At 39.8% G+C, this 69,179-nt stretch overlaps 8 protein-coding genes and 1 long non-coding RNA gene across 14 annotated transcripts in view; 3 read left to right on the top strand and 6 right to left on the bottom strand.

Moving 5' to 3' along the window:
* The window catches only part of afap1l1a (actin filament associated protein 1-like 1a), a 27,594-nt gene extending 23,387 nt beyond the window's left edge, over positions 1 to 4,207 (top strand). For all 4 annotated transcript variants that reach the window (XM_005916459.2, XM_005916460.2, XM_005916458.2 and 1 more), the window contains exons 17-19: positions 949 to 1,124; positions 1,210 to 1,335; positions 2,554 to 4,207. In XM_005916459.2, coding sequence (XP_005916521.1) covers positions 949 to 1,124; positions 1,210 to 1,335; positions 2,554 to 2,580 — 329 coding nt within the window. In that variant the 3' untranslated portion in view covers positions 2,581 to 4,207. The remainder of the gene's footprint in view (positions 1 to 948; positions 1,125 to 1,209; positions 1,336 to 2,553) is intronic.
* gabrp (gamma-aminobutyric acid type A receptor subunit pi) lies at positions 4,151 to 18,368 on the bottom strand. Of its 2 annotated transcripts, none has more exons than XM_005916456.3 (10): positions 17,704 to 18,368; positions 9,847 to 9,933; positions 9,644 to 9,756; positions 9,444 to 9,511; positions 9,149 to 9,366; positions 8,364 to 8,446; positions 8,048 to 8,185; positions 7,750 to 7,902; positions 4,574 to 4,767; positions 4,151 to 4,483 (listed from the first exon to the last, which is right to left on the bottom strand). In XM_005916456.3, exons 2-10 carry the CDS (start codon positions 9,891 to 9,893, stop codon positions 4,151 to 4,153), a joined length of 1,347 nt encoding a protein of 448 aa, XP_005916518.1. In that variant the 5' UTR covers positions 9,894 to 9,933; positions 17,704 to 18,368. The 2 variants fall into 2 exon arrangements, with proteins under 2 accessions (XP_005916518.1, XP_005916517.1); XM_005916455.2 differs by lacking the exon at positions 17,704 to 18,368 and adding an exon at positions 10,983 to 14,669.
* An 8,278-nt stretch (positions 18,369 to 26,646) lies between these two features.
* foxi3b (forkhead box I3b) lies at positions 26,647 to 28,793 on the bottom strand. Its single transcript, XM_005916464.3, has 2 exons — positions 28,044 to 28,793; positions 26,647 to 27,931 (listed from the first exon to the last, which is right to left on the bottom strand). Exons 1-2 carry the CDS (start codon positions 28,642 to 28,644, stop codon positions 27,354 to 27,356), a joined length of 1,179 nt encoding a protein of 392 aa, XP_005916526.1. The 5' UTR covers positions 28,645 to 28,793; the 3' UTR covers positions 26,647 to 27,353.
* Positions 28,794 to 29,369: 576 nt separating this feature from the next.
* Positions 29,370 to 30,488, top strand: syce3 (synaptonemal complex central element protein 3). Its single transcript, XM_005916463.3, has 3 exons — positions 29,370 to 29,569; positions 29,816 to 29,925; positions 30,063 to 30,488. Exons 2-3 carry the CDS (start codon positions 29,817 to 29,819, stop codon positions 30,245 to 30,247), a joined length of 294 nt encoding a protein of 97 aa, XP_005916525.1. The 5' UTR covers positions 29,370 to 29,569; position 29,816; the 3' UTR covers positions 30,248 to 30,488.
* Positions 30,489 to 32,522: 2,034 nt separating this feature from the next.
* LOC121811879 lies at positions 32,523 to 33,714 on the top strand. Its single transcript, XR_006054095.1, has 2 exons — positions 32,523 to 32,636; positions 33,428 to 33,714. It is a non-coding gene; the product is annotated as an uncharacterized LOC121811879 (long non-coding RNA).
* On the bottom strand, positions 32,636 to 37,159 carry lcp2b (lymphocyte cytosolic protein 2b). Its single transcript, XM_014331862.2, has 14 exons — positions 36,988 to 37,159; positions 36,627 to 36,689; positions 36,479 to 36,525; positions 36,215 to 36,277; positions 36,077 to 36,111; positions 35,952 to 35,992; positions 34,979 to 35,168; positions 34,309 to 34,410; positions 34,136 to 34,204; positions 33,948 to 34,023; positions 33,771 to 33,849; positions 33,451 to 33,525; positions 33,176 to 33,325; positions 32,636 to 33,002 (listed from the first exon to the last, which is right to left on the bottom strand). The coding sequence occupies exons 1-14, from the start codon at positions 37,063 to 37,065 to the stop codon at positions 32,877 to 32,879; spliced, it is 1,194 nt and encodes a 397-aa protein (XP_014187348.2). The 5' UTR covers positions 37,066 to 37,159; the 3' UTR covers positions 32,636 to 32,876.
* A 1,993-nt stretch (positions 37,160 to 39,152) lies between these two features.
* Positions 39,153 to 41,509, bottom strand: LOC102300060 (protein Wnt-8). The gene is made up of 5 exons (XM_042218479.1): positions 41,095 to 41,509; positions 40,854 to 40,983; positions 40,242 to 40,367; positions 40,018 to 40,160; positions 39,153 to 39,921 (listed from the first exon to the last, which is right to left on the bottom strand). Exons 1-5 carry the CDS (start codon positions 41,170 to 41,172, stop codon positions 39,373 to 39,375), a joined length of 1,026 nt encoding a protein of 341 aa, XP_042074413.1. The 5' UTR covers positions 41,173 to 41,509; the 3' UTR covers positions 39,153 to 39,372.
* Positions 41,510 to 41,592: 83 nt separating this feature from the next.
* LOC102299747 (protein Wnt-8a) lies at positions 41,593 to 44,869 on the bottom strand. 2 transcript variants are annotated; one of them, XM_042218478.1, is made up of 6 exons: positions 43,633 to 44,869; positions 43,485 to 43,518; positions 43,228 to 43,366; positions 42,904 to 43,029; positions 42,656 to 42,798; positions 41,593 to 42,516 (listed from the first exon to the last, which is right to left on the bottom strand). In XM_042218478.1, exons 1-6 carry the CDS (start codon positions 43,857 to 43,859, stop codon positions 41,959 to 41,961), a joined length of 1,227 nt encoding a protein of 408 aa, XP_042074412.1. In that variant the 5' UTR covers positions 43,860 to 44,869; the 3' UTR covers positions 41,593 to 41,958. The 2 variants fall into 2 exon arrangements, with proteins under 2 accessions (XP_042074412.1, XP_005916527.1); XM_005916465.3 differs by having other exon boundaries at positions 43,485 to 44,869.
* A 2,986-nt stretch (positions 44,870 to 47,855) lies between these two features.
* tmsb2 (thymosin beta 2) lies at positions 47,856 to 49,837 on the bottom strand. The gene is made up of 3 exons (XM_005916467.3): positions 49,706 to 49,837; positions 48,576 to 48,680; positions 47,856 to 48,308 (listed from the first exon to the last, which is right to left on the bottom strand). Exons 2-3 carry the CDS (start codon positions 48,673 to 48,675, stop codon positions 48,271 to 48,273), a joined length of 138 nt encoding a protein of 45 aa, XP_005916529.1. The 5' UTR covers positions 48,676 to 48,680; positions 49,706 to 49,837; the 3' UTR covers positions 47,856 to 48,270.
* Between the last annotated feature and the right edge of the window lie 19,342 nt (positions 49,838 to 69,179).

Below are 69,179 nucleotides of genomic sequence, written 5' to 3'. Positions count from 1 at the left end.
TTCCCATGCAGCATTGGTATTAAAATTATTACATGAAACAACATGCTTATGAAAAAAATGTCTGCTATGTCTAATTACCTAATTTCCTCTAGTACTGTGTGGCGTGCTTCCAGCAGAGGCAGAGGAAACAATCATAACTGTGCCACAGAAACACAACTATATGAAACCTATTACATTTTAGATCATCAACACATTTTAATGAAGCAAAATGTTTTCTTTAAAAACATCTAAGTAGTATTTTTAGGTTTCATAATTAGATTCTATTTTTTTATACAGTGCTTAAAAAATTTATAACAGCATCCTGCATTGTGAGGTTTATGCTGCAGTTGTTGAAATATTTTTTTAATGTTAATAACTTCTTTCAGGCTAGTTGAGCAGTATGTGTAAGTCTTTTACTTGAAATTGTACTTTTAATGCTAAAATATAATTATTGTTGTTATCCAGTAATATTTGACTATACTGTTTTACAAAATAAAGTAAAAACAAAAAGTGATAGCACATTATTATTAAAAATAAGTTTATACTAAAAATGTGTTTTAGTGGTTGAATGTTATTCTTGGTTAATTTCCAAATACAGAAGTCCGGTGGCTTTAAAAATGTGAATTCAGTTTGCTATTTGCGTCTTAAATAATGATACAACTTTTTCTCCTTTTTTTAGTCTTAAACAAGTTTTGGGCAAGTTTCTAGAATATTTTTGTTTTCTTGCTTTTTTTTAACAGGTGGTCTAATAAATTTCATCGCTAAATAAATAAAAAAAAACCCAAAATAAACAAAAATTTCTCTTGAGATTGAGATTGATTTATTGTAAAATCAATAAATTTAGAACTTGAGCAAGTGCTTTATTTTGAAAACCGGAATTTTAAGACTTATTTATAATGCAAAGGAGGATATGAACGTACAAATGCGTATCTTATTGTTTTGATCTATTTCTGTGAATCTGTGTGGCAGATAAGAGGAAGTCCTTCCTGAACAAGCGTGTGGCTCAGTTGGAGGAGGCCTGTCGAGCTAAAGAGGCAGAGAGGGTGGACCTGGAACTTCGACTGACTCAGGTCAAAGAAAACCTAAATAAGAGCCTGGCAGGAGGAACCCTGGGGGCATCAGCGGAGGCTAAACCTCCTGTTCAGGTACCGCTTATGCTTAATGTAGAAAGATAGGCCCTCTGCATACAAAGATTTTTATATACTTCTATACTTTTTCTATATTGTCCAGGCTTCTAGCAAGAAGATCCAGAATATCTACAGTGATTCTTTACCAGTAAATTGTGCCGCAGAGCTGCGTAGGAGGCCACCGTCTGTTTACGCTTCTTGTACTGGAACTGTCATGCAGAAAGCAAAGGTAATAGTGATGAAATTCATCCGTTCTGCTGCACGCAGTTCAGTTGCTCAGCTTGTTGTGTATTGTCATGTTTTCTTTTCAGTCTCCTCAGGGAGTTAATAGAGTCACCGCGGCATGTACCATCATCTAATGGGTTTTTCACAGTTCGCACATAAATAGATAGTCATCATATGATAGTGCACTCAATGTAGATATTAGTGGCTCTATGTGTTAATGAAATGTGAGGCGGTCTACGAGGAAGCAGCAATAAAAAAAAGTGTATTGCAAAATTTAAGCATTACAAATACACCATACTGTTCCATTGACTTTCATGGCCACAGGTGTATTAAGTCAAGCACCTATTTATGCTTCTAAAAACATTTGTGAAAGAATGGGTCGCTCTCAGGAGCTCAGGACCTATGAAAAAAGCCCAGTCGTGAAATTTCCTCACTACTAAATATTCCACAGTCCGCTGTTAGTGGTTTTATAACAAAGTGGAAGTGATTAGAAACAACAGTAACTCAGCCATGAAGTGGTAGGCCATGTAAGATCACAGAGTGGGGTCAGAGGCACGTAGTGCACAGAGCTTGTCAGCTTCCTGCTACAGACCTCTGATGTGGCCTTCAGATTAGCTCAAGAATAGTGTGGAGAGAGTGTCATGGAAACGGCTCCATCCAAGCCTTACATCACCAAGCTCGATTCAAAGTGTCAGGCGCAGTGGTGTGAAGCATTCTGCCACTGGACTGTAGACTGCTTCCTGTTACAACATAACTGTGCACCAGTGCACAAAGTAAGGACCATAAAGACAGAGTCCTGACCTCAACCCAACACAACACCTTTGGGATGAATTGGGCGGAGACTCAATCCAACATCAGTGTCTGCCGCTGGAAGAATGGGCAAAAATTCCCATAAACACATTTCTAAACCTTTTGGAAAGTCTTCCTAGAAACGTTGAAGCCGTTATAGCATCAGTGGGTGGGCCAATGTCATATTAATGGCTTCAGAATGAGAAGTCACTCAAGTTCATATGCGTGTGAAGGCAGACGAGTGAATACAATTTAGTGCACCATGACCTTGTTTTTCATTTCATTTTTTCCCCAAAAAGCTTTAGGTTTTCATTCTGTTAGATTACTGTAAACAACTATTTAATGATATAAGTACACTTTTGTGTTTCCTGTGAAATTAATTGAAATTTGTTTTCACATCATTAAAAAAAAAAATCTGATTTTCTTTCTCTAGGAATGGGAGTCAAAGAAAGGAACCTAGGAGGACGAGGGAAATAATGCATATCTGGAAGAGACTTTGGACACTTTGTCTAAAATTTGCCATTTATAAATGAAAGTCAAGACTTGTTTCCTTTTTGGATTCCTGAGAAACTGCATAAACAGTAATGAAAGAAATCAGCCACTAGGTGGTGGTACAGCTTACTGAATATTTCCAACGACTATTTACGGTCTGTAGCCAAGTATTTTCACTTTCTGGAAAGGTGCAGTTTAAAATTTTGGAAAAGGAAAACAAAAAAATCAAGAAGGGTAAGTTCAGCAGAGAAAGGCAACATAAAAGTATGGAAAGCACTACAAATGAATAAAATGTAGTGTGGAAAAGAGCCAGAAATGTTTAAAGGTGTCGTGAGGGGAAAAAAGAAGGCCAAAGCAATGTGACGTATCGGAAGCTTTGAGAATGAAAGACAGTTTAAGCCATGATGTGCCTTTTAGGTGACATAATCTTTTTTGTTTTGCCTGTACATAATGAGCGCCAACTACTGTTCTATATGTGTTTGTACTTAAAATACTGTACAGCGCTTCATTTCTCATCACAAAGTGTGCAAAAGTTTTAGGCACAGTTTTCCAAGGTAATTGGCAGGTATGTTCCTCTGGGGGTTCAGGCTCTCTGAGTTGCATCAAGTAATCCCATAGTGACTCTCTAATCTTCAGATAATGCCATCTGCTGCAGCAGTCTCTCTATTTCTTGATGTTTCTTTAATGACTCCGCAGTGGCTCATATCCCTAATGTTGCTACTCCTTTTAAGTGCCTAAAACTTTCTGTGCATTTTTCTGCCTGAAGTCAGTATTCGGGTACGTGCCATAGAGGATTCTGGGTAAAAAACAAAGTAAATCCATGCTTGTCCTGATCACCCTCTTTGGCACACATTTAAATACAGCTGAATACTTACATTACAGATCATTGAGTTACTAACAAAGTGGTGCTATAAGTGATAGAAATCTGTCTTTTCCTTTTAATGAAATCATCAAATGTCATTTTAACACCTTCCTTACCAAACCTGTGGTCGCCTGTTGCACTTTACTGTTCTCGTACCCGGATGAGGGAATAATAAATGTGTGTCTTATTTTCCCAAACAATTCCTGTTTAATTAACTTGTTACTAAGCACAGACTGAATTTCCTTCTCATAAAATGCACCGACACATTCCAGTCACTGATGTAGGCTTTTAATTTCACATTGTACGACGAAACATAATCATACAGTATATGGTCTCATGCAAACAATGCATAGCAACCAACTGTGTGGTGCTGCTCAGCATCCTATTCATTCTAAACTCTTCCTCATTTGATCTATGGATTGGTCAGTAGACAATACAGGCTTTGCATTACCACTCTTACATGCTGATGTGCTGGGAGCCAACTCTTTGCACACAATCAATAACGGCCTTTGTTGCAGAGCGTAGTCCTGACCAATAGATTTTTCGCCATCCAATAAATAAGCTGTGTCAGGTCCGTTCGTATTCAGACCATGGCGACTGGTGTTGGATCTTAAATGAGGAGGTAGAGCAGCTTCAGGTTGGTGAAATTAAGCTTTCCACGGCTTGGAATGAGCACTTACAGAAAGAGATAATAAAGCCAGTACAGGATATTGACAAAGAGGAATGCTGTGGGGAAAACTGTGCGGGCATAGCGATCAATGTTGTGTGGATTTTCCACAATGAAGACAGATGCCGCCTTACGTGATGCGTCTCTCACTGACGACAAGCCGCAGCCCTGATTTGGCGCCTTCTCTTTTGTTCCTGTGTGGTTCTTGGTGTCGCTGCTCGCTGACTGCTCCGTGGAGTCCTCTGCGGTGGAGCCGATCTCCACGGACTGATTTGGTTGGCTGGAGTTGACGATGGGGATAGAGCCATTTCCATTAGACTCGCTGAGCTCCCTCAGAAGGTCCTGTTACATGGGCAGATAAACCGATGGATTGATGTTTACAGTAACAGAGAATCTTTCCATTTTTATCTGTGTCATGGTTATGTGTCTCACCCGATATAAATCCTCAATGGTCTGGTGCTGCATGGTGTAAAAATGAGCGCAGGCATACTCCAACAGTGCACCAAAAATGAAGGTGAAACAGATGCCCAAATAAACATCTATGGCCTTTATAAAACAGTTGGCATTGGGCAGGGAAGTGCGGGCACCCATCATCAGAGTTGTCATCGTCAGCACTGTTGTCACTCCTGCAGACAGATCAGAGGGTTGGAATTTTTTTCTTTATTTCCAGCATGTCCCAGCAATTAAATCAAGCAAACAAATATTTAGTTTGTCCATTCCACACTACTCTTGCTCTTCTTTCAGGGGCTTTTTTTGTTTATGCATTCTCTTTATTATTTTCTTCAAGCAAACAACATCACTGCTGCTGTAGATGTGAGACTAAAGGATCCAGATCTTAGAAAATACTCAGTGTATGGGGAAATTGTATTGAAAACAAACATGTGGAAACAGAAAACTTGATGTTTTTTTCAGTGAAATCTTAATCAGTGATGTATTTCTGTATCTACCATCATCAAGGAGGTCATGTTTTTGGGTGTGCGTGTGATTTTATTCTGTCTGTCTGTCACATTTGCTTGAGTGGGGTCATGTTAACAAGCAATTAAATATTTGCCTTAAAGTTTCCAAGGTCAACACAATGATTTATTGGTCAAAAATGGACAAAAATCTTACAAGTGTGGTGTGTATTGTTAACACATCAGAGTAATGCTATATAGAGTTATTTAAAACTATCTTTCTTATTTCTTGTATTGACAACATATATGAACAATATACAGTGGCTTGCAAAAGTATTCGGCCCCCTTGAACTTTCCCACATTTTGTCACATTACAGCCACAAACATGAATCAATTTTATTGGAATTCCACGTGAAAGACCAACACAAAGTGGTGCACACGTGAGAAGTGGAACGAAAATCATACATGATTCCAAACATTTTTTACAAATAAATAACTGCAAAGTGGGGTGTGCGTAATTATTCAGCCCCCTTTGGTCTGAGTGCAGTCAGTTGCCCATAGACATTGCCTGATGAGTGCTAATGACTAAATAGAGTGCACCTGTGTGTAATCTAATGTCAGTACAAATACAGCTGCTCTGTGACGGCCTCAGAGGTTGTCTAAGAGAATATTGGGAGCAACAACACCATGAAGTCCAAAGAACACACCAGACAGGTCAGGGATAAAGTTATTGAGAAATTTAAAGCAGGCTTAGGCTACAAAAAGATTTCCCAAGCCTTGAACATCCCACGGAGCACTGTTCAAGCGATCATTCAGAAATGGAAGGAGTATGGCACAACTGTAAACCTACCAAGACAAGGCCGTCCACCTAAACTCACAGGCCGAACAAGGAGAGCGCTGATCAGAAATGCAGCCAAGAGGCCCATGGTGACTCTGGACGAGCTGCAGAGATCTACAGCTCAGGTGGGGGAATCTGTCCATAGGACAACTATTAGTCGTGCACTGCACAAAGTTGGCCTTTATGGAAGAGTGGCAAGAAGAAAGCCATTGTTAACAGAAAACCATAAGAAGTCCCGTTTGCAGTTTGCCACAAGCCATGTGGGGGACACAGCAAACATGTGGAAGAAGGTGCTCTGGTCAGATGAGACCAAAATGGAACTTTTTGGCCAAAATGCAAAACGCTATGTGTGGCGGAAAACTAACACTGCACATCACTCTGAACACACCATCCCCACTGTCAAATATGGTGGTGGCAGCATCATGCTCTGGGGGTGCTTCTCTTCAGCAGGGACAGGGAAGCTGGTCAGAGTTGATGGGAAGATGGATGGAGCCAAATACAGGGCAATCTTGGAAGAAAACCTCTTGGAGTCTGCAAAAGACTTGAGACTGGGGCGGAGGTTCACCTTCCAGCAGGACAACGACCCTAAACATAAAGCCAGGGCAACAATGGAATGGTTTAAAACAAAACATATCCATGTGTTAGAATGGCCCAGTCAAAGTCCAGATCTAAATCCAATCGAGAATCTGTGGCAAGATCTGAAAACTGCTGTTCACAAACGCTGTCCATCTAATCTGACTGAGCTGGAGCTGTTTTGCAAAGAAGAATGGGCAAGGATTTCAGTCTCTAGATGTGCAAAGCTGGTAGAGACAAACCCTAAAAGACTGGCAGCTGTAATTGCAGCAAAAGGTGGTTCTACAAAGTATTGACTCAGGGGGCTGAATAATTACGACACCCCACTTTCAGTTATTTATTTGTAAAAAATGTTTGGAATCATGTATGATTTTCGTTCCACTTCTCACGTGTACACCACTTTGTGTTGGTCTTTCACGTGGAATTCCAATAAAATTGATTCATGTTTGTGGCTGTAATGTGACAAAATGTGGGAAAGTTCAAGGGGGCCGAATACTTTTGCAAGCCACTGTATGACCTTACTTTGGACCTCTGACTTCTTCAAGGTCAAATAAAGTCAAGCTTTCATAAAATGCCTTTTATCTTCAAAGTGATGCTTAAAATTCTACTGCCTTTGTTTGTATTGGCAACATTAAGAAAATGATACTCTTTTTGGGGATTCTAATTATCACATTATTTTTCATCTAAACATCATGTCGCACCTGACCTCTGACCTCACTTTACATGACGTCTGCCTTTCTTTCAAGTTGATCCCAATAAGAGTTACATCTTTAAAGTATTGTCAAGAGTTAGAATGAGCTGCCTAGTTAGTTAGAAATATACTGTAGTATATTATTATATAACAAGCTCAAGTTAGTCATGTCCAGTTATTTACATGTGAAAGCCCATCATCCATTAGCTACTCCTACAAAACATTAGTGTAAGCAAAGTAAATGCCGTGCTACCCTTATCTTATTTATTCATGTATTTGTGCACTTTTTTACTATAATTGATGTCTTCAGCTGCTGATCATTTGGTGAGTTATTTAGTGACTAAGGTCAAAGTTATCCTTTTTATTCATAGGTTAGAGTCAGAAAACCTCAGACATTAGACATCATAGTTGTTATATTGAGAACAATTATTTAATAATATAAGTATTGTTATTATAATTATGCTACAAGTAGGTGGGATGCTAAAACTCATCCCTACTTCATATGACCAAAGAAAAACCAATACATGAAATCCTGCAGCCTGTAATATGGAAATGGTCACTCTATGGACAGTTACCAAAATCCTGGACTAAAAGAGTGAGGTCTGCTACTGACCAATGCAGGTCCTAGCTGGCACAGAGGACTGGCTGATCCAGAAAGAGACCCAGGACAGAACCACCAACAGAATGGAGGGAACATATGTCTCCAAGATGAAGAAGAGCACATTTCTGCGCAGTGCAAAATGCAGCACCAGCTTGGGGTAATTTCCTGCAAAGGACACAAAGAGACATAAAAAGAACGAGGGAAAAAATACAGATTTAAACAATCCTGTGGTGCATTTGTGCTCCAATAGCAGCTGCCATTGGATGAATCCTAACATGCAAAGGAAATCCAGAGAGCTCAAATATGTTACCTGTTTCGTACACAGCCTCTGACACTGATGTGTAGTAGCTCTCCACACTATACTGTGCCAGCCGCAGTGTGTTCAAACCCTTCACTGAATCATTTCCTCTGGTCCAGTAGAACACCACATCCTGTAGGTTATACCCCCCTGAAAGGACAAAGAGTAGTTAACCTTTGGCTAGTGAAGTCCTCGGTGTAAAGCTGGCTTTCAGTTTCATACTCACTACACAGAGGCTCATGAAAATGGTAGTAGTGATGATGATGATGATTTATGTCCAGCTACACACATGACTGATGGTTAATGGAGCTCACAGTGAAATACTCACAGCTCTCCAGCTGAAGGGTGCACACCTGTCTATCCATAGGGTACTTAGTCAGATCCATGTTGCAGGCGATCGTAGCCGTGATGCTGTTGGGCATTCAAAGCAGGCATTCATTACCAAGCTTCAAAAACCCAACTGAAATGACTGCAGCTCTACTGATTTATAACAGGGGATGTTAATTATTAGTGAACATAAAGAACTCTTCTCCCCCGATGAACATCCAAAAGATCAAAGACTTATATCTGGAGTATCATCATTGTGTCTCACATATGAATTATGTGCACAGTGTTGTCGGATTGCAAAAATGAGGCCAGGTTGCTCAAGTTCTACAACATTCAATCACCTCCACACAATCAGATGATGGCTCCAGCTATCAATCAGTTTCGGTACTCAAGAAGAAGGAAGATACTGAACATACTGTACACAGCTGACCTTCCTTTCATCTGTCAAACTGTCTAGTGAAAAAAAAGTTATATGGCAGTGTGAGCTGACAAATTAGCCTGGCCTGATTTTTAATACTCATATGGAACTCTGCAAATCTTCACTGCCAAAGGCTTAAGTGTTTGAAGGGCAGAACATACAGGAATGCAGAGCCATACCCCTGAGATGAATGAATGAGGGATGACATTTGCTTTTTAGTCATACTCCTAGTTATTTTTTCCCCTTTCTTTTTATATAGAACGTGAGAGCAGTGTGGGGTTGACTGGATTTGTTTTCTTCTTGTCTGTGACCAGCAGCGTGAAATGTCAGCTGTCAGCGAGCGTCAAAGCTTCGGTAAAGAAATGTACCGAAGAGCATAGAGAACAGTTCCGTTGCTGAAGATGCGTATGAGGCGATTTTCCACGGTGACATCGTGCAGGAAGGAGCGCTTGGAGTCTGGGATGAAAGTGTCAGGGATCCAGAGCAGTGACACCAGGCGACCGTCCACGCTCACGCTCTCATTACCGGGGAACATCAGCCTAGCATCACGCCAGCGCTGACGGAGGAAGATTGTCGCTGTGTAGTCCTGAAAAGATACAAAAAACACATAAAGACGCCTGCTCCCTCGTTTGATCGCGCAGATGACAAAAATAGAAGGTGTACCATATTGATTTCAGAGATGGCATCAATGCTGGCGATATCAAGGCTCATTCCAATTTCCACTGGGCCCTCTGTTCAGGAGACACACATGGGAAACAGTACAACTGGTCCACTCTTAAGTGAAAGACACAGAAGCTCTGACGACTTTTAGAAAGTAAAAAAAAAAAAAGCTTAAAAAATAAATGTCTCAAGCAACTTCATACCATTGAAATTAGGTCTGAGGTAGCGGTTATAGCCTTTCATGAGCTTTTGTATTGTTGGCAGAAGCTGGGAGTCGTTCCATTCACCCCAGTGGTTGCTATGGAATGCACAGCTCCTGATAAAAGCAGGGAAAAATGAAAAAGGAAATGAGAGAAACAATGAGACAAACAAGTGGGTGTGCTTTTTTGACCTCAGAGTCACTTACCCCTGCGTAAAGGTCAGGAGGATGATGAGTAACAGGTTGGCAGACATCCTGGATCAGCTGGCAGAGGTCAGAGAGATGTGATGAGGACTAAAACACAAACACAAGAGCTGTTTTCATTTAATTGGGATGACACAGTTTGACCATAAGGTGGCAGCAACTAACTAAATGTGACTACAAAGCACAGTGGAAGTCTGCAACGCAGCAGTCATCCTCACTCGTTTCTTGTTAGATAACTGCGCGTTCACCCTGACACGATAGTTTTAAAATGTTTTGTAAACTTGCATTGATCCCCACCTCTATTACTCGCTCCAATATTATATATTAGTAGCGTTTCCAATGCCTTCACACACTCGTGCAGACACACACAAACACACACACATAGACAAACATTTTGTTTAGATAGGCATGTATGTACGTCTAACATTTATTTTATTTATTAATAATTTTTTAAATATTGCAGTTACTCTGATCTGCTGATATATGTGGCCTCGATCACATTTTTTGTTTTTCAGAAATCTTCAACTAACCCTCTCATCAAGGAAGAAATCCTCACAGGAAACCCTTCCCCTCCTCCTCCTTTCCCTGATTGATTTCACTGTCAGTAACAGACTTCTGTCCTTTCACTTTATACTTTCATCCGAACCATGCAAATCTGTCCTGCATGTTATTGTGCTTCAGTTATCATCAAAGCAATCTGCAGCTAATATATCACCATATTGCCAGCAGTCTAGAAAAGCAGCATTTAATTTTCAATGCGTTATTTACACTGAAGTGCCATTCTAAATGACTGTGCGAACCAACACTATTGATTCCCCTTCGCCAGGGGCCAAAATGGCACAGAATGTTATCAGGTTGTAGTTGTCAGGTGAACATATTCTCCTGTTTGGATGCATTTTTTCGCCGGCTGCTCTGAAGCTTAGGCTGAAGCCTGCTGTGTTAGTTTTGCATTGCATCATGCATGTTTCCCTTTGTCCTCACATCTGTCTTCCGGTTTATCCTCTTTTCCCATGTATTGAACTGCACAACAGCATATTGTCAGATACTACCTTGCCTATATGTGGATCTACATTCAAATAAACATTTCTGTTTACTTTTTTTTCTTTTACACTGCTTACGTACAAATTTCTAACTCTTACCTGCCTCAGCCGTGCTCTTATGTCCTCCTTTTTATTTCCACTTGGTCACTCTTCTGCTCTCTCTCAGCTCTCCTTTGTTTCCTCCTGTGCTCTTCTGCCTTCCTGTATCCCAAGTGTTGCCAGTGGCTGATATTGGTCCACTTTCTTGTTTACTTCTGATTATATATCCCTGTGTGTCTTCAGGCTACCGTTAAAGCATCTAATATTTGGTCCTTTGTGTCTTACTGCTGGTTGTTCCACTATCTGTGCAACTCCCTCTGTCTCTCTGCACAGCTGTGTTGATCTCCCCGCAGAGCCTCTGTGCAGCCCCCCCTCCCTCTCTCTTCGTACTACTCATTTGCGCTGCACTTTTTTTCTCTGCCCCCCCCTTCACATACTCACACACACACAGAATAGGATCTAGTTTGAGCCCTTACATCACTCCCTTTTTCTCATTCTTCCTATTCTTTTTGGCCCCTTACTCTCTATCTACCTCCTCCCGCTCAATTTACACTGACACTGTACCTCCTTCTGGGCTTCAAAGCTTGACTGTGTCTCATCCCCTCATGCCCTCTCCATCTTCACCTCCAACTACTTCGTTCCTTTGCATCAGTGTCATCATCCGAATTAGCTTCCTCTCGGCTCTGTCTGCAACTTAACTTCAATGAAATACCCATGCAGCTCAGACAAAAGTAACAATTTTGACTACTTTCATCTTCATAAAGCTTGCCCTTTGCCACTGTTGTAGGAAGTGCACATGTAGTCCTGATGATGAAAAAGCTGCTTGATGCTGCTATAAGGAGCAGATCCTGGTGATGATTTGTCAACATCCAGAGATGTAAACTGCAGCTCAAATACCAATACTGCTTGTGTGCTGTGTGGTCAGTCATTCATCTCCAGCGCTGCCGACTTTATGGGATTCAGCCCCAACTATAATTATATAGCCTGACCTCTGAGAACCCACGGCTGGATCTCCAGCATATGTGCAAGAACCTTTGGGGTATACTTGTTTACAACACTTTATGAGATTTCAGAGATGCTTGTACCTACTGCAGCCAATTATTTTGCTAGTCTGTGTTTCCCAGCACTGACTAATGATTGTAAATGGTCACTAACAAGCTGCTGCAGTATTTTTTGCTTTACTCAGTTATTTAGTGAATCAGTAACACACTGTGGGCGTAAGGCTCCCTTTTTCTCAATTTCATGCTCCAATGGCTGCATGTCTGAAATAAACAATCTGTTTATTAAACAGTGATGGTGAAGGGGAGCTGTGGAATGAACATAAGAAAATCGTGTAGAATTTGCTTCCATGTGGAGAATCGTGTGAAACGCAGTGCGCACATTCCTTGACAGTGAAAGAGACAAATGGAGACGTTTGTGAAGCACCTGAAGGGGGAGGATGTAAATGTTTTATCTGTGTGCTAGAGGGCTATTGAATAATTATAGCCAGAGCAGTGATGTCACAGTGGGAGACAGCTTTGTATTAGTCAGCATCCAGCTGACATTCTTGTCCTACCTGCGTACATGTTCATTTCTACCTGTGATTGAGTGCTCCTTTTACTTCCCCTACCACTGATAAACATGCAAAATCATTGTTCCCCCTGCCTGTTAATGACTTGATTACCTCTGATCACTTATGTCTGGCTTCATGTCAGGGTAACAGAAGTGGCTAACAGTGCTAATGAGGGCCAGTGGTAACCAGTGAATACCAAAGGCCATATGAATGACCTTCTGGACCTCGAATATATGTAAATCATTACACATCTGAAGTGGGTGATGAACACAAAACGAAATTAATACATATTACTGTTAGTAATGTATTCATAACAAATAAGGGGAAAAGAAAACATGCCAATATGTTAGAAGTGTACCACAGAGTGAAGAGTACAGGAATGTGTTCCTCTTTAGCTGGTGCAGCATGATTGAATAAACTGCTGGTCTGCAAATATCAGGTAGGAACTAATGATCCTAGAGTGGATGAGGGAGGGGCTTTAAACACTAAAATTTATTGCTTTATTAATAACTGTCACAACCCAGGACCAGTTATTGAGATGCCCATATGTCTTGCATGCCAGTTTATGTGTCTGTATATTTAGTGCTTCTGTAAAGCAAGAGTCTTCCACGTTAAATCCTCGTATCGGTGACTGGTGACCCTTTAGGCCACCCCTTTGGTTAATTTTTCATTTTAAATGCAGTAACCTACCTGACAGCTCTGTGCTGCCACAGCAGCCATCTGCTACTTATGTGTCACTCACTTCTTTTATCTCTTCTTGCTCTGCTTATGTTTATTTAAGTTAACCTTTGACAACCTTGAGCATCTTCTTTCATTTTCTTACCATCTGTCTGCACGCTGTTCCCTATCATCTCCTATCATACAGCCAGCCAAAACACTTGAGTCTGCGCTTTGGTTTCGTTCCCACCCAGTTGCGTAACCTACATAACCATCTTTTTTTCTTTCTTCTAAATCTCTTTGCCTCGCTGTCTTTACTCATGCTCTCTCTCTATTTTTCACTGCTTATCAGAACGATAAGCATTTCGACACCATGTTTCAGGTAATGTTCAGCTCAGAATCTGCACTGAGGCAACAGAAAATGGAAACGTCACTGCCCCCACATTTGCCCAGTGATTTGCTGTCATGTGACAAATGGAAATGTCACAGGACTGCCCACGAGAGGGACACAGATAAATCTCTCCTAAATGACTGTGACGGCAGCCATGTCCAGGAGGAACACATATGAATTAATGTGGCGTAGACGCCACTGCTTTGAGCATGCTGTCATGTCTCCCTGTGACTGGTGTATCTGCTTGAGAGGTGGATAAGTGTTTCTGTTGTTTCTCTCTTCAGATATGAACATTAAATTGTCATTCAACTTTTTGTTTTTGCTCTCTTAGGGCTACTTGCCAAGGCGCTTGACTTGTTCCCTGGATTTCACCTGAGGCGTAGTTTATTGACGTTCTTTTGTGACAATTTTTAAAAAAATTTCTCTTTACATTGTCCTTCTGTCATTGCACTTGTTGATCTCCAGGTTTCTCCTGGCTCAAGTCCTGTCTCCAATCTTTGTCAGAACATTTGTTTTTATTCACTCCTCTCAAACTCATATACGTATACACAGACTGCCAGATTCATTATTCATCTTCGCTCCCTGTACTCCCACATCTTCCTGCCTTTCATGTCTTTGTTGTTAAAGTTAGGTTGAAATCTTTTCATCCCTTTTTTGCAAGCTATCACTTTTGTGATGTAAACTGCCTGGTCTCTGAAGAGCAGAATATTCACAAACATATCATTAAAATGCTCTTAAAACAATGCTCACAGAGCATGGGACACCCTTCTGTTTGGGACTGGGAAAGCAGCACAAAGCAACCTTAAGGACTGCTAACCACGACTAGATTTGATCATCAGTAAAGAATGATTAAGAATTTGACTCTCTGAGGATTAGAAACATCCTGAAAAAAAAATGGCTCATGGGGAAACTCTCACACTGCTTAGACAGCCCGAGAGAACCACACTCTGTACTCACAGTTTTGAATAAGAACTGACAATAACATTGAATCAGTATCATACCAAAACAAGCTGTGTGGTTTTCTGGTCTTTTAAAGCCTTTACACATATTTTCATGATTAATTTATTAAATATAAGAATCCATACTGAGATTTTTTATTTATTTATATATGTTATTTTGCCAGCGATAAGCAAAATATGCAAGCGAACCAGGAGTCATCTAAAACTCAGTCTGGGCTCTATGCCCAAAGCTCAGATGACCCACAATAGTTTATGTTTTGATGTTCTGAACACAAAAGTTTTTGCTTTAAAAAGATTCAAAATTGAAAAGATGAAAAATTAATATATGAAAATTCACCTACATGTTTTCTGCGCTCATAATTTCATCATTTTTGAAAAGATGCCCAACACCAAACCACAGGCAGTATTTTACACTGTTCATCACCCTTCCACTGGGACCAGTTTCCTCAAATGTTTGAAGGACACACTGCACACCACAGTGAGATCTGTGTGTTTTCAATCATCAGTTTGCAAGAAAGTGCTATTTTTTGCCTGTCAAACTATGTTCTCTCTGGCATTTTTGTAGACATTTTCTTTGAGTGATACGAAATCAAAATTTGTTCTTTGCTAGGTTGTCTGCTATGACTGTGGTGTTTCTTTTATGTGATACAGTGATATGTACGGCAGTGTTTTAAAACACCATCAAAAAGCCTGAAGACTATTCACGACACCTTTAAAAGAATATAAGAAAGCCTCTTCTCTCAAAAAGAAGCCAACAGATAACCAACAGGGCAGCATGCCTTAGATTTGCAAAATTGCACCTGAACAAATCACAATACTTCTAGGAAAATGTCCTTAAGCAGATGAGACCTACGTAGCTATGTTTGACTTTAATTCACAACACCAAGTTTAGTGAAAACCAAACACAACATACCAGCACAAACACCTCATACCAACTGTCAGCACAGTGAAGGGGTGATGATGTGGTTGTTTTGCTGCTGCAGGATGTGGGCACCTTGCATTAATTGAGTTGACCATGCACTCCTCTGTATACCAAAGTATTCTGAAGTAAAATGTGAGACCATCTGTCTGACAGCAAAATCTTGGATGAATCTGGGTCATGCCACAGAACAAGCACAGCAGCAAATTTACAACAGAATGGATGGAAAAGAAAACAAGTAAGGTATTGCAATAAATCACCAATACATATTTTTTTCTGGCGTCCTAATATGTAAAACCTTAGCTCTGAAAGACACTGTACTTTTGGTTTTACTGTGAATGCATATTTTTCTCTTTATATCTTGAACCACATTGTCTGTACTGTACAGTTGCAATGAGAGCTGCACTTCATACATAGTGGATCTATTAGGAGAGCAGTTGTGTCACTGCTTTCCTTGGGATTTGGAATTCAGCCCAGAAGGGGGGGTAAAAAAGAATAATCCAGTGTGAAATAAGCTGCTTACTCCCTCGATGTTAACATCTTATTTTCTGTCTTTAGTTGACTTCCACTTGAAATGACTGCAGGGTGTTTTTTAAGCGTCTGTATTGGAAGGCATCTGGACTCTGCACTATAATCCCAAATCGTGTTTTGTTTTTCATTATTCCAGCCAATGGTGTGAAATAATTAGCTTTAGGAAAAGACTAATTGCAGCTTGATATAACATCAGACACCCACCTGAAATATATATATATTTAAATATTATGTCATAGTAACTGCGGCACAGAAGATGTAGATCATTTTATTCTCATGATTTAAAAATATATATACCTATCTGCCCCCAACCATATCCTTATCAAATTAGCATTGATATTCTCTGTGATACAATAATAATATTACAGCATCATCGTTTATTACACTGTAATGGATTTATTGTAACCAGGAGCCACATTCTCGTGCCAGAGCTCCAGCTTGCTCTATTCCATGGGTGAGATGGGGTTCTTATTAAAGCTTTAAAAGTTTTAAAAACAGAAAAAAATAAACATTATCTCTATATTAATGGGAACAACCAAAAAGTGTTCCCTTTCTACCAGAACTTCAATTTTATACTTTAGTAGTTCCCTAAGTCATCACACTAATCAACTGTCTGGAAATGTGAAACACTCAAAATCTGAGTTTGCAAGCTTTCACTGACTCAGTCATTTAGTCCCTTCTGTCCTCAATGTTAAACTTCAATCATATGTAGGAATCAGATGGATAATTGTGGAAAAATGTAGAAACTAAAATATTGCTAGGGTGAACTCCAGGACGTGGAAAGGTAGGAGGGACTCTTAAATGGAGAATTTAGCTCCAGGCAAAACTATGCACACACGTTTTAGCCTTGTTATTATAAGGGCTGGGGGAGTACCTTTTCTTTTTTCTTCCGTTTTCTTTTTTTAAAAAAAAAAATTGAAACGAACTTGTGCTTTGTGCTTGCTGGGTAAGAATCTGTTGTTGCTGCACACTGGTTTTTGAAACAAAGTATGATATATGACAAATTCTGTGGTTTGCTCTTTTTTTTTTTTTTTTTTTTAAATCTCTGAACATGGCCAGGCTTGCTGTTAACCCCTATCGACCTCTACTGTCTGTTAACGGTAGCTTCATATGAACCCATTCAGAAATTTTCATAGCTCAACAGCAATTGAACAAACAAACTAAATTCCAGCTGCTCTTCAGCTCTGTTCTTGATCCAAACCACATTTTAACCTTCCTGTTGGCACACGAAAGTTCACTTTTGTGTTTATTAACCCCAACAAAAAGTCGGCCAAAGAGGCAACGTGTCCATGTTTACGTTAAGACAGAACATTGCAACATCCAGTTTTTTACAAATCATCTGAGACCCCCCAGGTGGAGTAGTGTTGAGGAGGTAAAGTGCGCTCCAACCATCTCCACTTCTCTAACTCAATCGCTCTCTGTGTCTTTTACCTCCTCTTGGATATCAGGCATTATTTGGCCAATCGAGTTAAATGTTTTGTGTCCCGTTATTCTGCTCAAAGTGCTCAAAAGTGAATCACGTGTGATGTGTGAACCCATTAACCATTCTGGCAGATCTCATAGGATTTAATGCTGATTCGTGCCATCTCTCAGCTGGGTCAAAGGACCCGCCGAAGGTGTTCGATACTTCAAACTGCTGTAGATGGCGGTTATGTCAGCTTATTGTAGCAGGTGGTTGTTTTTCTTACCTTAGACACAGCATGCCAGTTCATTGCTGGCTTTAATATTGATCTGTTTAAACCGCTCTGATGTATTTTTCTCTCGCCACCTACCTTTATAAAATCAGCGTACTGACAGTGATAGTGTCTTCTTCCAGGAACACCCCTTCTCCCCGGAGCATGTCCTGTCCCTTTTGCCTTTCTGCTTGAAATTCAGATGAGTCGAGGTGTCAGCAGTGGTTATCGTCTGGACCTGGGTGACATCTCATTCGGTTCTGCAGGGGGGGATGAGGGTGGACAGGGAATTCACCTGCGCTGATGGGGCGATGGTATAAAAAGAAAGAATGAAAGTGTCAATATACTTTTCTTGTGTTCTGTGGTTTATCTAAAATAATTTTATTGTTATTGTTGTTGTTGTGTCTTAAATTAAATAAATAACTGCCCATTCCCATTCCTCTTCAATAATAGATTTAATGTCATCAAAAAGGTTCAACAAGGCTCATTCTGTGACAACGTATTTTCAGGTTCCATAGTGACCCATGCAACACAGCTTTACCTCGAGAAGCATTTGATCAAGGACTAAAAACAAGAGCGCAAACACCAACATAGATTTATTAACAATTGGACTCCTGCAAAAAGCGACCAGTGAACGTAGCAGAAAACGACTTTCACAACATCTGTCGTATTTGCTCCGAGCACAATATAAGCGATGAAAGCGAGTTATTGACAAATGTTGGCAAACACAAAAGCATTCACAATGTTGGTGAAAGACGAACTGCAAAAGTATTCCTCTTTCCCCCTTCCCACTGATACTGTAGTGCCAAAATGTACATTTCCATTGACTTCTGATTCAGCACAGAAATCTCTCTGCACGCTGCAACTTTCAAAAATATAGTTAAACAGACAAAAAAAAAAAAAAAAAAAAAAAACGGGCAAAGCATCTATACCACGTTTGGACAATTTGTTAAAATCAAATAGAGGTTTACACTGTTTGATTAAACATTTTAGGTGTGTAGCAGGCTCTCGCGGAAATCAGTTTAGTGTAAACTGCTGAAGAATGTGGTATCCACCTTATTATTAGTAAGGTAGCCACCTTGTTTGTTGGAGTGGCTGGTGTCTAAAAAGATCAAAGCTGGCTGCACTGATGTGTAAGGAAGGATTTCCTGCAGCTGTAGGATCAGACTCATCTGCATGTGGTAGACTCATCCACCCACACACACATATATTCACTCATGGATGCACACGCACGCACGCGCGCGCACATACTGTTCCTACTTTTGCCACGGGGATAAGGGCACACCAATTAGTATGCACCAGCTTATTTACCAGAAAAAAAAGCCCAATGGGAACACAAAGGTTCAGAAGGCTATGGCCGTGCATCCTGCCTGGACAAACATGAAAGTTTCACTGCAGCGAGAATAATTATGCAAGCATGATTTTCTCAGATTTTCTTGGTAATGGACATTATAAAAACACAAAGACGCTGGCATGGCGTTCTTTCTTTGAAGAGTGAAGGTTAAAAAAAACAAGTAAATTCTTCCTCGCTGGTCCTGCCATGTCATATGAGTGATGCATCACTCTAACTGAAATATAAGATTTCCAGGAATCTGGAAAAGGGGAAAGCCTTGTTGTCTCATTGGCTGCACGTTATGTACCTGGTTTTCTTGGAATTCAAGAAATGAAACTCTTTCTGCATTTAGATATGAGCCATAAAGTACTTTAGTCTTAATGATTTGATAAGGCTAATCAGACTGTGTTGGTACAAATTTGAGAGAAAATGCTTCAAGACACCTAAAATATTAATATTTTTTTGTTTGTTTTGTCACATTTTTTGTGAACTTCCACACCAGTGTGATGGAAGATGTATGCATGATATGCACCATACGTGGACGGACATGGATTTGCGTTGTGTGTTTATGCTTGCTGATTACTCTTTTGGATGTCAGTGAACTTGTTGTTTAAACAAGGCACTGGCTACCAGTGTGCTGTGCTCCAGAGTCCTTGGTGGACTAGACTGGAAAATATATTCTGTTTTAACAACTGTTGTGCAGATATGAAATGCATTTGTTCCAGCGCTGGGAGCTGCTTGTGCTCCCCGGTGTTTACCTGTGTGGTCACACTTCAGTGGTGTTTGTCTATATATTATTATTATATAGAATTTCTATCCTTTTTTGCTTTTCAGCTGTCTCACCACTTTCCTCTTTCCCGGTGGCACCTTATCAGACACATCCTCTACCCACGCTTGTTAATCCTCCAGGCTCTCTGCTCTCTCCCATTCTCTTACCTAATTTTTTTTTTGAATCTTTAACCTCAAAACCACTAGAGCCCAGAACAGCCTACCAATTGTCTACTGTTATTTTAATGTTCTAGTGTTACTTATTACTGTGGAAATTCATCATTAAGAAGCTTATGTTTATGTTTTACTGATGTGCAAATCATAAACGTTTTTGTGATCCTTATTGAGAATAGCCATCCAGCCACAGGCTACTGCTACATCAGACAGTCAAAGTCAAATTCTGCATCTGACAAGCACAAACATAATCAATAACACAATAAAAATGGGATATGGGTGACTCTTCTTCACATATAATAAATTATAGCTATACAGTACTGAGCTAAAGTCTTGAGTCACCCTTCACTTCTTTATATCTTATTAGGAAAATGAGATAAGTGCAGGGATTTATTGAAAGGAGTAAAAAAACAGTTCTCCAGTCTTCTTGAATGATATTCAAAGCTCTTGTTTGGATGTCGGCTGCTTTTTGTTCTGTTCTCTGTAAAGTTTACATTTGAGCTCTTGGGAGGCCAATCTATGACTGATAGTGTTCCATTGTTTGTTTTTCTATCTATTCTTACTGAATTTGAAGTGTTCGTTATCATTTTCATGCTAAAGAATGAAACTGTAGCCAATCGCATTCTTTCATCGACCTCCACAAAATGTACCAAGTACCAAAAAAGCAGACTTGCTGTGAAAAAAAGTGGCTTCTCTATCTTTGCTGCAGACAACACAGTATTAAAATGTGGCAGCTCTACATTAAGAAATAAATATTAAAGAAAACAAAACAAGTTCATCACAGCACATGGAAACACACACTGAACAGTAAGCTTCAAAAGTTCCTACAATGACCACTAGATGGTCTCTTGGTATTTCGGTAACTCTTACTACACCTGGTCAGGTTGCTACAGAGTCATTAAAACTCAGCTATAACTACGATATGAAGCAACGGTACATAATTAAACATACATACATACCTGAGTGAAAGTGGACCACAGATAGCTTGTAACAGTGAATGTCCACAGGCTTTGTCGTAAAAGGGTTTTGAAAAAACTGACATTCATTTTTGATTCATAATTAATAGCAATTAATTAAAATATCTAACCAGAGGGGTGCGGTGAAGATCCTTGTTCTTGTCACTGAGGAAGCCACACTCTTATTTTGGTATTCGGTAACTGAAAAAATGTTATACTTAGCATGCTTAAAACTCATCACCATGATTTTAAAGCTTGCTGTAACGTAAAGGAAGTTTACTCCTTGTCAGCTAAAACACCGATAATATATGGAACAGTAGTGAAGTGACACATCTTGAGAACCTAACAGTTTCACTTCAAGAGGGATGAAAAATATCACCCTGTTAGATCTCAAATGAGCTTAGAACAAACTGTCAGCCTGCAGGTACAGTCAGTTAATGATTAAAACAAAGCTTTTGTTTTGACAACTTGGGAAAACTGGGGCCAGGGTTTTTTTTTTAAAAAGAGAGAGACTTGATCTTTGTTTCTGACATAAACCTCAAACTTGAGATTTTGACTTGTTGCTTAGTTTTAAAATGTGAAAAATATTTGCTTGGACTTAAATATTATCAGGAAAACCCCTATTTAACCAGATTGGCGTGGTGAAGAACCTTGTTTTTGTCACTGAATTCAGAGGAGTGTGTCATAACACACGGGCTATGAGGGATGCATCAGTCAGATGTTACTAGGCATGCAACGCCAACAGAACATTTCCTGTTATGCAAACAGTAGAACTGACATGTAATCTGCTATAGGTAACCTTCAGCTGCTGTTAGTAACAGGGTTGCTTCATGCTGAAGGCTTTAGGATTAGACCTGATGCTCTTTACAGTAGAACCACAGAAAAATAAGTGACATTATGTGACCGTATAAAGTTAGATGGGAGTATATCAGAAGGAGAAGAAGCTCAGGTGAAACTGTTATACCTGTCTCTCTCTCATTCACACACCTGTTTCTCCTGACTTTCATTCTTCTTTTCTCAAGTGCATACCAAAACCTCTCCAGGCTCTCTTCCACCTGCTCCCTAATTTCACTACAGATCACAATATTGTCTGCAGACATCCCAGTTCAGTGTCTTGTCCACAAACTCTTCAGCTCACCTTCATCTCTCTTCTGATGTGATATTAAAGGATCCACAATGATCTACCAATAATAATACAAGAAATAGAATAGTTGTCATTACAAAGTTGACTCCCTGGTCACTTTATTATGTACATAATATCTGTTATTAAATTAAGTGATACTCGATGTTTGAGGAGAATCATTAAACTTCTATGAGTTGATATGAAGGTAGCAGTAACTAAAAAAAAGAGTGATTACAAAGAAAGTATTCAGAAGACCATCTCTGAAGACCGTACCAGAGGCCAATCCTGTCAGCTAACAGCCGACAGATGACTGGAAAAATGTTGTCTGGTCTTATGACTCCTGATTTTTGCTGAGATATTTGAGTAGCAGATTCAAAATTTGGCATAAAAATGAAAGCATTGATTCATCCTGCGTTGTATTAATGGTGGTGGTCTAAAGGTGTGTGTATTTTTTTTTGGCATGCTTTGGGCCACTTAGTACTAATTGAGGACTGTTTAAACACTACAGCTTAGCTGAGTATTACTGCCACCACATCTATCCTTTTATGACCACGGTGTACCTGTCGTCAGGTGGCTGCTTCCAGCAGGATGATGCACCATGTCACAAACCTCATATTATCTCATTTCATCAATGGGCTCAAAGGTCTCAACAGTCAGATTTTAATCTCGCAGAGCACCTTTGTGGTAGAGTGGATGTTAAGCTGACAAATCTGAAGAAACTATGTGATGCTACCATGTAAATATGACCATAATATGTGAGGAATGATTTCAGCACCTTGTTAAATCTATGTCACAAAGAATTAAAGTAGGCAAAAAGAGGTCTAATCCTGTACTAGCATGATGCAAATAATTAACAGTTTGGTGAGTATACACAACGTAATGAGTATCTGCTAAAACTTTTACAGCAATCCAGCTTATAATTGTCAAAAAACAATTACAATGAAAGTCGATAGTCCTGTCCTCAGGAAACATGGATTCAAAATGATTGATAATGCTTCCAATACACTAGTTCTGATATTAAATTTTTGATTAAAAGGGTTAGACTTACTGACCAAAATACTAATACTGCCATCGCTTAACAAGACACCTGTGTGGATTTTACTTTTAGATACTTGTTAATTTTATATCTATCATTAACTAGTCCCGTCAGATCAACAGTAAAATGCTCACAAATACTATTGGTCAAAAAAATGGGAATACGGGAAAAAAGGTTACACAAGTTACATAAGATGCTGTTCCAGTTTCTTAGATTACTTATTTAGCTTAGCTGATTTGAGATGTATGTATACACTTTATCCCACTCGTATTTCTTCATCTCCCTCCCTCTCAGCAAAGCCCTGTTCATATCGCCATGTTTACTGCATGTTGACATGGAAAATATTTTAGGGGGAAATAGGAATGATTCATATATACACACCGTCTCACTCCTTTCTGTGTTTGTCTTCAAACTTCACTTTTCCCCAAATCGTGTATATAAACCATGTTTAACAAGTGCAGATCAGTCACTGCTTTATTCTCTGGACTCTGCGACACAGGGATGCAGTACAGGGAAGGAGCTGCTGAAGATTTACACTTTTCTTAGGGACAACTGAAGGAATTTTCCTATGGACTATGGCTCTTGGACCAACCTGCTGAGACTATTTAGACACCTTAAAGTCTCCTGTTCTTTGTGTCATGAGGATCAGTGGCATTTCATTTGTCAACGGTTAATTTAAAAATGTGAAGAATTTTAAACATAAGAGTACTTCATGGACTTGGATCCTGGGATGTAAGACCTGATACAAAGCCAGCTTTTTGAACTGACCTTTGAAAAGCATTGAAAACTAAAAGAGTGCTGAGTGACTTTCAAAACTCGCGTAAACCGATTTCCCTCCTTTCATCACCTGTGGAGTGTGTGGAGGTGTTTACACATAACAGCAAGCTGGTAATACAGTGCTGTGGCCATGGGTATGATGACATTTCTCCAGGCTTGATGTTCTACCGTTTACTAAACAGCTTTGACAGGACATAACTGTTTTAGTAAATACAGAAGGCGCGTGTGGTGTGTCCTTGTGTGTGTTTTGGGTTGCTTTGGTACCACAGCAGTTAGCTTTCTGTTCAGGTAGCAGTTATTCAAGGTGAACTGGTGCATCTGCTCACTTTGGAGGAATAAACATGAGCTCATTCCTGCCAGACCTTATTCTCTATACAGTGAGGTGTGATTTTTTCCCCCACCCCTCACACATTTATAATCAGGAGAGTTCAGACAGGAAAGATCTCTCATGCACATCAGCTCTGGTATAATCGTTCTCTGTCTCAGTTTATAATATAAACACTACACACGGGCCATGCGTTCCGTTAGTTTGACAGGTGTGTGGAAGACAGCCACGAGCCAGGCGGCAGGTGGAGATGAGGATTTATAGATTTTAATCGCATCACTCTATTGAGCAATATTTCCACTGCCTAAGGCAAAGAAGGTTCACAGCTCTGTATGATTAATGGATGCTCTACTGGGTATCCCTGAGACACAGAAAAGCTACTGTGCCTCACAATAGATGCAGATTAGTTGTCAATACAAGTGCTTATTGGCTTAATTTTTCACTTTCACTATCATTTTTATAAGGTAAAGACAGAGATTCAAGCACCTCTTAAAAGTTTTTATTTCAGTAGACACGCAGTTTTGGACTCAGCAACAGATAAAGACAGGTGAGAAGAACTGCCGGGAGGGAAATAAAGCATAATTGGATGTTATATCACGTAAGACGAATGCATGATCTGTCCACATAAAGACAATGTTCAGTCTAAATCAATAAACAGAGTAACAGGCAGGGGAAGTTCCAAGATACTGAAACATATTGTGTTATGAGTTTCAATAAAAGAAAATTGACTTTGGTTTCAGAGAAGTCTGTAAGTGAAATCCCTCAGGTTTTACCGTTTATTATTTGAAAGGCTCCACCTGGAATTCCAGATTACACGATTTCCAGCCTTGATGTGATAAACAGTTAAGAATTTGCATCGATTTTGTACTGTCTGCCTAAAATGACAGTTTCCTTTGGAGTCTCCGAAACAAAAGTCCTATAATGTTTCTGTTGGCAAAAGTACTCATGCTTAATCGACTAGGCAAAAAGGACTTTTACCTGCCAGTACAAAGTCTGCACACGATATGGAGTTGGGGGTGGGGGGTGGGGGGAATGAACTAATTGGCTGCATGAACCTTTCAATGTGCCAAAGGATTTAGAGATAGAAGTGCGACATGTTGGAACGCATATGCAGCAATACTGACTATACGTTCCTCCTCTTACCTTTATCTCTGACTTCCGTCTCTTTGTCTTTTTCTGAATCTTCATATACTTGGAAATCATATTGCCTCCGAGAAGACTAATTCCCTGAATGAGTTGAAGAGTTTAGGTTTGGCATAAGGGTGGCTATTTTTCAAACAGTTAAATCAGATATCCTAGCAAGTCTGACACAAGTAATAAAACAAGACTTTATGGCCCATCTGAACGCAACTTCTTTAAAATCAGTTATGCAAATTTTGACAGGTTGACCTCGTACACTTTGTCATTTGTGCCAAGATGTTAAATTCCACCTGATCTGTTTCTGAAAGTGTGTCTTTTCCATGTCTTTTCCATCTTCTTCTTCTTGTTCTTCTTGTTTTTGTGTTTAGCGTAAATGAGTGTCATGCTGCCTTTATTTCAGGGTAAATAAAGGCCCGAGGGTGACATTGATCAAAGAGTTTAGATCTTTTTAAATACCAAAAATCAACAAAAGAACAAATTAAAACAACCAAGACGATAGGCATTGCTTTTAATGTTTTTTTTATTATTATTGTTAGATGGATTTTTCAAATTTTCACAAATCTAGTATACATGTATACTTTAATAAATTCCAAGTGCTTAAATACAAAATGTAAGTTATCTTGTTATATGGCTGTGCTGGTAAGAAATACTTTGTCAAGATATATAAATCCAATTTCTTGGATAGATCTGACTTTACAAAGTTACATTAAAGTTGCAAATTCAGTTTACACAAGTTTTGTAATAAGTACTATTTCTTTATTTGATGTTATATTTTTTCTCCAAAATGTATACAACACTTAAATATTTACGCATTTTTGTTTTATTTATTGATGTAGAAATAAAAAGCTTATTTATTCTTGGCACTTTGATTTAATTCGTTCTAGTTTATTGTTAGGATTGTTCTCATTTGGTATACAGTTTTGACAGTATTAAAATTCATCGGGTAATAACAAATGCAAACTGGATTGAGCTGCTGTGTTCCATTTAGTTGGTAATTCATGCATCAGCATCTTTACAGCTGTTTTACAGTTGGTCCCCTTTCCCCTAATGAAGCTGCTTGCATCCAGTCAGCAGTATGTGTGCACAGATGGTGTGATAGAGAATGACTTTAGTGTTTAGAGTAGGGAAGAGGGACAGCATGGGAATGTGGATTTTCACCGTTTAGGAGAATCAGTTAACTATCCATCACACAAAGATCAGGTTACACCGACATGCAGGTTCCACAGTACTGGTCATCGCTTTTCAGACAGGACTATTTTTTTTTGTCACGAAGTGCTTATCATTTTATTTTTGTCTTTTTTTTGGTAAGTGTTTGTGATTGCCTATGGGTAGTTTATTGACTGGGAAAGTGTAATTTATTTATCTTAAAATAAAAAAATGAAAATAAATAAATAATAAGGAAAATGCAGCTGTAACTCAAACCTTTTATTCATATCAAAATGCAACAAATATAGTACACACCATACATTGCAAATCCATTTTACACAATAAAAGTTGTAACGACAAACCAACAGCTCACATGTATAAAATTACACAACACATAAACATATTTACAAACTGCAATTACCGTTAAGACTGTAGGTCAATGAGATGCTTTTGTTTTAGCACTATAAAAAAAAAACATGGCATACATTAACATTTTTACTTGTTTTTTACTTTACAGCAATAACTACACATGCTTTGTAGACAACAGAATAATTTACCTACTCTAAATATGCTGAGCATTGTAATGGCGATACCATCGGAGAATCATAGATAGCAGTGGAATAGCCTGATGTCAGCACTTCAGATCTAGGATCTGCTAATAATGACTCAGATCAGATAGAAACAAGCTTTAGTTAGAATAAAAGCTGACTGAAGATCTGATAGTGAGTCTGGCTGCGGTTTCAGGGAGTGACAACTGTAGTCCGCTGCAGCTGACTAAGCTGTTCCTGTGGGAATTAAAGACTTTTTACGCAGCTTTCGCACGCTTTGGTGATCTCAACTGTCTCAGTCAGCGCAAACACACTTTGTGTTTGTGTATTTTCTACAACGGACCCTCTCTTAGAAAAAAAAATAACCAGACGGATTTCCCATCAAGAGTCTCTTCAAACACCTTCTCCCCCATCAACGTCTTATTAAACCTCTGTGCCCTCACGATGATAGATGACACCTGTAGAACTCAGTGTAGGGTAAAAATGACTGTTGGAGCCATTGTACTGATTGAGAATGGGGCTAGTGTAACCTAACGAGGAGTGGCTGGGTGAAGAGGAGAGTGCGGGTGGAGCTGGAACTTGTGGTACCCACTCTGAACCACTGGAGTTGGCCGAATAGGTACTAAAGCTTCCTGGCTGTGTGGGTCTATGTGGCCCATCTAAAGGAACGTTCATCTGCAGCGGCCTGCTCAACCCACTACCTCCCACCTCATTTGTTCCCCCATTGGAGACTCCAGACATTTCAGATAAGAAGCTGCTCAGGCACGGCCCGGGAACTGACAGTGAAGGTGAAGGAATCCTGTCCGTTGCGGGCGACATGTTTAGGCTGGGGTTGCTGGAGTGTTTAGGACTGGCCCTCTCACTGTCACCTGATTCTGGAGGCCCTGAACTGCCATCTCCACTGGACAGAGAATCAGACTTTCTCTTTCTTTTGCGGCGGAAGTTTCCATTGTCGAACATCTTTTCACAGTTTGGGTCAAGTGTCCAGTAGTTGCCCTTACCTAAATTATCAAGGAAGAAAATAAGACTTTTAGAATGGAAGAGACGTAAATAGATTCCATTAAAGTAATTCAAAGCACAACCATAACTATGCAAAATGCAAAAATTACATACCTGGGTCATCCTCATCTCTTGGCACTTTTTTGAAGCAGTCATTAAGGGACAGGTTGTGTCTGATAGAGTTCTGCCAGCCCGCTTTGCTCTTGTTGTAGAAAGGGAAATTATCAGCGACGTACTGATAAATTTGACTCAGCGTCAGTCTCTTGTCTGGTGCTCCATGGATAGCCATGGCGATGAGAGCAGAGTAGGAGTAAGGGGGGCGAACCAGCTTCATCAAGTCTTCTTGTGAAGGGAGGGAGAACCAGCTCAGTTCCCCTCCTGGACCGCCAGCACCAGGTGGACCCAGGTAAGGCCTCTGCATGCCATAGTGCTGAGGAACAAACGGAGGGCCGGGATTACCTGGCGGGCCGGTGGTAGCCAGGTACGGCGATGTGTTGATCCCAGAGCTGTTAAACCATAGGTAAGGGTTTGAGGAGGAGCTGGTGTAGTCACTTATCTCATAGGTGGTAGGAGTAGTGCGCTGAGGACTTGGCAGTGAAGGAGGAGGGTAGTAACAGTCGCCGTACATGCTGAGTTCAGGGGGCTCCTGGCCGAGGCTCGGAAACTGCGGGCCACATCGAGGAGGAGACTGACTCTGGGCCTCAAATGAAGACATTGTCAAGTTTCTTCTCACTTCTCTGTCTCTTCTTAATTCTTTGCCTTTGATGGGTTTTCTTCTCAAGACTTCTCAGACTCTTTCTCTCCACTCCAAAAGTCCTGCTCTTTCTCTTTACTCTTGTCTTTGTCCTTGCTTGTATGTCAAGATGTCACCTGGCACACTTTTATCTTTTCCTCTGGAAACGCCCCCCTCTATTTTGATTGGCTGTTCTTTCAGGTGAGCTCATTTTTTTTCCTGTTGTCAGCTAGTTGACTACTTGAGTGGAAAAATAATTTTCCACTCATGGTGTTTGTCCACCATTTGTCATATTTTTTGGATATTACAAGGATACTATTAAGTTTAACCTATGGCAGACAATTTTGTTAACACCCTGGTTTATGATTTCTTTTTAATCTTTACAAACATTTCATGTCAAACATATAAAAGTAGACTACTTGAGTAAACGATCTCATTCAAAAATCCTTAAGAAATAGCCTCAAGGAAACAGTATATTGTTCATGAACAAAACAATATATTACATCAATATATATTGTTACACAACAAACAGGAAAAGTACTCACTTAATACTTGCCTCCAGCAGTAATGAGGAAAATGGACTGTAAGCAGATTCAGTTTATATAACTCTAGGGGGACGAGATTACCTCCTTGAAATAATATAGGCTTCCATTGCTGAATCCAAATGACCATTTATGATAATATAAAGAATACAGTCACCTACACTCTATTCGCATGATAGCAGGTTTTGTTACAATAGGTTTATTCAATTCATGTGTTAAAATAGTGCATTACTGTGTAGGATATTAAAACCTCATCACAGTTCAAAGTGAGCGTTTGTGACATGACAATGCGCATGCTTATTTTTTGCTTTCTTACATTAGCGCGAGACCCTTATTTTCCAAAGCAGCCGACAAACTTTCCTAAGGTAAGTTTATAAGTTTTGAACATTACCTTCAGACCCCGGCGAGAAAACTCAAGTTTACTAGCCTGCCTCGACAAATGTTACAACATCTTAGTTTTAGAAGTCTACTTTGCTAACTTTTTTTCTGCCCTAACATCACTTTGCTAACAGTAACAGGCTCGTTCCTAGCGTTAGCTAACGTTAGCTATTTTTCTGCGGAGGTGTTTGTAAAGGGAGACGTGATAAAATAAATAATACGTGTGCAATCAGGATGGCCGATTCGTCCACTCGCTCCGAGCTTCCACGCATCAGCGACGACGACATGCTGGCGATGAACAAGGAATTGGAGAGGATGATTGAAGACGTTGAGAGTATGTCAGGTATGGGACGTTAACGGTATTGTGGCATATTTAGAGAGGTCAATATGAGCTCAGATAGCTTGGGCGTGAAGCTTAGGTAACTAAAATAAATGTCTGAAACATGCAATGTCACTCTCTTCTTATCTGTCTGCCCGCAGCGCACCTGACCTGGATGGCCTATGATATGGTGGCGTTGCGGACTAGTCCGGAGCTGGGAGTCTCTATGCAAAAGCTGAAGGAAGCTTATCTCAAATGTAGAGCTGCGGTTTGCGGAGACCCTGACCAGGAGTCACAGATTGACAAATCTGCTGTGACTGCTGTCACAACACTTTCTCAGATGTGATGCTTATAAGAGTTTTGAGTTCACAAGTAGGCACTAGAATTAACAAGTTTTAACTTTTAAATGTTAACATTGAAATCCCAGCGGATCTGTTTGTTTTTGGTAGCTGGAGGTGGGCATTCATGCCTTGTTTAGTTCTGACTACTTGCACTAAAACAGTATTTTGATGGTTAATTATTCATTTGAATGGACTGTAATGTTTGTTTTCTCACTATTAAACTGCCCCGGTCTGTGTAATTTGTTTAGAAAGATTTTTTAAGTAAATTAATTAAATAAATTAATAAAAATTGAAATAAAAATGTGTTCTGTCATTTTTTTCTTTGTTTTTTGGAGCCCTACCCTAAATGTAGGGCTTTACTGTAAACAGTAAAATATGTGTTTTAGTTTTACTGTTATGGATGACTTTTAGCTGAAAAACAACATTGCCATTCATGATTGTCTGTCACATTTGATTTACCTTGTGTATGCTGATAGGTGACTGACTGTTTTTTGTGTGTATGAACTTCATTTTCAGATGGAGAACACAAAGAAGGTTGAAGAAGAAGCTACCTCTAACACCTGCATTGACCTGGTGAACATAATGAGAGAGCTAGATTCCCTTTCAAGCGCCTTGGATCGTCTGGCACGTATGTTTGACTCCCTTACTTGGTACTTCAAAAATGTCAGAAAACAATCATTTTTGCCACTAACATGGAGTTGCTGATCAATTTGCAAATATGCAAAGCAAATGATGAAACTCCTCTCCCAGATGTGAAATGTGATAACTACAAGGGCATTATGGGCTGGCTCAGCCTTGCTTGTCGGTGTCAGTGGTGCAGATCTGCGTGATACTACATGATGTCTGTCAAACTGTGCTCTGCTGATTGGTAGATAGGAGTAACTGAAGGGTTTTACACGTGGTTGTCCATCAAGCTCTTTGATGTGAGGCATGCAGCTACCTTTTTTTTTTTTTTTTTGCCATGGGGGACAGCTTTGTGCAACAACTGTCAGATCACTGTGACTTTCTTATCTGCTCACTTAAATATCTAAAAGCCTGGACCCAAATATATATATATATATATATATATATGCGTTTAATCTAAAATTATGTTTTGATATAGTACATTTTTGCAATGAATTAAGTTATCCCCAATAACAAATCATACGAGGTGTACTCAAGTTAATGCAAAAGTGTTTTAGGTATAATATTTTTGGAGTGGAAAGTGGGCAGCACGGTGGCACGGTGGTTAGCACTGTTGCCGCACAGCAAGAAGGTCCTGAGTTCAATTCCACCATCAGGCCGGGGTCTTTCTGTGTGGAGTTTGCATGTTCTCCCCGTGTTTGCGTGGGTTCTCTCCGGGTACTCCGGCTTCCTCCCACCGTCCAAAGACATGCAGCTTGTGGGGATAGGTTAATTGATTAATCCAAATTGTCACTAGGTGTGAATGTGTGAATGGTTGTCTGTCCCTGTGTGTTAGCCCTGCGACAGACTGGCGACCTGTCCAGGGTGTACCCCGCCTTTTGCCCTATGACAGCTGGGATAGGCTCCAGCGCCCCCCGCGACCCTGAAAAGGATAAGCGGAAGTGGATGGATAAGTGGAAAACATTATTTCACTTCTAAATAAATGCAAAGGCTCGATTAATGTTCATTATATATTTCTTTAATTGTAAAATAGTCACACCAATAGTTGTTATCTTTTCACCAAGCTTATTGTTGATGGTCTTGTAGCCCATGACAGCCTTGTACAAATCTACAGTGTTGTCCCTGATGTCCTCTGACAGTTGTTTGGTCTCACCCATTTTGGTGGAAGAAATTAATTCTGTAGACAGGTGTGCTTAATATACATAATGAGTTGAGCTCAGGAGTATCTATAATTGTTTGACTGATTAAGTGTCACATGGGGGCAACCTGAGTTCTGGCTGGATTGTATGGGATCAAATACATATCTCACTCAGTTTTTGGTCTATATCTTTTGACTTATTTGAGCTGCCCTGCTAAGTCCTGATGTACTAAATAAAGGACAAAAGTGTCCATCAGCACATCTCTCAGATTCAACAAATTTTGCTTGCATTACATTTCTATGTAAATCTAGGACACAAAAACATATGTTGTTGTCAGTCACACTGAATTAGTAGTGCTGTTTGAAATAGCAAGACAAACGAGAAAGCAACCTAATATGTCAGTACATGTTTTGTGTTTCGGTTTTAAATTCAGACTGTGTGGTTTTAAAGTGTAATAATATTTGATAGATCTGACACAGCTGTGAAACAAGATATTTGCTTTCTGCCGGCAGTGCGAACCAATCAGAGACAATGTGATCTGATCGTTTGTGTTGGCCACCCTGACAAGTTGGCGTCTCTAAAAATCCAAGAGGCAGTGAAGCAGCAGTCCTCAGAGGTGTGAATAAAGGAGGTAATGCTGTGCTCCTTTGTGAACAAACCATGACCCATGTAAGAAAAAAAAATACAAGTGAGAGCAGCACAAAGATGAATTGCATAACAGTGACCTTTGAGAGTGAAAATTGTGACATTTGCTTTACATGTTCTTAAAAAGATTTTGAATAGGCCACGCATGCATGCATGCACACAGATTAGCATATATGAGCACAGAGAAAGGTGCGAACACGCACATTAAAACTGTTGTCAGTGCTGGTCAATGTCCCGTAGGGTGCAGCAGACAACTCTGGGGGTGCTCTTCATGACTCTGGTCTGTGGCATCAATGAGCTGCAGCGGGGTGTGTGTGTGATGGTTAATCAGCTCCTTCACCCCAGGGAAACTCTGAAGCACAAACAGCACACACAAAAAATGACGGGGACCTAATGATGCAGTGCAGCACAACTTAGCATCACACATTCCCCGAGGCGTGCCGCAAGATGTGAACAGTTTACTTTAAGCGAGCATGTTGATTTTTTTTTTTTTGTAACATTACGCTGTCATTGCTTCCAGTTTACCTTGGTGTTTTTGAGGCCACTGCCGAGAGTGTAGCCATTGCCTTGGTGACGGATCTTAATGTTGTAAACCTTGTCTTGATACAGCAGCATCAGGGTGAAGGGGTGCTCGACTGAGCCGTTAGAGCTGTCCCTCACCACAAAAGCACCATCCTTAAAGATACATACATGTAAATACACAAACCCATACATTCACATTATGCATCCAGTAACATTTCAGATGTGTGTGTGTGTGTGTTTTTCTGTCTGCTTTAGAATGAGAAGGTGCAACATCTGACCTTGTTGACCTCCCGAAGAGCAGCCTCAGCTTGGTGTCTTGTCAACTTTCCTCCATACCAACTCGAATCCAAGCCCTGAGCGCACCATGATAGAACAGTCAGTGTAAGTGTAGCGCTATCACAGACAGTTCCAGTTAGACTAGTTAATAAAAGGCAGTTTATAAGATATAAGCATCTCTGTTGTTCTTTTTCTTTGTACAGCATTGTGATCTGCTGTTTCCTTTCTGAAAGTGCTCATGATCTATAAATAAAACCTTAATTGGACCATTGGGTTTTCTCACATTTGTATAAATAACTTAACGCACTTTTTTTTTTAATACCTTTTTTAGTCTTGGTGTCGAATTGTATTCTTCTGTAGATTGTGTCACTACTGAAGGTTCTGGAATTAATTTACTTGGCCTGAAAGAGGAGAGATTCAACACACACAATTATTAAATAGTTGCATTGAATTAAAGTGAACGTCTTTTTATGCTCATAAATTGTTCAGGCTGTTCTACCTATTGGACACATCAGTAGGCACAGGCACCTTTGGATGATGAAGTTTGCTGATAGTATCTTTTACAGCACTGCCCTCTTGTGGACATTGTTGATGGTGTGAAATAGAAATGATAAACATTGAGACAACAGTGTAACACTTTTGTAGGACACCTGCTATAACTATTCCAGCATGTTGTAGGTTGCATACTTATTTTTGGAATGTCTTTCTGGGATGATCCAGGCTTCTTGCTCCGGTCTATGTGCACACTTGCAGGCACTTATAAATAAAAAAAAGAAGAAGGGAATCTTTCAATGAAATGGGTGTACAACACTCATCATAACTGGTAAATTCAGCTTGTTGATTCAACACATTTTTGTTACCTGCTGGTTTTAACGGTCTTTGGAGGATGTGATCCCCTCTTGGGGTTGATGGCAGTGGAGGTTTGAAGGTTCTTTGAGAGAGTGGTGGATCAGGAAGAGGCTCTGTGCACATGTTATCATACATTCAGGACACATTAATGCCAGTTCTGGTTTCAAAGCATACTAGGTAAAGGAGGAGCAGGAGAATTAGCTACTTCCAAAAAATATAATAAATAAATAGTCAAACCTTAGAAGAAATTGTACAGTGTAGGTAGGCATAACATGCTGCATAAAATTCTCATCACAGAAACCTGTAGCAGAGCTACATTTGCAGTGCTACAGCCTCAAAAAAAGCAGCATAATAATGTTAGCAAACCACAAATTTGAAGTCATTCCTCTTTTTACCAGTGAGTCACACTAGTCAAAGCAAATGTCACTGATTGGTGCCACAGTCTTGAGTCAGCCTGGGGGTAAAGTGTCTATTTTGTTTGGCTTGAAATTAGTCTTTGTTTTTGTCAGTCTTGTCTCAGACTAATCTCTGAGCAAAAATAGGGCTGCTCTACCCATACAGACAGGTCTAATATAGTCTAGTATCTCTGTGAAAGTATCCCCAATTCATATAGGCACTGAGATGCTTTCATATATAACTGCATTTCTTTATACAGTATTATTCTGAATTGCTCTCCTTTACCTCTTTGACAGTCTGGAGGTTTTGGCCCTCGGGGGGGTCTTGGAGGCTTCGCTAGGTCTCCAGCAGCAGGCTGCTTGTACTTTGCTTCACTTGTCTTGTCCTGTCCTGGTTGTTGCTCAACTACACTGCAGTTGTAATTCTCTGCTTCGTGTTCTGGACCCTCATAGATTGGATCATCGCTCTCATTGTCCTTACCGCAGCCCGGACATGTGATACAAGCAGAGCGCATGAGTGCAACTCATGACAAAAGCAACTTTTTAAAAAAATTTCACATGACGTATTAGGTGCGTAATTAAGCTGTTAGGTGCATACGTACAATTGCTTGTTAAAACAAATATCAACTTGGTAATCACGTTTACAGAAGTGCATGTAGGCATGCAAACATCTTGAAAGCCACCTGCTGAATGTGGCATGATTGTTATCGCCTTGTCTGAATATTTCAGAAACTGATGAACCCCTGGGTTTTTCCCCTCACATAGATAAAGGATTTACAGAAAATGGTCAGAAAAAGAGAAAATATGCAGTAAGTGGAATGTCCGAGTTCAAAATGGTAACTAACTCAGCAGTAATTCGATACAACCAAGTTATGCAAAAGAGCATCCCTGAACACACAACACATTGAAGCAGATGGGCTGCAGGAGAAGAAGACGACTCCTGTCAACTAAGAACAGGAAACTGAGGCAACAGATCACACATCGTCATCAAAGTCAGGCAGTAGAAGATTTGAAAAACATCTGGTCGAGTTTGGCTGCTGCACCACGTCACAAAGCTCAGATCCTCTCAAACTCAACGATTAGAATCAGAACCAACAACTGCAAAATGCCATCATGTAAACATGGACTAAAATCTCTGAGGAATGTTTCCAGCACTTTGATGCACTCTGTGCCACAAATATTAAGTGATTCTGAAAGCAAAAGGGGGTCCAACAAGCAAGCAAGGGGTGCCTAATGAAGTGGCTAGTGTATTTACTTACGAACTCATCAGATTCCCAAACGTCTACTTCTTGTACAAATACTGTAGTGAAATAAATTGTAAAAAGAGGACAGTGAAGCCTTACGAAAGATGGTAGCACAATGTTACAGACACGGTTAAACTGACCTTTATCTTGTTTCGGATACTTCAGCGGTTTTGATCTGGACAAAAAAATAAAACAGACAGGTTTTTTTTTATGTTCGGTGAGCAACTGTTTTAGAGTCAGCTGAAGATATTAATAGTGTATGTAGTTTACGCTCTTACTTGTGACTAGTAGCCTTCTTGCGCTCTTCTTTGTTGATTTCAGTTTGTATCTTAGTAATTACTCTATAAAGGTGCAGCACAGAGACAAGTAAAATATTATCAAAGATGGTAAGTATCACTATATTATTTATTCATTTAGGGTCCAAAATACTTAATACAAAAAAACATGCAACCAATCAATATAATGAACCTTTTCATGTTTTCAGAGATATTAATTGTTGGGTAATTTGTCAGTGTAAGAAATACACTTTCAGTTAGACTCACGGGACAAAGAGGCAGGGGAACACTTGCAGATCACACTCTGTCATATTCTACATGACATGGATTTGGAGATCATGAAAGTCAGATTTATTGTGATTTCAGAATAATAAAAAAAGAAATGTTACACACACACACACACACACACACTTACCATAAACTGTGCTCCATCTATGCTGCTCTTTGTCACTACTCTGTCACAGCCTGGCAGTTTAAGCTGAGAGGAGAGTGAAGCTTTAAGCACATTTAAACCATGCAAGTTTTCTTGTTTGTTTGTTGTTTCCTTAAATTAGCGTGAAATGCTACTTTTTAGATAAGGTGTTACCAACTAAAACAAGGCGTGAATGAAAAAGCAGGAAATATATCTTTTTCTTGGTTAAAAAGTGAGCTTTTGTTTTTGCAAATTATACAGTCGCGCTTATCAGATGTTCATAAATAATGTTAATCAAGAGACTACAGTACTTGGAAGGTATAAACATCTCTACTTTCACCTTCAAACTAGTTTTAATACTCACCTTCCGCATGTAGTCCGCTAGAGTTTGGGGATTCCATCCCATCACCTCTGCTTTTGAGGGAACGTTAGAAAAATTCATTCTTGTCTGTTGTGAATGATAACTTACACTTGATAACACAGTGACTTTACTTGCCAGCCATCATCTTACTCATCACTGTGAAATGATCGGTCTAAAATTACCCCTGCTTAAGCACACTTTAAGAATGCGTGTGTTTTGTTTTTTTTATACTCTCTCACCTATTGTGTAAGAGAGTAAAAGGCTTCTGTGGTCAGAAAGCTATGAATAGAGCATGCATGCACTGCAAATGGTCGATCTGTAAACACAGAGGCTGTTGATTTCATTTCTAACACATGGTTAAGTCTGCTCAAAGTTGATTGTCAATTTTTAATGGACAGCAGACTTGCAAACTGAAATGCAAACTCGGGATAAATACTGATGCTTGGATTGTAGATGTTGCGTCTCACATTGTGAGTTAGGGCACACACACACACACACACACACACACACACACACACACACACACACGCTTTTATTACCATTCTACCTTTTAGTCTTATTGTTGGTTGTGTTCGGTCTTTTTTCCCACCTGCAGCTTGTGTGAGACCTCTTGGTATCTCACACCCTGGTGATAGAGGAGGGCAGCAATGACAAGGGGTGATCAATCACGCTCTGACCCCCCTGAGCCACTCTGGGAGAATACACAAGTTCCCCTGGGGGGTCCTTGTGGCAGAACCCCCTACCTCTGTTTTCTTCTTTTATCCTGAATTGGAAACATACCCCTGTGACATGTAACTGCCACCAAATGTGGTATAAATAATAAAAAGTGATGGGTCAATGTAAGTTCTTCCTTAAAAAAAATATTCCTTTACTGAGTCTAAAATGTTTGAAATGCTAAAATCATAAAACTCCTGAAAGATAAATAAATGCAGTTTAGTGGGTGAAAAAAATGTCGAATGCAGGGTCTGCTCAGGGGCATCTCACTTGTAGAGTGAATCCAAGCACAGCTGAGCATCATATGGGAACAATATGGCACCAGTAATGTATTCACTGGAGAGTAGAGATAAAGCGTGAGGGCCTCCAGTGGGGCAAAACCTTCATTAACGCACAGCAGGACAGCATGGGAAATACGGGACATCCCTAGAGGGGAAACAGACAAATGGGAAGTGTGGGAGGGAGCGTTTCAGGTCGGTGAGAGTGTTATTTGTTTGCTTCTGCAGCCAGGAATTTAACTTGATGTTATGCTTCTTTGATCCTTGGTTGTGTTAAAACCCAATTTTGTCCCCAAACAGTACATAAGCTAACAGTAGTCTGTTTATTTGTAGAATTGTGTAACTATTTGCCACAGTGTTTGTGCTTAGATTTAATATGACATGCCTAATTTCACATTGCAAACATGGGTGAAAACTGAAAAAGTGGAATGCATTCGCTGTTTTGCCCCAGGTCTCGGGGCTTTATGATGTAGAGACACCAGATAGTCTGATAATTCATGTCAGAATTTCTCACTTATCTCTGTTTTTTTTATTGGTGCAACAGTAACTGGTCTGTAAAGATAGTGAAACAGACCTGTCACCAGACCCATAACTGTTAACATTCCCTCCCCCTACGCCTTCCCCTCCAGCCATGGGCCCCCTGAAGAAGGTAATATCCATGCCATCAGTCATTTAGTGGAATCTGTGGCAGATTTATGACACATCCAGCTGAGAGGCAAGGTTTTGGAGATACAGGGGGTACAGGAGAGAAAAACCGACATGCCAGCAGAGATAGATCTAATACTAATACCTAATTACTTGCAAATGATAAGATTAGAAATCATCTTGCTTTTCAGGGGAAAAAAGTGAGTCATGCTTTTATATAAGTGTCTGATTGCATATACAAGATTCATGTAACAGCGAATAAACACCAGGCTTTAGCTTTATTGTGTTGAGACACATTTGCATTCCATTTGGAATGTGACAAAGACTAGCGTGGGCAATGGTGTCGCCGATTACCAACCAAACACTGTAACTTGAATGGTGGAAGCGCTTCCCTAATTTGTCTTTCAAAGGCTCTTTGCTCTTTGAATAAAAATCAATCCACATTGACATCAAAGTGGTGGCGGATAAACGCTGGATCGACACCTCGGTGTGGCGTAAGCTGCACGATGTTATCCCTGTAATCCCCCTTTTAAAATGCATGCAGTTGATTCTTATTATGTGCGTGCGCCGTGTCAGAAACTCTGGTGGCCCTCTTCTAGAGAAAAACTGAAATTGTAGATACAAATATTTAGAAGTTATTTTTTTTACATTTTTATTTTAATTACAGCATTCTTAATAAATAGACACCAGGATATTATAGACGAAAGAGGGGGGAAAGTGCAAACAGACAATTCCATAAACGCAGTCGTTTTCATTTGGGTCCACGATCTCTTCGTTTTCCATCCCCACCGTCCTTCCTGCCGCACACGTGTTTGACTGTAACGTGGGCGCAGTCCTCGCAGTGCACCTTACAGCACCAGTGGAATTTGCAGTTACAGCTACTCATCACCTCCGTGCGCTTTTCTTCCACTCTCAGGCCGCATTCGTGACACAGCCTGCGGCAGCTCCTTCTTTCCCCTTGCGTCAAGCCCTGTCCGTGCAGCAGACACTCCCTGCCCTCCGTGCCGTGCGCCCCCAAGCTGGCGTTCTTCCTGCAGTAGTCTGGAGAGTCCTGTAGGTAGATGAGCTCTGACTGTGCGATGCTGCCGAGCGCGTCCATGATGGCACCTTGGATATCCGCGCTGTTACCGGCGTTCATGCGCTTTTGGTCGATGTCCAGCTTTTCAGCGTGACTGTACTTGATCCTCAAGTAATTGCCCACGGCTCTGAAATCGGACAGCTGTGTCCAGCAGGTTTTGACACTGCAACTCTCAGACATTCCGTGGCATCTGCAGATACGCGTCATTGTGTCTTTCACGGCCTGTTGGAAACAAGGTTCTGTTAACGGCTGCTGATGCCTTAGCGCTGAGTGATGAAGGGTTAGTAAAGAAGTGCGTGTCGTTTGAAAACAACTCACCAATCGGCCAGCCGCGTTGTTGTGGAGGTTGACAGCAGCCCTAGAGTCCTGACCCGTCTCTTCCGCATCCACGTACTCTTTGGAAATCCTCTCTCCAAACTCCACGTTAGCACTGCAGCCACCCCACAACCATCCGCGACCGCCTGCACGACACAGTTTTGAATACTTAAAGATCATTAATTAAGAACTTGCATGTTGACAAATGGCGCTGTACGTTGACTCACCAAGCTTTCCGTTCTTTGAACCATCGCAGCCACAGTTTTCGAGTTCACCAAGACTGCAGTTCCTGGTCAGAGTGTACATGACCCCTGCTGAACTGATAGCATGAACGAAAGCCGTTTCTCTGGTGGCTGAATGAGAGGAAACATACAAGGTCTACTGCCACAGCCTCTTATAGGAGAATACATAACCAGCATTGACTAATAACGTGTAGAATGTTGCATTGTTTTTATTATAACTCTGTGATAATCAAGGCCACACTACAAAGGTACAAAGAAAAATAAAGTGGTATAAAGGTCAACATGTCCAAAGGTCACCAACTAAATCAGCATCAAAAACATGAAAAATAGATCCACATCCATGGGTGTGCGTGTGCATATTCAAGCACGGGTAAAAGAGTATTTTAAAGACAGGTCTGGCCAGGCGCGTAGCAGAGATTGCAACAAGTCTAACAATAGTTCTGTAAAGATATTTTAATTGATTTAATTGCTTTAATTAACACATAAAAAGCATAGAAACACTGGAAATTAATTTTTGGCAAGAAAATCTGGGAAAACCAATCATTTGGTTGGAAATGCCGAATAAAACTTGAGGCTCAATAGAAAAACAATAACTACCTCGTTTCAGTCCTTTAAGCTGGGTTGCGCTGTCGGGGCAGTTCCATCTATCCCAGGCAAACTGGCGTTTGCACTCCTGGACGCCAATCTGTGTGCCCACCTGCACGCTCTTTGCGTAGGTGAGATAGTCCTGCAGAAGAGGCAGTGACAGTCTGTCCTTTATTTTGTTTTTATTACATTTGAAATGTGGAAAAAAAAATGTTGCCACAATAAAAGCAATCAAATATATATGTATATATACCTTTGACCCCGTCATCAGAAAATTGCTTGCGACCCTGAGAACAATAATAATAATGATAATAATAATAATAAAAGTCATATAATTCTGTCTTCTGTTCACTTATTTTAAAGCATGCATGCAACTAGTGTATACATGTCTTACCAAGCGTATCCAGGATTGATTCTACACGAAACAAACAGCAGCCAAAAAATTGATTGCGCCATCTTCACCTATCCCGTTGTCGTTATCCTGCTTATAGAGATGTAGGTATTTTGACCCCGTGTGCTGCAGCTTTGTCCTTTACTTGACTGAGGACCAAATAAGTCTTCTTCTTTGTCTTAGAGACCCGAGAAAGCTGATTGGGTGACTGGTTCAGGAGACGCCTATTCGCACTTCAAAGGTTGGCATTAGGAAGTAATTTATTTACTTCCCAAAGACTGTATGACACCAAGGCACCCGCATATAAGACTAAAAGACTCAGAATTTTACCACCGACAAACTGGGAGGCAGTTACGTGTATTGTATAAAAATATTTATTATTTTAAATAATTATTAGGTAGACTTTTAAATATTAAACCAATTTCAGTAGTCACACGTGATAAACAGCGAACAAACATCCTCGGAACTCCCAAGTTCCCAACACTGCTACTGTTGCTCCAATGCTTGGAGATTTTGGTCCACAAGACAAAATTTGACCTATACACACTCTATTCAAAACTAAAGGGGGGAAAGGTGCTTTAAAGGACTTTAGCTAAAAAATGTAAATAACATTCATGTGATGCAGAATAATTTCTCATGTAGGTCGTAAATATAAAACTGGTTAATATGATGAAAGTCATATTTATCGAATAATGTGAAGAGTTCAAATTTTGCAAGAGATCCCAGTCATCGTTGATGCGCACTGTTCCTGCCTTTTTTGTTCTTTTTCCTCCCACTTTTGTGCGCGCAAAAGTATTTGGCTACAACTCGCTTGCATTTTTCACACTTGACTGTGCAACACCAGTGAAATTTGCAGTTGCAGCTGGTGAAAACCTCTGTGCGCTTCTTCACCACTTTTAGGCCGCATTCATTGCACAATCTGCGGCAGCTATTTTTCTCCCACTCGGACATGTTCTTGTCCTCCTTAAAGCACTCCCGTCCCTCTGTACCGTGGAGTCCGAGGGTCTGGTTCTTGACGCAGTAATTTGGAGAACTCTCCAGGTAAATGAGTTCCGTTGTAGCGACGCTCAAAAAAGTGTGCGCGACTGCGTCTCGGTTGTCCGCGCTGTTCACTGCTCTCGCCGCTTTCTTGTCCATTTCCAGTTCCTTTGCATGTTTGTACTTCATCTTCAAGTAGTTGCCCACTTCTCTGAAATCGGCCATCTGCATCCAGCAGGTTTGGATGGTGCAGCTTCCAGATACTCCGTGACATTTGCAGGCTTTCCTCATGGTTGCTTTGATTGCCTGTCGAGAGCACAAACGTTTTACCAAAAATAAACAGAAAGCCAAACAAAAACAACGATCTCGTTTTTCATTTATTACGCTGTGTCAGAACACTATTGACATAAAAAAAACCGTCAATAATATTAAGATCAAATCTTACCAGTCTGCCTGCCTTGTTGTTATGCAAGTTGACCGCTGCGCGCGAGTCATGCCCATCTTCCAGCGCGTCCACAAACTGTTTGGAGATCTTCTCCCCAAAAGCAACATTGTCACTGCATCCTCCCCAAATCCACCCTACACCGCCTGAGACAAAATAGCACATGACGTTATTTCGCTGTAGGAATACAAGCCAATTTAGAAATCGCTTACTGTAACCGCGGATAGAATGCTCATGGAATACATGTTTACCCGGCTGTCCAATTTTGGAGTCATCGCAGCCGCAGTTGTCAAAGTCCCCAGCCGTACAGTTCTTGGTGAGCGTGTACATCACTCCGGCAGCGCTGATGGCATGGACGAAAGAAGTTTCCCTTGTGGCTAAAATAAATAACAAACAAAGAAATCCGGATTTTTTTACTTGGATATCCAGTTTGGCACGAATAATGCGTAACTGATGAGTTCTAGTTTTGTGCGTGAAAAGCACTTTACGCACAGGCGCTTCAAGATTGCTGTCAAAAAAGCGCACGACCTCACTAATTTTAGTTGCCATAGATTTGATTCAAAAAGAGTTCTTACCACTCCGCATGCCGTTGTGTGGGGACAAAGAAAGCGTGTTCTCTGGACAGTTCCACTTCTCCAAAGCGAATTGGCGTTTACACTCTTGTATCCCACTCTGTGCGCCCACTCGTACGCTGCTGGCATAGGTCAGATAGGCCTTGGATGAGAAAGGAAAGGAAGTTATGAATATTAATGTTAGTGCTAATTACATAGAATTTGGCTGGAAGGAACAGCTTTTACGCAACACTCATTCTTAAAATCTTAAATGGTATTACCTTAGGTCCAGTCATCAAGAAATTATTCATGGTCCTGTTGAGGGGAAAAAAGATAGCTATGTTAAACCTGTAAGTTATTTTACCAATTGCAAACCCATAGAAACTATAGCATTTACAACTTTCTTTACGAGAGAAAAAAAGGACATACCAAGCAGATGACAGCTGAAAAAGACAACACAGGAACAGAACCAAGACTGCAGAGAAATTCAGTGGTTGCATAGCGTGTGTATTCCAAGCAGAGGCTAGTGTGACGTATTCCAGATGTGAGCGCCAAGAAAAGAAGGAGGCGACTGAAGTTTGTCGCCCTACTCGGCGCTCATGATATTTATATGGTCGTGCCCCCTTTGACAGACAGATTTGTCCAGCAAGTAACATTTTACTGTGAAATGCGTCAACGACATTGGCTGGGGCTTCCCATGGACAAATAGGAACTGTCGGTGCATAAGTGCACTTCAAAGAAGCAACGCAGACGAATTCACCTGTTGTTCGCAGGCTCTGATGCTAATTATAAAAACAAAGTATATGCATGGATTTAAAGTATATGTATGTGTGTCAGTATATGTGAATCCATATGAGCACTACGTATAGAATAATTAAAACCATCTTCTAATAATCCCCCGGATTTGGAGACATTTAAGAATAAAAGTATTATTTTAGACTAATAGAAGATCATTATTCACACAAAAAGTAATCTCTGTATGGGTTCATTGTGGTGATTATTGTTCATCTTTATGTGCACACAAATCGAAGATAGCTTAGCTAAAAGATAATATAAATAGAATCACTTGAAACATGGCACCAGTATCCCATGGGGACACTGGGTACTACAAAGCCTTACAGCTTTTCAGGAGTGACAGTATATAGTCATGTAAATACCGCCTCACACATCGGCGAAATTGGCACCGTTGTGATAATAGGATAATAGATGTTTCCCTGGGAAACAACTTGGTGCGAAAACAGTCTGGGATTTACACGAGTAAAGACACATAAGACACGTAAGGGCTATGACAATTAAAATGTAGCATTGCAAGGTCATTTTATTTCATAATATGTTTAGTTTGACTTTTGATAAAATATTAAAAAACTGTAAGTTATATGCAGGTTTAAGCATTGGATGATCCTTTCAGGCTGATCACGTTTAATCCCGCTGATTCGCTTTCTCGCTTTAGCCCACATAATCATGTCCCTCATCAAGGAATCATCACCACCAGTTTCTGTCTTTTCATACTTTTACTTGCGACTTGGACAGCGGACTTGTCAGATCCCCTTTAAGCCACTCAAAATCCCTTAAAACAATAATTCACTCAGCCTGCACAAAAAGCGGAGAGGTGTAGATAATCCCCACTAATTAGATATCAGCTAAGGTCGTGACTGAAACCTACAGCTCCCCTCCCCACCCCACCCCCGGTCTGACTTACTCTCAAAAAGTTGAGAATAGTAGAGAACAGCTTAAGCCAATAGAGAACCTTTAACGATATTAATGGATTTACTGATAGAAACAATCAATCTGGGCGTGTCTACATGACGACATAAGTATCGAAACTCAGGACTACAGATCAGGACAAAACACCGGGCTTATTGGGTGACATTTTAAACGAATATTGCAAGGAGCACATAGAAAATTTCTTTTATTTTTTTTTACCCACCACCTTACACACTTTGGGAGTGAGAACGTGTTGCACACACGTACCCTTTTAAGTAATTGACAGTGGTGAAGTGAATATGCATTAGTAAAACTGAGCTAAAATAAATTTCGGACACAGGAGACCAGTGAGAGTTGGTGAATGGCTTGCAGTGTGAAGTACGAGAAGTGGGTCTATCAAGACTCGGGAGGTGAGAAGTTTGACAGGCGGAGGCAGGGTGACAGGAGCAACACCCGCAGGCGGAGATTTGGGTTTATAAATCACTGATATTGAGTTTAGGGTGGGTTTACTGGTCATTTTTGGTGTCACCGTAATGTTTACTGAATAATTCTGAACATCAATTTAGAAGTCAAAACATAGCTGTAACCAGTGCCTTTTACAGGAATATGGGGAATGAAATTATTTTTCACACCATACTCAGTTTCACGTTTTTTTTCTTCCAACGCAGGTGATGCAATCAAATTTAACAATACAAATCATTACGTGCTATTGTAACGGTCCCCACCCCCATAGAGCTATTTCTGTCAACTGCTCCATTTAACTTTAATATTTAAAATGACACAATCATTTCAACAGGACAAAATGCTGTCAGTTAAAACAATACATACACTACCACTGTGGATAAATTAACAAAACCGTCAGCTTTGTTGACTGACTTTTTCTCCAATTTTAGTTGATTCACCGAGCTCAGCAGCAGACGTCAGGCGTTTAAGAGTCTATAAATATGTGAAAAGGCTGGTGTCTTTTATACAATCATGGTTTGGAAGTCCTAACTTGTGGATGGTGGTCAGGTTAGGGATGATCTTTGGACACAGGAGTATGGCTGTACCGCTATATTAATGCGTCACACTCCTGCGTGTATCATTAAGTGGAAGGGCAACAAAACTTCATAGCAGGGTTTTCTAAGTGAGGCATGTCCCATACAGCAGTCCAAGAGCATAACTGCAATTCGACAAAGTTGAAATGGAAGCTGCAGATCTCACCATAGCAGGGAATTCTGACGTTGATTATCAGCCGTGTTTAACATTGCTTAGAAATGTTTGTAGGTTTTTTTCTGTCTCCTGTAAAAATCTTACACTCTCAATTCTCTTCATTTTGCATTTATTTAGTTAGTGGTAGTTTTCACACTGAAACCGCAGCGCTTGATTAGATCATCCTTCTGTACACTGTCACAAATCTAAGCGTGAACATCAGCTTTCTGATTTTTTTTTAGACCATGTGGACATACATTTTTATCTTCACGTGGTCAAAAAAATTATTTTTTAGTTTGTTAGTGACTATTTCTTCAAATGTAGTGCAGTTTGTATTTTTTTATTTTACATGTTTGATACTTCTCTACCAAACTAACAATTAATTATATTCTATTCTAGAGCCAAGATTGACAGATTGTATTGGTTTAGTAACACCATAAAACCTAACGCTGTTCTATTTATTACATGAGCCTGGACCCCTGAATAGTTAGCGCTTGTTTTCTTAAAAAAAGGCTAAATGAATTATTGTTATGATTATTATAATTGTTTGTTATTGAAGACAGATTATTTTGTCTATCAGTCAAGTAATAGCAAATAAGACAGGGTAGCCTGAAATGTTAGCCACTGTGATAAACAAATTGGAATAATTTCCAATTCGGAATTATTCTGAACAGTTACTCAATTACTATATTTCTATTTTCAATATTGCTTTGTGTTTGTGTGTGATTAATTTATTATTTAATTTAGTAGTTCATGTTTAACATTACAAGAGTCAGCATAAGGGCATAAAAAGATAACACAGCTGCTTGAGGCCTCCACACCACCAGGGGGAGTCTCAAGCTCATTAAATGTCACACAAAACTAGCGGGTAAATGTATGTGTATATATATATATATATATTTTTTTTTTTTCATCCGTGGAATATAAATTTTGAACATATGAAACAAAAACAAAAATGAACCTTTAAGTAAGGTGAGCTTGGTTTATATTGTATGTGAATCAAAGGCATTATGGTTGGCAGCCTACCTTTAGCTTACTAGTCAGTTATAACAGCCCAGAGAACATGTGTGGTCTTTGTGTTTGGATTATGTTCCTAAATAACGATCGTTTTAACATAATGAAAAAATTCTATTAGCTAGTTCTTCGGTGTAAGATAATTGTTATTGCTCAGTAACTAACAGGTGAAAATGTATGTCCTTAATATTTGACTACCATTGTCCCATTATGAAACAGGCCTTTTGTTCTATAGACCAGCCTTATTTTGGACTCTTTGCTGTTATAATCCAGCATTGTTACACCTCAGTTAGCTCCGTGTTTTAATTTTTAAGACCTGCTTCTACTGCTTGATTAAAATATTTCCTCAGAAGCTTTGCTGAAATATTTCGGAACATAGAAAACAACATCTGCCTATGGTGCTTTCCAGTGCACTATAAGCCACGATAAGGGTTGTGTTAGGCGCACAAAGCACAAAAAATCAAGCATGGACCATATCTGGTTAATGGTGGGCTGATTAGCCACTAGCACTATATTTTCTGATCCCAAACCTTATGCTGGTTTATTGTAATCACATTAACATTAGCACTCTAACATACATTAATAGGTAAAACATACACCAGCATTATATTACATTTTTTTCTATATTTTAATGTGTGAGTCATTTGCTTTATTTCTTTGCCTCATAAATACAGTGTGTGTCTGTGTTTGTGATTGTCTTGATTTGCACATCTGTAAAAACGAGACATCAAGATACACAGGACTGACTGGTTCCATGTCTTCATTTTTATTTCATAAATAAAAGTAAAAAGTTGATTAAGAAAACATCCCACATGATTTAACTTCAATTACTCCCATGTCCATAACCAGCTCCCCACCAGCCCTATAGCCTGGATGCCTGCCTGTCTCTCTGTGCTACATCACTACACCACTTCCCAGTTTGGCAACATTGGAGACATGTTAGCTATACGCTAACAGCACAAGACAGGCACCCAGGCTGGAGTTTTAATATTGGTTACAGAGGCTCCCTTGTGAGGATGCCATATACCCTTAACAGCACCCTGGGGAGCTTAAGAGCACCCATTTCTGAAGACAATGAAAGAGATTCAAATACTGTAATAATCAAAAGAAAGTGCTTTTTGTTGCCGCATCTCAGCTTCTTTTCTTCGTGTGCTTGAGTCAAGGTGTGGCATCGCCTTTCCTCTCTTGCTCAATGGCTAGAAAAGAAGAGAGAAACACAACCGTTGGTAGGCTCTTGTTCAGTAAACGTGAACGGGATGTTGCTTTTTGATTTTGCTGTGTATAAAATGTGTGATGACATTGCAGCTGTTTGCTTCAGAGCTCCCGCCGGCTGACAATGCGGTCTCTCGATAGCACAGGAAGTGATGATGAGGAGCTACTGACAGTAACAAATGATTGCAGACGACGAAGCCTTTGTGGCTTCAACAGTGATCAGAAACACACGGCGCACAACGAGCACTCACTCTCTTTGGTGGGCAGAGGGTTTTTCTCTTTTGTCTCCGTCTTCTTCAGCTTCGTCTTGTCGAAACGAGCGATCTCAGTCATGTCAGGCTTGTCAGACATTTTGGCTGGCAAAGGTGAGAAAGATACCTGAGCACACACATTTGACCTTTCCTGTCGAGCCTTAAATTGATAATGCAGCATAATGTGATCAAAATCATTGTAGCAATCTGAAAGTTCATCGTAGGAGCCATTAAATCTGTGAAAGCTTTGTCTAGCCTTTAGAATAAACTCTGGAATGACTGTACATAAAGGGAGTGGCTACTACATGTGCTGCTCAGACTACATCCACATGGATGAACATGGGTGGTGGCTGCCTCCCACACGGCTTCACATTGGCTTCTCCAAAACGTAGATGTAGTCAACATGTGCTTGCGTTCACCCAGCTGTATTTTCTTTCCTTTGTCCCTGATTTTACTTCTCTAAGGCTAAAGTCTTTGTTCTCTCCCTCTGCATCATCTCTCTCTCTTTCTCTCTCTCTCACCCTACTGCATCCACCCCTGCAGCCTTGTGGATATAGGCAATGCTCCACAGGCTCCACTGCAGTTTTATTCCTAGGCTAGCCTCAGGTCTGACTAATCTGCCTTTCACAGTCTAGCCCAGTCATGCCTGTCTGAACTGCTGCTTTGTCAGAGTCTTCTGTGCAAATATGACAAGCCCACAAGCCTGCAGCAAGTCATTTACAAACCAAGCAACAGCAATCTCCTCACTAGTGTGAATTTGAATGGGGCCTAGGAAAATCACTTTGACAAAGAAATAGATATGCTTGGCACACATCCAGAATTTTTATGGCGCACTGAGTCATTTCTTTATCGCGACATGTATATACACTAAGCTTAGCATTAATATTAATATTAGCAGTGATATTCTCACCCTTTCCGATTCATTGTTAAATCCAATTATCCAAACAATTTGTAATATTGTATCTTTATCACTATGACCATCAGTGTCCTCAACATCCCTTTTTCCACATTTTTTCTGCTGCCATTGCCCATCTAGCCACACCCAATCCTTTGTCTGAGTCCTGGTAAAAAATCAGAACCAAAGAGAAACACAGAAATGAAGAGCATACTAAGAGATGAATCATTCTTACCGACGTTCCACGAAGCAGTGGGCTAAAATCCACCGGTGGAGAGAGTAGGGAGGGACAGCGATAGAGAGATGGAGAGAAGAGAGGGGCACGGAAGCTGAGTGATTCTGCCGGTGTGTGCACGCCTGCCTGCATCCAGGGTGTGGGTATAAGAGAGAGGGAGGGGAAGAGAGAGAGAGGTGGTGGTGGTGGTGAGAGAATGACTGAGAGCTTGGTCAGCCTCCCTTCATGTCATCAATATTAATGTTCTCAAGGGGAAAAGACTAAAAGGAAAGCAAACACTAACAAGAAACAGCTGTTTTGTGTAGATCATCTAAACATAAAATGATTAATTATTCATCTAATACAAAGAGTTTGTTATAGATTGCCTTAAACCCTGTTTTGCTGAGTAAGCTGGACACACAATGCACGAAATGCTAAAAAGGGGAGTCGAGCTGCTTCTATTACTAAACACGACGACATTTAATGGATGTGTATAGTGTATTTCACTGAAAAATGATATATTTTATCACTGTACTTATTTGTTTTTTTCATTTGTCACTATAGTAAATAATAAGTATAGCATTATATCAAAGTTCACTAAGTAATAGCGCTTTATTTTTACTGAGACATGCCATGGACTAATGCCACATTCCACAAAGTATCACAGGGTGTCGTTGCTGTTCATGGTCTAAGCATCTGCAGTGGTGAATAAATAAACTGTCATACATCTTGTGCATGTTCTCTCAGTGTCTGTGTAATAGTGTGAGGAAAGTACATATTAGCATTAGCAGTTACATATAACTTTGATATACTTCTCCCCAAAAACCACCAAAACCACCAAAACAGGAAGTAAGGTAACAGGAAAGAGATTGCATACAGTTATTAAAACACCCAGTACTTATAACAGTAACACCTAGTATTTCCTGTTTTAGAAAGATGTGAAACTGTACCATGGAACTGTATACACTAATGTACTAATGTAATGTACACTAATGTATACACTTTTAATAACTTATAGTGACAGTATATCAGCAGCACTTAATTAAAAACAAACAAACTAAAACAAAACAATAGAAATGTATATTTGCATTTGTCAAAATAGAGGTCGCTACTCTTGACAATAGCCTGTTTATATCACATCCTCTCTATATATTCAAATATTTAATATAAATTCATGTGAAACTAGAAAAAATGTCCACAAAACTCAGTGTAGCCATGGTGAAATATGCTTTTTAGTGACTATTCTTTTGGATCATGCTAATCACTTTGTTTTAATTGAATGCTTGAAATAAATGGTAAATGGCCTGTATATGTATAGTGCTTTACTTAATAATAATAATGGATTGGATTTATATAGCGCTTTTCAAGGCACCCAAAGCGCTTTACAATGCCACTATTCATTCACTCTCACATTCACACACTGGTGGAGGCAGCTACGGTTGTAGCCACAGCTGCCCTGGGGCAGACTGACAGAAGCGAGGCTGCCATATCGCGCCATCGGCCCCTCTGGCCAACACCAGTAGGCGGTAGGGTAAAGTGTCTTGCCCAAGGACACAACGACCAGGACAGAGAGCCCGGGGATCGAACCGGTGACCTTCCAGTTACAGATACGCTTCCCAACCCCCCTGAGCCACGGTCGCCCTTAGTCGCCCTTAGTCCCTAAGGACCCCAAAGCGCTTTACACTACATTCGGTCATCCACCCATTCACACACACATTCACAAGTGATCAATAAAAGAAGATATAGAATAAAATATAGAATTTAAAAGAACTTGCATAGCACAAAACTTCTTATTTTCTATTTACTATTTCTTTATTTCTAATTTCTTCATTTTTTATATAGAGACAAGAATGTAACATGAGAAGATTCTTTATATCAGGGGTCTCCAGGGCCGGTGTCCTGCAGGTTTTAGATCTCACCCTGGGTCAACATAACTGAATCAAATGATCAGTTCATTACCAGGCCTCTGGAGAGCTTCAAAACATGTTGAGGAGGTAATTTATCCAATTAAGTCAGTGTTGGATCAAGGACACATCTAAAACCTGCAGGACACCGGCCCTCAAGGTCTGGAGTTCGAGACCCCTGCTTTATATAATAATTTACTGTGGGAAGCACCAACAACAATGTGATGGCCAAACCCATGGCCACACTCTAAAAGTCTAAGTAACTCTTATGTATTCTTTATTTCTTCATTTAAAACAACACACTTTAATTTGCAGTAGTTTATTGATTGGTTTGGATATATTTGTTATATTTTTTAAGCATGCATATTTAGTTTACTCATGTATTCATACCAGTTCATTACTTTGTTTGGTTTGTGACTAATATTTGTTTCTTTTACCTGTTTCTCACCTTTCATGATCCCCAGGAGTTGCCAGACAAAAAGTGGTAGCTAGGGTTTAAAGCAGTTAAATAGAAAGAGGGATGATTGGACTGCACCACCACTTCCTGCTGAAGGGGGATAATGTGTATTTTCTTTAATTAAAAAAGCTTTTGTACTTAACTAAATATTTGAGTTTAGGGTTTAGTGGGTTTTGATTTTCTTCTTTGGTGTTTAGTTTATTAAAAAGCTAGACTGTGCTGCATAGTTTTTGTGGTTTTGATTGTGTTTTGTTTAGTTACCCCTGTTGTGTCATAGTGGTCTGACCCAGCTACTGCCCCTGTGTGTCATTTCCTTTGGTTTGTTGAGTTTGGAGTTCTTTGCCTGAGTTTAATTTTGTTCCTTTGACCTCTTTTATTAGCTCATCATTTATTACTTTTGTAAAATAATTTTTTGGGTTAAATAAATGAAAACCCTTTTTTCTAATAATTCCTGTGACTCCTGCTAATTCAACTTGGTCCATCATAAACAACAACAACAACAACAATGATAGTAATAATTATAATAGAAATCTTATTTCCCAAAGCATTATTACTTATGTAATTAATATGATTAATTTAGTTAATGATATATAAAAAAAGGAAACTCTGCTTTTCTTTAATACAATTTACATCTTTTATCAACATTATTGCATCAAAGTCGATATACCATCATGTGACTCTGGTGTCACAGAAATTTCAAGTAAACATTTTATGTGTTGTACTTACATAATAAACCCAAACTGCATGATTTTGACCCCAATATGAAATAACTGAAATAAACACACAACTGGCCAGCCAGGAGATCTAATCTCTCTGGAATGTTTTGGGTCTACCCTGGGGCCTCCTTACCTCCTCCTCCTTCTAAGGCATACAAAAAACACTTCATCTAGGAGATGCCCAGAAGCCATTCTGGTCAGACGCCTGAACCACGTCCAACTGGCTACTTTGGATGTGGATTCATAGTGGCTCTACTCTGTGTCCCTCCAAAATCCCCAAGCGTCTTATCCTATCTACAACAGACAACCCAGACATGCTTCAGAGGAAGCTTGTTTCTGTTTGTATCCATAATCTCATTCTTTCAACTATCCAGAGCTTGTGATCATAGGTGAGCATCAGAACATAGATCAAACTGTAAATCAAGCTTCATATCCACATTACCGAAGATGCCACACCAATCCATCTGTCAAACCTCCCCTCAAACATACATAAGATCCTGAAATACTGAAACTCGTCACAGACACTCCACCTTTTTCCACATGAGAACCATGCAATCAGACTTGGAGGTGCTAATTCCCATTCCATCTGCTTCACACTCAAATGCAAAGTGTTCCAATGCAAGCTGGAGGCCATCTGATGAGGTCAACAGAACCACATCATGTGCAAAAACGACGCAATGACACCACTGAGCCTTCCATCCCCCCACATCTTGGCTGGGCCTAGAAATTTTGCCCAAAAATATAATGACAACAATCAAAGGGAGCCCTTTCTTCCCAATCTGACTTATTGCAGAAACGATTACAAGCATCTAAAACTAATCAGACTCAACAGGCAGTTATGGCACACAGTTTTCCCCATACTATACTGACATGTTACAGGAGGAGCAAACAGTTGGTTACTCCCTTTCTGTGATTTGGGAAGTTAAACGTTAAAAACCATTGCTGAGTAGATTTTCCAGCTGAGCATTGAACAGTCAACAGGTAGAGTTTTCCTCACTCCCGAGAAGGTCATCGCTGCTTTGATTGGGGCTTTTAATGTAGCAGTATCCCAGTATTGTATCAACTCTTGTTTTCATGTGTGGCAGACCAGGTTATGGCCCATCTCTCGGGTACACTAGATCCAGCAACTTCTCCAACGTTCTGATAACTTCCCGTATGTGAAGTTCCCCATCCAGAAGGTGAAGTCACGGTTGGCACAGTTGAAGTGTTTGTTCCTTAAAATAACTGACCCCTGGATACTGTGCATTACTCCAATTTAGAACCCATGGCAAATATATTAACTAAATATTAACTAAATACTGTAAATAGTTCCATTTATTAAAATTGCAAAGGTGGAATTAAGTGCTTTTGAGCAAGCTACCCTGGAGCACCAAATTGCTAGTTACACACTGAAAAAAAACCCCCAGAAAGCAGACATAGAAAAAAAGGTCTATCATTAGGAAAAGTGTGGCCAACTAAGTTATAAAAATTTTGGAATGATAGGACACAAAAAATAAAATAAAAACACCTATGATGAAAAAAATATGCACCTTTATTCTGCATGCATTAATGTCAATAAACTGGTTCTTCTTGAATTTTTGTAGTGCTAGGCTGAAAACAATATTCTACTATCCTTTAAACTAAGAGGATTAATGGGGCAATCATTAATCATTTATTACTCATTAGCAGCTGTATGTGGGTGGTTTTATTTTCCACCTAACTCACTTGGTGCTCAAACAGCTCTTGATTACATCGTACACTAATAAAGTTGTGATGTGAGGAGCTCATGGTCCTTTCCTGACATCATGAAGCCCGCTACTCATTCCTCTCTAATCTTCCCAGAGGTACGGTTACAGTCTGCCGATGGCAGCTGCTGAGGAAACCCATCTCAAAAAAGAACAGCTCATCTCCAATCAGCATAGATGATGAGTCAACATGACCTGGAATGGAATCAAGTGACTGGATATGAAATGACATCATTCATAAATTTTAATTCTTTTATCCCCAATAAATACTATCTACGATTTCTTTTCTTTTTTTTGCACATCTCTCCCTCTTTCTTGCTATATATTTTATGAAAAAAATGAAAATAGATTGTTTGTACAATTGTTTGTACAATTTTAACACAGTTGAAGTCAATATTTGGTATTACCACCTTAAGTATTCAATAAAGCCCGAACGTTCCCAGGCAACTTAGCTGCCTGTAGTAGTCAGTGGTCTTGGAGGACAATCTATGAGTGAACGTGTTCAATGGTTTGTTTTTGAATCCAGATATATTTTTACTGCAGTGGTCTTTTTTTTTGCATCATTATCATGCTGCAAAAATAAAGCATTTCACACTTTCAAGATGGTACTGCATGGTGGATCAAAATCTGACAGTGTTTTTCTGCATCATAATTCCATAAATTTTCAAAAGATCCCAAACATCACTGGCTGAATCGCAGTCCCAAGCCATGACAGAGCCTCCACTGTGTTTTATAGATGCGTGTGTACATCTCTCCTGACCTCCTCTGCACATATTGATGATTATTTAAACTAAAAATTATACCTTTGTATTCCTCACTTCATAGCATCTGGTGCCACAGATTTTCTGTCTTTGGGAATTTCCTTGTTAGTGCAAAATTCTATTTTATAAGGAAAAATGGCTCAAAACTTTTGCACAGTATGGCATGAGTGGTACTTCATTTACTGATAACATGTTGCCAGTCATGTTCACTTTTGCTACATTGTGCTATAAATTCCCTGCACCAACATATAGTACGATACATAAGCACATAAGCACTTAGCCCTTTCAGTCTGAGCCCAACCCTTGAAATGATGCGGTGATTTAAGCAAAATGACCTCTGGTAAGCACTGTGTTAATGTGTGACATCACATTACTGGATGACTTTGGGCTTTACTGGATTACATCAACGTTATATTAAGATCACTGTCTCTAAAGTGGTCTCTGAGGAAACTACAGCACCATCTACTGGCTGAAGTCTTGAGGTTCTTCATTTAGCCCAATCCATTGTGCACACAGAATTGAAAAAAAAAAATTACAACAAAATTAATCATATCTTGCAACCTGATTATATCGAGACTCAACTCAAACCTTGCTGAAACCTACATACAGTCTCTAAATAATCCACACTATCCTACGTGAATGCCTTCTGGAGCTCATTATATTTCAATGCTCTTCAAGTCACACACTGATTCAGCCTTTCAAGCATATCTTTCTAATAAGCTGTTTGTTTCCTTGTAATGTTGTGAAGGGGGAAGACGATTTCTGACCTTCTCTAATTTGTCCAGGCCCTCAAAATTAACCTTTTTGCTTGAAATGTTATATCTGAGGGTGGGAGAGAAGACACGCTCTGACAAAGGTCAGCCTTAGAAGCCAACTGACTTGTCAGAAAAATCTGACACCCTACTTCCCGTTGATGAGTGGTAATAGACCAGTACACCTTTTGTGGGTACAAATCTGGGTTTGTGCTACAGTGTTTAAATCAATGATACCAGTAGAGAAGAGCACATACTGAGATCCCATAGGCAAAAAATGGCAGAACCATACATTATTCTATAGATGAATAGATAAATGATATGTAAGAACTACTCTTTTATTTTTTATTTTCTCTCTCTCTCTCACTCTCTTTTTTTTTAACATCCAGAAAGGCCTGTTCTGACACATTAAAACAATTATTTTCTTTGTACTAAACACAGGATGGCAGCACAGGACTATTTAAAATTAGTTGGCTTAAAATTAAAGTGAAGTTAACAGCCTATGAGGGACCACCAGGGTGCAGTCATCCCTCAGCACTAACCAACAGCTGGTAACAGCTTAAATTGTACTGTCACTGACTATGTATGTATGTGTGTGTATATATATATATATTCCGTCTCCCACTTATTCCATACTTGTTTTTTAAAAGCAAGAGTCTGAAGCCAGTTAGCTCAATGGTTTCAGTATGACACTATAAGATGACAGGAAATTAGTAAAAAATGGAGCCTCTAGTAATTATTGTCAATTCTGCTTCAAGTACAGCAACATTTACAGTAATGGCAAATAACTAACAACAGTTCTGTGACTAAATTGCTCTCAGGCTGTTCATTTACAGCAGCTTCTTAAATTCCTGTTGAAGGTTAATCACTGTCAGACAGTTAATATAAGAATACTAATTAAATAAGGTTAACAGGTTGGGAATTGTTAAAAACTAGTATTAATTGGTTGGGGAGGGCAGAGGTGGGTAATTAAGTTTACACTACATTTTATTCCATGTAGTGTAAACTACATGGAATAAAATACTATGCATTCATTAATATTTGCTGTACAGAGTGGAGGCATGATTTCTCATTTTGGTCACAGTTTGTGAATGTTTGCAGAGTATGCTCATCTGTCTTTGCTTGTGGGTAGAAGAGAAAGTAAAGGTAAATATGAAGCTCGTCAGTGGCTAATGGATACAAAAGATAGGTGACACTTAATAATTTGTGCTGTCAAATTTGTCTTCATAACTTTAGCTTTGATTAATTAATTAGTTTGAACACTGTACATAAAAGAACTTTAATGGCACAAATCTTTGATGATAATGAAGGTATCGTCCAACCCTTCTTATTACTCAGTCACTTTTAGATGACTTAACGTAACACCATTGTTGGAAGAGGACAAAGAAAAACCATAATGTAATTAGCACCTTTGGTTAGGTTTATATTTAGTCAGGCATGAAAACATGGTGGTTGCATAAGGCTGAACCACAGACAATATAAATGACAAGATGTAACTTCAGGCTTCTGAGAAAGTGAAGCCAAACTGCAAACATGCATTCTTTTTAAAGAGGAGGGTAATGAATGTGGCTGAAAAAAGACTTTCAGACCTGGAGAGAACTGCTAACCATGTGACATTAACTGGACTGCCACTTTAGACATATGACAATCTAGAGTAAAGTGGATAAGGCCTCAATAAAACAGGCATAGAATTTGGTCAGCAACCACCTGGTGCAAGAGAAAAATGTGTATTCCCCAAGTGACTGGCAAAAATATTCATGTAATGGCTTTTTCAGTGTTCTTTCCCACTTCCCTTTTCTGGTAGGCAGTGGGGAGGTAGGGCATACAGCCCGATCTGGCAGAGAGGTGTGGGAAGCCAGATCGGGCGCCCCCCTTCCGGCTCTCCTCTCTGCTCTCGCCTATCTTGTACGTTTTGTCTTACTTCTCTATATCACCTTTTCTATCCCTTTGAAGAAGTTAGGCTCTGTAAATGCTAAAGAGGTATTATTTCTCTGTTGCAGCAAATAGATAGGAGAAAATAAACTGTAGGAAACTAAAGAGAAGAAAGAAGATTTGAAATAACAATTTAACACAAACCAGTGACACACTCCAGGGCCTGATCAACCCTGGCAGGGCCTCTTTGGATGAGGGTGTCTAGATAATGGCCGAAACACCCAATGAATCCAAGGTCCACTACTGATGATGTGTCCCAAATCTTAATATGATAATCTAGATCAGATCTCTTATCCCCTCAAAAAAAATGGCAGATTAGCTTGGGTAAAAGACTGAAAGTTGAGGCACACAACAATGTGTGCTGCTGGTAAAGTTTCTGGGCTGCTAAATTTTCCTGTAGTTCATAAAAAACACACTGACATATCCGCAAACACTTGCCAATACTCTTCAAGCAGTGGCGAAACTGTGAAAAGTGTAACAGAAACTGGAAATGGAGTAAATGTTAAGCCTTTTAAAACATGTTCACTGCAGCACTGAGGCATAATTACTGCTTTGCAACCACAGTTTTTTGTTTTGCCCTTTTCAGATTTTGCTAGCATTCTGCTTATAGTTCGTGAGTGCTTGCAGTCAAGTTGGCACAATGACTGCAGTGTGTTGACAGCATCAGTCCTAAAGAGAATTCTGGTGTAGCACCCGATTTGCAGTTTCAGCTAGTGACAGGCAGCTAGCAATGTCCAAAAACCACTCGCTAACCAATTGAGATACACATTTCTCAACAATACATCAACAGGGTTTGTACTGTGGTATGAATGTGAATTTGTGTCACGCTATTCCACTCTTGCTCTCACACTCTCACACACTTATTTCCCTTGCAATTTTTCTCTCCTTGCAGTCTGGTGGACAGAGAAATGCCTCTGAACACACATTAAACGTTACAGGCATCGACACAGACATTTATATGCACACATATCGACACTTGCACACAGCTTAAGTTATTTTTCATCATCTGGCCTGATGGAAGATGATTTTAAGTGCTGGAAATAGATTGGGCAATTTATTTAGCTCCCCCCTGAACAAAAGCAAGGCGACATTGTTATTCAACAAGAAGAACTCTGGCTGAAGTGTAATTACTAACCACATTCAAACAAATTAAATCCTGCCCAGAGCTTTTTTATCAGCCTTAAACCAACAGAATGAAGGGACTCTAATGCAAATATGCAAAGGCCTCTCAAAATAATCTTTTTACTTTGTCAGCCATTCTGAGAGCACTGATTTGTCTGTCAAACAAGTCTGATTACTCCGTATTCAAAGAGGAATTAGGTGTTAAACAAAATGGAGCTGGTAAGCAGCTGAAACTCTGCATGCTTTTTTTTCCTGAAGACTTGTTGGATTTGTGGGATGGGTTAGGACAGAGCAGGATCAGTAAGACCTGATAAGCGCTCTGGCTCAGCTCATGATCTACACGACTAATGATGCAGTGTTTGACTGGTGCCCTGTGTTCCATTGCCGGGCCAATGAGCTGAGAGTATCTCGGTGTGGAGGAGTTATCTCACCTAGCCAGCTGGAGGACAGTGACAGAGATGAAAAGAGAGGGAAAAAACAGTGGAGATAGAGCGAGAGATGAAGGATGAAGGAGAGAGAGAGTGGGGGAAAGAGATAGATGGAAGATTCGAGCACTGTTCTAAAAAACATGTTTGTAATGCACCTTATCAGGTAACTCTAAGGAATGACTATCTGAATTTGTTGCCTGTAATAGTGTCTGTGTGTGTTCATAGTTTTGTTAGTGTTGTGGGGTTTATGCGCATCCATTACATCACTCTTCCTGAAATATCTTCTTTTAGGGTGAGCTAAGGCCTTGTTTGCAAGCACATCAAAGTAAATATCCTCTATGCATCTTCTCTCTTTCAACATCTCTCCCCCTCATCTCCTCCTCAACTTTCTTCCAGGGATAAATGCGATGTGTTAAGCATTCACACAACTGAAGGGCTTGAATAGATTAAGCAAATGATCAATCCTTTCAGTCCACCCGCCTGTAAATGAAATGACTGGCACAACCAACGAATTTGCTCATTTGTGAGAACTAAACGTGAGAAGGGTATTGAACGCAATCCCTGGCCCTGCAGGAAAACAAAACTGAGCGTTGTTCATTTCTGACAATTAAAATAACAATTAGCTGCTAAATGATGGTGCAGTGGTGCTCTTTTTAAATCCCCGTATCAGAGTGTTTTTAGTTTTGAGTTATATCAGCAAAGAACAAAAGGTATGAAAATGACTGTAAGCATCTGCAGCATGTACCTGACCTCGGGGTGCACATTCACTGATCTCTTGAAAGGTTGTGCTATCGTCTATGATGACACTGCGTCCCGGACACCTCGCTCTCTAAATGCTTAAAATTCAGGTGTGGAAAGTGTAAAGAGGTAATATTTGATGCATTGCTGAATAAATCTTTCCAAGTAAGAAAAAACCCACAAAAAACAAAGAAAAGAAAATAACACAATAAAGTAGACAGGAACTATTACTTTACTTAATAATTTCCATCCATCCTTTCACTTCTGCTTATCCTTTTCAGGGGGAGCTGGAACCTATCCCAGCTGTCTTAGGGCAAGAGGCGGGGTACACCCTGGACAGGTTGCCAGTCTATCGCAGGGTGAACAAATAGACAAGAGAAAACCAATTGCACTGCATTCCTACCTATGGGCAATTTAGTGTTTCCAATTAACCTATCCCCACCATCTGCATGACTGTGGGAGGAAGAACCCACGGAGAACGTGCAAACTCCACACAGAAAGACCTGGGCCTGATGGTGGAATTGAACTTAGGACCTTTTTGCTGTGAGGCAACAGTGCCAACTGTCGAGGGCGACCGTGACTCAGGGGGTTGGGAAGCGTATCTGTAACTGGAAGGTCGCCGGTTCGATCCTCGTGCTCTCTGTCCTGGTCGTTATGTCCTTGGGCAAGACACTTTACCCTACCGCCTACTGGTGTTGGCCAGAGGGGCCGATGGCGCGATATGGCAGCCTCGCTTCTGTCAGTCTGCCCCAGGGCAGCTGTAGCTACAACTGTAGCTTGCCTCTACCAGTGTGTGAATGTGAGAGTGAATGAATAGTGGCATTGTAAAGCACTTTGGGTGCCTTGAAAAGCGCTATATAAATCCAATCCATTATTATTAACCACCGTGCGACTGTGCTGCCTTAATCATTTCAAATCTGTTATTTTTTACATGGCATCTGACAATTTTTAGGTCTGCAGTCTGTCCTGTTATACAGTCTCTACTTCCTGTTATCGGTCAACCAATGTCAGTAAATGACCAAAGAGTGGCTGGTTGGTGTGTTTGTGAGAGATCTGTCTCTGCTTTTGATCTCCTACAGTGAACAAGATTTTCTGCCAGTTTGTGTTCACACTTCCCGGCCATAACATTTTATTTTTGTGACTGCACGATTGTGCTTCCAATCCATCTTTGATTTGTTCAGTTTTCCAGATAAGCACATAGTTGAATAATTTTCTATGACTCTTCTTCTAAAGGAGCTTGAAAATCTGCATTGTGTTAAAGAGGACTTGGATGTTTTTTTAATGTATATATTTTTATGATATATAGTTAAACTAATTTTAATTGCTGGAATCACTTGCTTACAAATGCTCTTAGATAGATATAGGCCTCTATTGGATTCTTGTCTCATGCAGCAGTCACATAGATGTAGATGTTGCATATCCAAAAATCTGTTAACAAATACATAATAAACACAAATGATAGAGGGCATGCATATGAACAGAAGGAGAGATGAACATACAGTACAAATACAAATTCAACAATACTGAGAACACTATAACTTAATAAATGCGGCAAATGATAAAAGCAAAACACATAAAAAATATCAACAAGGACCATGTTAGTCACCATGGAGAAGTGATAAACTGTCACTGATAAAAAGATGAAGCAGCTTAACATTCAATATAAAGTTAAAATAGTGTGTAGGACGAGGGGAGGTGTTTATTTATTTATTTTTCTTGGCTGAGAATATGAAAAATCTCCACAGAAGCAGTCTTGTCCACTTTCCTAAACCCTCTTAAAGTACTAATTTGCCCTCATATTGTATCTCTTTTGGTGAGATTAGAGGGAAATGGTGTGAAATAATATATCTATACCATTTGAGTTCACTATAAGGATTGTAGTGTATGTGTGTATCTGCTCCCTTATTCCTTGTTGACATCTTAAACAATCTTATAGAAATTTACCATATAAACTGCCTAAGGTACCAGCATTATCAACATCTATATAGATGTTGGGAATTATTTTTGTAACGCCTTAATTCTTAGAAATAATAAACACGATAAACCAAAAGTTAGGTATTAATGTTTGATTAATTATTTCTTTGTTGTAGCAACAATTCCTGGCAATTAATCTTATAGCGTTGGAAAGCCTGTTTGTTTCCCCTTAAATGGCGCCATATTTATACGGAAAATACATTTGTGGATTGAGCAGCAAAGTTGAGTATGTGGGCCAAATGTAGTCAATGAAAGTATGACAATGATCACCCCAACTAAGTGGGGTCTATTAGGGACTACCTCCAGAATTTGGGAGTGGAGATGATTCAGCAGTCTCCCTGCAATCCTGACCTCAACACTACTGCACACTTTTAGGATCAACACAAATGCTGGTTGAAGAACTAGATGCCATCCCACAGCATTGTGTGACCAAGCTGGTGACCACCATGAGGAGGAAGTGCCAGGCTGTATTGGTTGTGTATGGTTCTTCCACATGCTATTGAGGCACCAGTTTGTTAGCGGAATAAGCTGTTTGACACTAGCAGGGAAGACCTGGAAAGTTTTTAATGGGAACAACCCACATACACAACTCTGCTGCTAAACCACAAATGCATTTTCCTTACAAATGTGGCACCATTTAAAGAAAACAAACAGACTTTCCAACATATATAAGTCAGGGGTGGTTGTGACTAAGGAGGTAGAGCAGGTCATCTACTAACCAGAAAGTTGGTGGTCTGCATGCCAAATATTCTTGGGCCCAAGTTGCTCTCCAGTGCATCCATCAGAGTTCAAATGTGTTTGAATGTTAGAAAGAAAGCATTGCTGCATAGAAATGGTGCTTGTATGAATGTGAATGGGTAAATGACACATGCTGTATAAGTTAGTCTGGTAGAGTAGAAAAGTGCTATAAGATTCAGTTCATTTACCATAAGATTTATTACCAAGGAGCAAGAAAGGGCAGGTTTATGTTACTTTATAAAAGTTATAGTTTCTGTTTTATTATTATCATTTGCGACCTGTTGTTAAGCAAAGTAAGAATTATAAAAATATATATACCCAAAGTAATAATAATAACAATTTCTAAACTCATAACCATGCAAAATATTATTTGCCATTTTTATACCATTTCAACTTGATGGTCTCTTTTAAACAAGGACTTTAAAAAAATTTTCCATGCTTGGCTGAATTCAGAGAAATTTAAAAATATACCCAAATGCTTTTGTGAGAAAAAATAAAAAAGTCTTTCACTCATACCGAATTATTCTTTGAAGTATATCTGTGAGAATTTTTGCGACATTTAAAAATGCTAAAGTAGGGTTTCTTTGGGGTAGAACTTGAGAAGAACTCTCAAATGGTCCCTTTGCGAGTTTCCTAAGTTCAACAGTCAGGCTAAAATGACACAATATAGACTAAATGTTTCGGTTTGGGGTGTAATCGAGGTACATTTCAGAAGAATATCTTTACTCACTTTTTAAGCAAGCTCCTTCTCTAACAGCACTCAGAGCATTTTGATTTTGGTTTCTCTAAAATCAAACAAGATGTATTTTGGGTTCTTCTGCTTAACCATACCTTCCTCTGTCAACAGCTAATGATGCTGCTGTCTTTTGTGACCTTATACAGTAAGAGGGCTTTTAGTGGCTAACCGTAATTTTCAAATAAACGCTATGTGGGCTGGCTGAGTCACTATGGCTTTTCAAAGAGAGGATTATTTATTAAAGGAGCATCTAGCTATTTATAACATGTTGCACACAAATCTTCCGGTGACCAAGAAACCGCGACATTAGTTGATCTCACTTATGGCGCCTTTTTTGGAGGCACAAAAAAGGAGGAGAAACTGAAGACCCAACAATAACATCCAAACCAAAGCAAATGTGATGAATTGTAATGGCTCCGTCATCACCGTCAGCCTGTGTTTCTGAGACGAGAGATCAATATCGAGGTTGGGTTGCTGCCGGATGTGAAGTGGCAAGGTCTGCATGCAGACATAGCATTGGTAAAGACAAGTAAGAGATTGTCAGAAGAGAAAAAAATCTCCCTCATCTTTTATTATTTAGGATGAACAGTTTAGCAACAAATCATGGGGACACACACACACGTGCACATATATGTTGTTTTTGTGGTAAAAAAGACATATACACACACATGTATCCTCTCTTCTTCTCTTTTGTCCTTGTTCAGGACAAAAGGTACTGAGGGGTACTGTAGATCACTGAGGTGACAGTCGAGTCTTGTTACCTTGACAATCAGGAGCTCAATAAACGATTTGTGTGTGCCTGTGTGTCTGTGAGCATGTGTGTGCTTCAGAAATCCAGAAAACCTTACTAACCACCTCTCCTAAATAGATGAGAAGTGAATTTTTTTAAAAGAAAGAAAAAGCATCCATCTTTCAGGAAAATCTGAATAACTCGTATGATTTTAATAGGTGAAAGTGAGCCGTGAAAATAAACTGGAGGTATTTCTTCGAGAATACAGGAAGTAGGGTATGAAAAAACAGAAGAGATGCTGCCTTTTTATTTTGCACTTTTCTGCAGCAAAGGCAACAAAACAAAGCTGGTTTTGTTTTGCGATTGCAGCTCCATGTTGGATGGATACGAGGTGACATCTGTTCAGGAATCCCTGCTCACGCACCTGAAAGGCTTTTGCGCACTTCTGAAATAGAGAGATTAATAAATGTACCTGTGACTGCTTAAAAAAAAAAAAAGAGCACGCACACACACGTGCACACATCCGGTGGTGTGAATGTGTGTGTGCGCGCGTGTGGAGAAGCATCATCGTCTGCACAATATGCTGTATGTTATCTTCACACAGCCACCTGTTTATAAGAAGGGAGTCAACAAACATCATCTGAATTCCAATAAGGCTCAACCTCAGAGTGCACACACTTCATCATCATGAAGCTAGCACTGTTCACTGTAATCTAAATCCCTTATTTGAAAGCTGTGCGTGTGTGAGACGGGAGGATGGTGGCAGGGAGGGAGATTAAAAGTGACAGCTTTCAATGGTCTAAGGGCCCCGTGAGCAGAGTGGGGTTAAGATAGTGGCTCTATGGTACCAACAAGAGATTGATCGCAGGGTTAATTAGCAAGAAGAACACTCATCGTGAAACTGACAGGTAAACCAGAGGTTTGAAGGCGCATCTTAAAAACACACTGTGAAGGATTTTCTCATTAGTCCTCCACTTGTGGTCATACTTTGTCTGCAGTTTAAAAAAGAAGGGGAGGGAGGAAAATCCTAATTTCTCATGACATGACAACAAAGTGTGTTATTCTGGCTTGATGCCCAAGTTTAAACAAGCTCTTACTTAAGAACAAAAAAATAGGAGGAAACTCTTGTGCAGCACTTGAAGAAGTCGAGCATTCTCATCACGTGCCGCTCCCATTTTCAGCAAGGAAATAAGACTTTTTAAACTGGAAACGTGTCGAGAATTAAAGCTGCTAATCCCGAGGATTAATACAATTGAGTTTGCCGGATTGTGGTAATGCCCTGTTTCCTAAGCCTTGCCCATTAGGCACCTGCAGCTGTCACAGTCGGATGGCTTCACAGGAAATTGCCTGGTTTTAGGATGGTGAAAGTGTGCCAGGGCATTTGAACTGAAACACAGAAAACCGCTCGCACACACGCGCACCGCACAAAGGCAGGAAGGGAGATTTTGTCTGTCTTGTTCTTTGGCTTCGTGCGCCCAATTACCTAGCTTCAGCATGTGTTTGTCCATGTGTGTGAATGCGTCAGTGCGTGTCTGCAGGCAGGTGCGTCAGCAGACCCTGACAGTCAGATTTCATGCACTGCAGGCTTTGCCGCAAACAGACATACTCTGTCTCGGAGTAGAAGAGATGATTGGGCTCACGGCTTCTCCGGGAAGCTTTCTAAAACATGATAATCTCGAGGAGCCAATTGTGAACGAGCCACCGTACCTCCTCACCTCGCCTCCTTAAAGCAGCTTGAAACAAAGTTGCACAAATTGAACCGCTTGTCAGTTAATGAGGTGAGAGGGAAACATACTGGAAACATATAACAGGTGGATGCTCAGAAGACCCCGGAAACAACATTTCTTGATGAAATCCATTTCCGTGAATGAGAATTGGCTGTTAGTTCAACTCCAAGTTTTTATAAAACCCTATTTATCATCTGTGTTCTCGAATTTAAATTTGCGACCTGAGATGAATGATGATTTCAGATGTTTTTGTGATAATGTTACTGCAAGATTTTATTGTATTCTATCCAGGTTTTTTTTCCTGCTGTGACATCAAATTCAAAATAACAGCAATCAAAGTTACAGGCATAATGTATAGTTTTGAAAAGGACATGAATGATAATTTGTGTCTCGCAGCTACAAACTATATTCACAGGATCCTACAAGAGTAGCATAAAACATGAAAAATCTCAGTCACACACGGGAAAAAAAATTCATACTCTAAGTGAATTTAAAGGGAGCTCTCCGGGCTTTGATTTATATTTCAGCAGAGGATTTTTTCCATGTCTCTACTGCACCAGGAGAAACAGTGGCTGAATGTTCCCCATTCTTTCTTTCAGTCTGTGATAGGTGCAGTGGAAAGGCCTTAACTGTTTCAGTACATCTCTTTTGTGAAGTAGCTTGTGGATGTTGCTTCCAACAGAGATATGTGATCCATGTTTGCAGTGAAAAAAAATGCAGTGCATTATATAATACAACTTGCTTCATATTTTACTCGTTATATTGGATTAATTCTCTACTATCATTTAAAACATATCATTTAACTGCACTCTAAGGGCAAGCCTATAATAAAACTTGTATTTATGTTGTTTTGTTACAACAAAACGTGTTTTGTGCAGCTGTCTCTATGCAGCTCTCTCTATACCCTTTTAATTTGATATATTAATCAATATGGTTTCTTTACATTTTTTTCACGGTCAAATTTGACCTTTGCCACAAACAATGAAAGTCAAGTTCAAATGCTTAGTCAGCCTAGGTACACATTTTCTCTAAGGTTGTGAAATTTTAGGATAATGCATAAAAACTTGTGCGTAATATAAAGTTTTTACTGATTTTCAAATTTTGTGTAACCTTGACCTTAACCCAATTTTCATTAAGATAAAATCAGCTCTAGCTATTATTGGTATCTACCATCAAACAACATTTGAAAATTATACCTTAAAAACTGCGAATGCTGTGAATGCAGACAAACAAACCAAACTGATTACATGCTCCCTCCTTTTGAGGAAAGAAAAACACAAGGAACTTCTGTGGTCACCATTTAGTATTTGGTTGGTGATTAAAACCAAGACGTACAGTTAAATTTCTCAGGAGGCATGCCTAGCCTAAAACCTATTAGTGCACAGATATCATTATTACCTTTCTGTTTGTAAGTCCTTTGATTTAGTCATCGTCAGCCAGTGTTACTGCAAACTTTCTTCAAAGTGTCGCTAACGTTGTCAGGCAGGCAATTAGCAAATTAGGAATGTTAGCTAGCCTTTAACCAGCTGTTGTCATTGTCAGCTGGCTGCAGACAGGGAAGGGCTGCACGTTTCATCGATGACAACAACTAACTGGAACAATATTACAAATGAAAACGCATGTTTATGCAGATTTTATTGTGTTATAGCTCTGAGTTCAGTGGGGGAGATAAGGTGCCACATGAGGAGAAGAAGATGATGAGGGAGACGGAAGTAGAGGAGGGAGATGAAGAAAAGAAAGAGGTGATGGAAACGATAATTTGAAAGCATAAATGTGCAAATCTTAAATGGTCATAGATGGTTTGGAAGAGCTATTTGTGAGCTTTGAGATTTCAGATTACTTTATTTGTGCCTGTAGGTAGATTTGGTCTGCAGCAGTAGTGAGTCACCCACCTTCACATGCACATGTTCAGTACAAGCACACTACACAGACCACAGATAAGCACATAAACATAATACAAAATATAAAGTTGTGTTAAGATGTTAAGACTAACTTATATTTACTATTTTTAATAGTTATTTTGCAAAATTCATGTTTTTAAAGTCTTCCTCAGATTTCCACTTTCTTTTGCAATTCTCAGGAATCTGGAACATTTATTTTTTTATTATTATTAATCCTTTATTTATCCAGGTAAAAAATCTCATTGACATTAAAAATCTCATTTCCAAGAGAGACCTGGCATCATAGCAACAAAAGTCACATACCACATAGGTATATAACATTTAAAACAAATACAATTTAAAGGGAAGATAGAGAAGCTTCAGATCTGCAGGATGTAATGGCTAGCAGAGGGAGACTATTCTCTGGTTGAACAAGAAGTCTGACTGCATAGAGGCCTCTGGTATTCCCTCATTCACTAATTTGATGTAATAATGAATACAACATCATGTTCATTTTGTAGACTTAAAAAGGAAATTAAAGCAGGTTTCTCTTTAGTTTAGGTTTTGCTAGCTTCCGATTGGCAAGCTGCTGCTGTGTGAGATTGCAGTTTCCTTTTGGTTTATCAGTCAAATGCAGAATGTGGGGTCTAAAGTACTTACTTAAATTAAACACATTCGGCTCAGGAATGAAATCACTCCTAAGTCTGACATTTGACTTTGAGCTAAAAGGTACCAGGCATATGTCCACCTTTTATATACAGTCTATGGCTGTGACAAACTGGTCTGGTAGTGAATGGACAGCTCCCCCTTGTGGAACTTTTGTAATATGTACTGTATAGGAGTTGCATCCCAGTTCCTCTTGGTGTGAAGTAGAGGTGCTATGTTTTACTGCAAGCCAGCCTAATAGCAGCATGCTTTAAAAATTCACCCCTCCATCCATCCATTCTTTTCCACTTCTCCTTATCCGGGTTGTTGGGGGGGGGGGGGTCTGGAGCCTTTCCCACCTACCAAGGCAAAAGGCGATGTACACCCTTGGCAAATCACCAATCTGTCTGCTTTTAAAAGTGCATAAATAAATAAAAGATATAACATAATCTTTAAATCTATAAACATAATCTTTATAGTTTTCTTGCTATGAGGTATAAATCACAGCTTTGGGCAATGCTGTCTACCGAT

Source organism: Haplochromis burtoni, unplaced genomic scaffold (assembly GCF_018398535.1).
Source record: "Haplochromis burtoni strain Fernald_Lab_line unplaced genomic scaffold, NCSU_Asbu1 Contig_19, whole genome shotgun sequence".
Classification (NCBI taxonomy): domain Eukaryota; kingdom Metazoa; phylum Chordata; class Actinopteri; order Cichliformes; family Cichlidae; genus Haplochromis; species Haplochromis burtoni.
The sequence above is the reverse complement of the archived record's forward strand: the minus strand, read 5'-3'. Positions and strand labels throughout refer to the sequence as shown.

Bases quoted from the DNA above. Each gene is read 5' to 3' on its own strand.
- gabrp (XM_005916456.3), bottom strand. From the start codon at position 9,893: ATGTCTGCCAACCTGTTACTCATCATCCTCCTGACCTTTACGCAGGG. The intron at 9,757-9,846 runs GTAAGTGACTCT...TGCTTTTATCAG, and splicing joins CTCCTGACCTTTACGCAGGG to GAGCTGTGCATTCCATAGCA. The intron at 9,512-9,643 runs GTATGAAGTTGC...TCTCCTGAACAG, and splicing joins CCTCAGACCTAATTTCAATG to AGGGCCCAGTGGAAATTGGA.
- foxi3b (XM_005916464.3), bottom strand. From the start codon at position 28,644: ATGTCTTCATTTGAGGCCCAGAGTCAGTCTCCTCCTCGATGTGGCCCG. The intron at 27,932-28,043 runs GTATGTAATTTT...TTGATAATTTAG, and splicing joins AAGAGATGAGGATGACCCAG to GTAAGGGCAACTACTGGACA.
- syce3 (XM_005916463.3), top strand. From the start codon at position 29,817: ATGGCCGATTCGTCCACTCGCTCCGAGCTTCCACGCATCAGCGACGAC. The intron at 29,926-30,062 runs GTATGGGACGTT...GTCTGCCCGCAG, and splicing joins AGACGTTGAGAGTATGTCAG to CGCACCTGACCTGGATGGCC.
- lcp2b (XM_014331862.2), bottom strand. From the start codon at position 37,065: ATGAATTTTTCTAACGTTCCCTCAAAAGCAGAGGTGATGGGATGGAAT. The intron at 35,993-36,076 runs GTCAGTTTAACC...ATTTCACTACAG, and splicing joins GTATCCGAAACAAGATAAAG to TATTTGTACAAGAAGTAGAC. The intron at 34,411-34,978 runs GTAAAGGAGAGC...ACATGTGCACAG, and splicing joins ACCTCCAGACTGTCAAAGAG to AGCCTCTTCCTGATCCACCA.
- LOC102300060 (XM_042218479.1), bottom strand. From the start codon at position 41,172: ATGACTTTTATTATTATTATTATCATTATTATTATTGTTCTCAGGGTC. The intron at 40,984-41,094 runs GTATATATACAT...CCTCTTCTGCAG, and splicing joins TTCTGATGACGGGGTCAAAG to GACTATCTCACCTACGCAAA. The intron at 40,161-40,241 runs GTGAGTCAACGT...TGTGTCGTGCAG, and splicing joins TTCAAAGAACGGAAAGCTTG to GCGGTCGCGGATGGTTGTGG.
- LOC102299747 (XM_005916465.3), bottom strand. From the start codon at position 43,859: ATGTTACTTGCTGGACAAATCTGTCTGTCAAAGGGGGCACGACCATAT. The intron at 43,367-43,484 runs GTAATACCATTT...TTCTCATCCAAG, and splicing joins TCTTGATGACTGGACCTAAG to GCCTATCTGACCTATGCCAG. The intron at 42,517-42,655 runs GTAAGATTTGAT...TGCTCTCGACAG, and splicing joins ACAACAAGGCAGGCAGACTG to GCAATCAAAGCAACCATGAG.
- tmsb2 (XM_005916467.3), bottom strand. From the start codon at position 48,675: ATGTCTGACAAGCCTGACATGACTGAGATCGCTCGTTTCGACAAGACG. The intron at 48,309-48,575 runs GTGAGTGCTCGT...CTTCTTTTCTAG, and splicing joins CCCTCTGCCCACCAAAGAGA to CCATTGAGCAAGAGAGGAAA.